This window comes from Schistocerca americana, chromosome 9, assembly GCF_021461395.2.
Source record: "Schistocerca americana isolate TAMUIC-IGC-003095 chromosome 9, iqSchAmer2.1, whole genome shotgun sequence".
In the NCBI taxonomy this organism is placed as follows: Eukaryota; Metazoa; Arthropoda; class Insecta; order Orthoptera; family Acrididae; genus Schistocerca; species Schistocerca americana.
Genome location: NC_060127.1, coordinates 138050518 through 138122606, shown reverse-complemented (window position 1 = coordinate 138122606; position 72089 = coordinate 138050518). Strand labels below are relative to the sequence as shown.

Below are 72089 nucleotides of genomic sequence, written 5' to 3'. Positions count from 1 at the left end.
GCCGCAACACGACGTGGCATGGACTAGACTAATGTCTGAAGTACTTCTGGAGGGAATTGACTCCATGAATCCTGTAGGGCTGCCCATAAATCCGTAAAGTACGACGGGGGTGGAGATCTCTTCTGAACAGCACGTTGCAAGGCATCCCACATATGCTCAATGTCTAGGGAGTCTGCTGTTCAAATGGCTCTGAGCACTATGGGAGGTCATCAGTCCCCTAGAACTTAGAACTACTTAAACCTAACTAACGTAAGAACATCCCACACATCCATGCCCGAGGCAGGATTCGAATCTGTGACCGTAGCGGTCGCGCGACTCCAGACTGAAGCGCCTAGAGCCGCTCGGCCACACGGCCGGTGAATCCACTGTCCAGCGGAAGTGTTTAAACTCGGAAGAGTGTTCCTAGAGTCACTCTCTAGCAGTTCTTGACTCGTGGAGTGTCGCATTGTCCTGCAGGAATTGCCTAAATCGGTCGGAATGCAGAGTGGATGCGCATGATCAGACAGGATGCTTACGTACGTGTCACCTGTCAGAGTGTATCTAGAGGTATCAGGGGCCCAATATCACTCCAATTGTACACGCCCCACACCATTACATAACCTCCAGCATCATGAATAGTCCCCTGCTAAGATATAGGGTTCATGGATTCATGATGTTGTCTTCATACCCGTACACGTCCATCCGTTCGATACAATTTGAAACGAGACTCGTCCGACCAGACAACATGTTTCCAGTCATCAACAGTCCAATGTCGCTGCTGACGGGCCCAGGGGTACACCAAGGGTACACGAGTGGGCCTTCGGCTCCGAAAACCCACATCGATAATGTTTGGTTGAATGACCTGCACGCTGTCATTTGTTCATTACCCAGCATTCAAATTTGCAACCGTGGGTTGTAGCCGTGCGGTCTGAGGCGCCTTGCCACGGTTTGCACGGCTTCCCCCGTCGGAGATTCGAGTCCTCCCTCGGGCATGGCTGTGTGTGTTGTCCTTAGCGTAAGTTAGTTTTAGATTAAGTAGTGTATAAAATGGTTCAAATGGCTCTGAGCACTATGGGACTTAACTTCACAGGTCATCAGTCCCCTAGAACTTAGAACTACTTAAACCTAACTAACGTAAGAACATCCCACACATCCATGCCCGAGGCAGGATTCGAATCTGTGACCGTAGCGGTCGCGCGACTCCAGACTGAAGCGCCTAGAGCCGCTCGGCCACACGGCCGGTGAATCCACTGTCCAGCGGAAGTGTTTAAACTCGGAAGAGTGTTCCTAGAGTCACTCTCTAGCAGTTCTTGACTCGTGGAGTGTCGCATTGTCCTGCAGGAATTGCCTAAATCGGTCGGAATGCAGAGTGGATGCGCATGATCAGACAGGATGCTTACGTACGTGTCACCTGTCAGAGTGTATCTAGAGGTATCAGGGGCCCAATATCACTCCAATTGTACACGCCCCACACCATTACATAACCTCCAGCATCATGAATAGTCCCCTGCTAAGATATAGGGTTCATGGATTCATGATGTTGTCTTCATACCCGTACACGTCCATCCGTTCGATACAATTTGAAACGAGACTCGTCCGACCAGACAACATGTTTCCAGTCATCAACAGTCCAATGTCGCTGCTGACGGGCCCAGGGGTACACCAAGGGTACACGAGTGGGCCTTCGGCTCCGAAAACCCACATCGATAATGTTTGGTTGAATGACCTGCACGCTGTCATTTGTTCATTACCCAGCATTCAAATTTGCAACCGTGGGTTGTAGCCGTGCGGTCTGAGGCGCCTTGCCACGGTTTGCACGGCTTCCCCCGTCGGAGATTCGAGTCCTCCCTCGGACATGGCTGTGTGTGTTGTCCTTAGCGTAAGTTAGTTTTATATTAAGTAGTGTATAAAATGGTTCAAATGGCTCTGAGCACTATGGGACTTAACTTCTCAGGTCATCAGTCCCCTAGAACTTAGAACTACTGAAACCTAACTAACCTAAGGACATCACACACATCCATGCCCGAGGCAGGATTCGAACCTTGTCATCATTAATTCTGTAACTGTTCCTGCCATTATCAAAATTTATTCTCCGGTTAACTTCACTAATCCTGCTTAAATCATCGCTTCAATTATCCCGAGTTTTTCCTCCAGTTAAGTGTTACTAAGTGTTCGTACAACGCGTTTTTCGCGCTATCACGAGAATAGAACTTGTGCGACTGCTAACTGGAGACTGTACAGCTGGCCCTTAGTGTAGCGGTCTGGCAAAAGTTTTTTTGTCAAAATCTGATTTTCTTGGATACACCGAGAAGATAATATGTAATCTTTCTTACCTGCTATTTGTGTTAGTCGTTTATTTCGATTCTGGTAGTCTGAATATATGGATTTCGCTAATAAATATAACTAAGGTGATCATGCGCACATCTAATCAATCACATAAACAAACTGCGATTGGTATTAACACGTTCGGGTTTATTCAGCTCAGCTCGCCCCTTTTTGTTTGTGGGAAAGTTTTTTATTTATAGATGCGACGCGGTTCCCCTAGCAGAAAAATCGCGTACACTATGCACCCATTCAAAAACCAGGCCGGATGCTTTTCAAAATCATTTGAATAATCGATAGACCAATGTTCGCTGGATGCCAGGCGCTTTGTGGAACAAGGTTTTATCCTTCAACGATATGAAATTGGCACTCCCTGAAGTCTCAAGTTGCCGCGTGGGGCAGACACCGTGGTATGCCCCCCCCCCCCTCCCCACCCCCACCCGGGCCCTGTGTACCAAAGATGGGGTGGCAGCAACAGCGGAGGACAGCAACCCGATAACGGGCAGCAGTACTCGCGTTTTCAAAATATGTAACGTTACCGTCTCTGCGCAGGCCATGCTGAAACAGAGTTTTGCTTCAGTAAGTAGCGGGACGTGCATCCGACCATCGAAAAAACTAGAACACTGTTCGAAGATGTCCTCCACAGACGGTGACGAAACAAGAAATTGATCCGACCACGGTATGACAACTCGGAATATTTTAATCAGTGTGACACTTTCGGCCCTCAAAGTTTACATTTTAGAATTGGTATGATGTACCCTGCGTCTACGCTGTACAGTTTCTTGCAGAGTATCAAGATTCAGATTTTTTTTCTTTTATTAAAATTTAAAAATTTCTTATCAAAAATCTTTTAATGCCTATCCTGCATTTGCATACAAAGATTAAAATATGATAACTTGGTAGTTTCGGTTGGAAGTAACAACCATCTTCAGATCATGCATATGCAAAATGCAGGTTGAACACGAATTCGATATACCAGCAGTTATCGTAGCGCTATGATATTCTTATGTATTGAAAACAAAGCGAATAAGAAAAATTTTTTTGGAACCAGCAACAAGAATGAACCAGAACGCACACCATATTTTTGTACGATGCAGGTTGAACAAACCGGCTGTATCAGTAAAAAAATCACGTAAATCGTTAACTTGCCATTGTATGAAAGGCTAGCTCAGTCAAAAAAGGCTTTTATGCAGCGGCACAAATATTGAAAAACGCTGAACATCCATGTTGATAAAGTAGTATCCAATTATAAAATATAAAGTGGCCATCGTTACCGACAAATCACGTCACGTAACGGCACATCCAGATTGTTCATCCTTCGTTTCGTGAGGATATCGTGTGCAGCCTGGATCAGTCTTGTTGCTGCTGTCCAGAAATACTTTCTTGTTCATGTTGCTCTCCACGTGAATGTATGTCACAGCGAGACGATTGGTACTGGCACATCCAGTCGTGTTCAGCTCGCATTCTGCATGAGCACGATATGAAGATGGTTGTTACTTACAGCTGAAAGTAGCTAATCATCTCTTTTTGAATTTTAATAAATTACATAAAGACCGCTCTCTCCATTCCAGACAATGTCGGGCTTTGAGTGTTTGTTTCCTCTAACTCCGCAGTTGCACCTGGAGATCCTCCAGGACAGCAGGCGTGCCCTGGCCTTTGTTCCAGCCGGCAGGTCCATATCTGCCGTTATACCTGCCGGCCTGCCTAGGTTGAGCAGAGACGCCGCGCTGCCACACTGGCGCCCAATTTACAAAGAAGTTCCCGGAATGCTGGGGACACGGCGACCGGTCCGCTAATGTGTTTTCGCTGTCGTTTGCGAATACCTGGGAGGCCTGAGCCGTCAGCCCACGCCACCACACACAGTCCGAGGCAGAGTGACCGTCGATGACGTCATGCCGGTTTCCTAAATCCCCCCATATCTCTGAAACAACTCCGTAACTCATTACGGGCTAAACACACTTCAGTGACGTCATGTCCACACAAAAGAGCTGCATCTCTAGGACACGGTATAACCACGGGTGGAACCGGCCCGCGGAAGAAATTGCCTATCTCACTGTCGTATTTCATTTTTCTACCCTTTCTCGTATTAACATTAGCAAATAATTCTTGTCAGTTACGGACGTAAACACTGCAACTATTGAAACTGAAGGTAATGAATTAGCTGCAGCCAGTGCTTGTGTTGTTTTCGTGGTCTTCAGTCCAGAGACTGGTTTGATGCAGCCCTCCATGCTACTCTATCCGTTCAAGCCTCTTCATCTCCAAATAACCTACAGCCTTCTGAATCTGCTTACTGTATTCATCTCTTGGTCTCCTACGATTATTATCCTCCACGCTTCCCTCCAATACTAAATTGGCGATCCCTTGATGCCTCAGAACGTGTCCTACCAACCGATCCCTTCTTCTACTCAAGTTGTGCCACAAATTTCTCTTCTCCCTAATTCTGTTCAGTACCTCCTCATTAGTCACGACATCTACCCATCTAATCTTCAGCATTCTTCTGTAGCACCACATTTAGAAAGCTTCTGTTCTCTTCTTGTCTAACCTATTTATCGTCCATGTTTCACTTCCGTACATGGCTACACTCCATACAAATACTTTCAGAAACGACTTCCTGACACTTTAATCTATACTCGATGTTAACAAATTTCTCTTCTTCAGAAACGCTTTCCTTGCCATTGCCAACCTACATCTCAAATTCTCTCTAACTCCCGCGATCATCAGTTATTTTGCTCCTCAGATAGCAAAACTCATTTACTACTTTACGTGTCTCATTTCCTAATCTAATTCCCTCACCATCAACTGACTTAATTCGATTGCATTCCATTATCCTGATTTTGCTTTTGTTAATGTTCATCTTATACCCTCCTTTCAAGACTCTGTCCATTCCGTTCAACTGCTTTTCCAAGTCCTTTGCTGTCTCTGACAGAATTACAATGTCGTTGGCGAACCTCAAAGTTTTTATTTCTTCTCCATGGATTTTAATACCTACTCTGAATTTTTCTTTTGTTTCCTTTACTGCTTGCTCAATATACAGATTGAATAACATTGGGGACAGGCTACAACCCTGTCTCACTCCCTTGCCAACCACTGCTTCCCTTTCATGCCCCTCGACTCTTATAACTGCCAACTGGTTTCAGTACAAACGGTAAATAGCCTTTCGCTCCCTGTATTTTACCCCTTTCACCTTTAGAATTTGGAAGAGAGTATTCCAGTCAACATTGCCAAAAGCTTTGTTTAAACCTACAACTGCAAGAATCGTAGGTTTGCCTTTCCTTAATCTATCTTCTAAGATAAGTCAGTATTGCCTCGCGTGCTCTAACATTTCTACGGAATCCAAACTGATCTTCCCCGAGGTCGGCTTCTACCAATTTTTCCATTCGTCAGTAAAGAAGTCGTGGTAGTTTTTGTAGTTATGACTTATTAAACTGATAGTTCGGTAATTTTCGCATCTGTCAGAACGTGCTTTGTTTGGGATTATATTCCTCTAGGGATTATATTCCTCTTGAAATCTGAGGGTATTTCGCCTGTCTCGTACATCTTGCTCAGCAGATGGTGATATAATAAATGTGTTATATACTAGTTACAAGTATGAAAATTTGTCTTCTCACCTCACTTTTTTGTTTCTAATGTGAGAAACAAAAAAGTGAGGTGAGAAGACAAATTTTCATACTTGTAACTAGTATATAATGCATTTATTATATCACCATCTGCTGAGCAAGATTTACGAGACAGGCGAAATACCCTCAGGTTTCAAGAGGAATATAATCCCAAAGTGAGGTTAAATTATCGTTTGTTGTTACTTACGATTTCCAACGTTCTTAGTTCATGTGCATCCAGGAGACGAAAACACGACATCTGGAGCATGGAGACAGAGTACACACATCCTTCAGGAAGACAAACGCGAACTGAGAACACTGCAAATTGTGAGTAACAGCAAACGATAATTAAACCTCACCTATCATGCGCTGCAAGTGTTTTCAAATGGTTCAAATGGCTCTGAACATTATGGGACTTAACATCTGAGGTCATCAGTCCCCTATAACTTAGAACTACAGAAACCTAACTAACCTAAGGACATCACACACATCCATACCCGAGCCAGGATTCGAACCTGCGACCGTAGTGGTCCCGCGGTTCTGGACTGAAGCGCCTAGAACCGCTCGGCCATTCCAGCCGGCCGACAAAAATACATTTTCAGGCCCTATTGTAGATAGAAAACAACTTCCGTAATTGTTGTAAATATTTTTTTAATTATTTTGAACAATTTGTTCACGAGGCCATTCAAATTATAAATGGTTACGAAAACACACTTGATCTCTTTGCCACAAATAATCCTGAGTATCACAACATACAGGGATTAGTGAACACGCAGTCGTAGCGGAGCTCAACTGCGTAACAAAGAAATTCACCAAAACTAAACGCGAAATGTATATATTTATAAAAGCAACTAAAAATTCGGTTGACGTCTTTCTAAGAGACAGTCTCCAATACTTCCAAACTATGTAAGTGAAGACCATATGTGGCTTAAGTCCAAGGAAATAGTATCAACAGCACTCGAGAGATTCGTACCAAATAAATTAATAACATGCGGAACAGATTCCCCACGGTACACAAAACACGACAGAAAGCTGCTACAGGAGCACCGAAAAAGGAATGTATAATTTAGACGAACGCAAAATCTACAAGATTGGCGAAGTTTTACTGAGACTCGAAATTTGGTGCGGATTTCAGTGCGAGATGCATTTAATAGTTTCTACAACGAAACTCTCTCTAGACATGTGGCGGAAAATCCAAAGAGCTTCTGGTTCTATGTTAAGCAGACCAGCGGAAAGGATCAGTAAGCGATGGGGAGGAGGAGGGGGAGACAAGGGACCCAACCCTTCGGAGCAGGTAAAATCGTGGCAAATGTCCGTCGTGGCAAATGTCCGCACACCATGTTATACGACAGTCGGAACTTTTGCAGCGTCGCGGGAAAGGAAGCGGGAGTGGGTGGAGAAAGCTTCCTCAATGTGGCACGGCGATCGAGGGTCAGCTGGACAGCATAACGGGGAGTGGCGCGGCCTTCAGGATGTAGCGGCACCGACGCAACGCAACCACTGATTCAAACGGGGTAGCGTCCGACCGCTGGTCGCGATATCTGAGTGGCGCGTGGCGGGGTGGCTTTACTGCGGGGTGGCTGTCCTCATAGGCCGCGCAGGTGGTACAGGAATACATTGGGTGTTGTGTAATGTCCTTCGATTAGTTAGGTTTAAGTAGTTCTAAGTTCTAGGGGACTGATGACCATAGATGTTAAGTCCCATAGTGCTCAGAGCCATTTGAACCAGGAATACACGGCCGACGCCGTGAGGTATGTTTCTGCGTCGCATCCCGGTACAAAGTGGCTGCCGCGAAATACTGTGTGGCGACTAAGGCTACCTTAGGTACACTGTACATAATTGCAGCCCAAGGTGGCAGTTTAGAACGACTACGGTAATTCCCTAAGAAAAGCAGTACACTTTCATAAAATTGCTCCCAACTTTTTCATACCAAACGTCACTTCATCCTTTATGTCTGTCCATTTATCCGTTGTGATCGTAAGATGTTTAAATTTATTCCTATTTTCTTCTATTAATCTTCCAGTTTAATAAGCCACAGCTGCAAAATACTAACGCGAATTCTTTACAGACGAATGGAAAAACTATTAGAAGCCAACCTTGGGGAAGATCAGTTTGGATTCCGTAGAAATATTGGAACACGTGAGGCAATACTGACCCTATGACTTATCTTAGAAGAGAGATTAAGATTCAAATGGTTCAAATGGCTATGAGCACTATGGGACTTAACATCTATGGTCATCAGTCCCCTAGAACTTAGAACTACTTAAACCTAACTAACCTAAGGACAGCGCACAACACCCAGCCATCACGAGGCAGAGAAAATCCCTGACCCCGCCGGGAATCGAACCCGGAAACCCGGGCGTGGGAAGCGAGAACGCTACCGCACGACCACGAGATGCGGGCAAAGATTAAGGAAAGGCAAACCTACGTGTCTAGCATTTGTAGATTTAGAGAAGGCTTTTGACAATGTTGACTGGAATACTCTCTTCCAAATTCTAAAGGTGGCAGAGGTAAAATACAGGGAGCGAAAGGCTATTTACAATTTGTACAGAAATCAGATGGCAGTTGTAAGAGTCGAGGGACATGAAAGGGAAGCAGCGGTTGGGAAGGGAGTGAGACAGGGTTGTAGCCTCTCCCCGATGTTATTCAATCTGTATATTGAGCAAGCCACAAAGGAAATAAAAGAAAAACTCGGAGTAGGTATTAAAATCCATGGAGAAGAAATAAAAACTTTGAGGTTCGCCGATGACATTGTAATTCTGTCAGAGACAACAAAGAACTTGAAAGAGCAGTTGAACGGGATGGACAGTGTCTTGAAAGGAGGATATAAAATGAACACTAACAAAAGCAAAACGAGGATAATGGAATGTAGTCAAATTAAGTCCGGTGATGCTGAGGGAATTAGATTAGGAAATGAGACACTTAAAATAGTAAAGGAGTTTTGCTATTTGGGGAGCAAAATAACTGACGATGGTCGAAGTAGAGAGGATATAAAATGTCGACTGGCAACGGCAAGGAAAGCGTTTCTGAAGAAGAGAAATTTGTTAACATCGAGTATAGATTTAAGTGTCAGGAAGTCGTTTCTGAAAGTATTTGTATGGAGTGTAGCCATGTATGGAAGTGAAACGTGGACGATAAATAGTTTGGACAAGAAGAGAATAGAAGCTTTCGAAATGTGGTGCTACAGAAGAATGCTGAAGATTAGATGGGTAGATCACATAACTAATGAGGAGGTATTGAGTAGGATTGGGGAGAAGAGGAGTTTGTGGCACAACTTGACAAGAAGAAGGGACCGGTTGGTAGGGCATGTTCTGAGGCATCAAGGGATCGCCTGTTTAGTATTGGAGGGCAGCGTGGAGAGTAAAAATCGTAGAGGGAGACCAAGAGATGAATACATTAAGCAGATTCAGAAGGATGTAGGTTGCAGTAAGTACTGGGAGATGAAGAAGCTTGCACAGGATAGAGTAGCATGGAGAGCTGCATCAAACCAGTCTCAGGACTGAAGACCACAACAACAACAACAACAACAACAATCTTCCAGTTGTAATAACGAAGCGTTATAAGCACAAGGCTTTTGCTGCACTGTTTATTTTCTTGTAGTGATACGAGATTGTTTCAGCATGTTGGCATTATCAAGTATACCTGTGAAGATGGTGTAGTGGGAATAATATTGTTCCTTACGCGTATGTTGGGCACCTCATGCTTACGTCTTAGCTGGTATGACGAGGTCCATATCGTATCTTCGAGCGTAAATGTCCGTAAACGTAAATGTCTTATCCTTACGTGCTTTAACTCTAGGTTCAAGCAGTAATCAGAATTGTGCTGAAATACTGCTCAAAACTGTTTTGTTGTCGTCGATTATACCTCTTTTTACATGTAGTATCATCCTGTGTCTTCTTCTTGTCGATGTTGTCCACACATTTTTCTTCGCAGATTCTCCGGAAAACCATCTCGGTCCTTACGTTATCAGTTCATCTGGTTTTCAACATTCTTCTGTAGCACCACGTCTCTTCTGTTCCGTTATTCCGCGCTGTCCATGGTTCACTACAGTACAATGCTGTGTTCCAAACGTAACTTCTCAGAAATTTCTTCCTCAAATTAAGGCAAACATTTCATACCAGCAGACTTATCTTGGCCAGGTACGCCTTCTTTGCCTGTGAAAGTCTGCTTTTTATGTCCTCGTTGTTTCGTCTTTCTGGTATGATAAGGTAACGTTATTTATATGTTTACTTCTTATTTGTGTGGTTTTGTAAACTTTTTTTACACCCTCGGCTCGAGTGATGGTATATGTTTGTGGTGAAACTTCTATTTCGCGGAAGTCAGTGAATACGTTAACTTTTCAGAGATAGTATTTTTGTGGTTTTTACGTAAATGATAAGCGTCCTATTGTTTTGTGTCTGTCACAATGTTTTACCCTTTTTCTTTTATAATGTCAATAAAATTTTCGAGATGTTTTCTGTTTAAAATCTCTTTGTTCGTTGATGACGTCTTCTGGGTATTCTTCGTATGAGAGTAAATTTCTACACCCAGAAGACATCCTCAGTGAACAAACAGATTTTAAAATGAAAACACCTCGAATATTTTATTGGCATTATATAAGAGAAAGGATAAATTATAGCGATAAACACAAAACAATAGAGCAGTTATTAACGTAAAAACCACGAAAATACTATATCCGAAAAGTTAAACGTAATCACTGACACTCCGCGAAACAGACGTTCCACTATAAACATATAGCATCACAGGAGCCGTATCTGCCAAAAAAAATGTCAGAAATGACTTCAGAAGATCATACAAAGAAAAAGTAAACATATAAACAACGTGATCATATCATAACAAAGAGATAACTGACATTTACGCTCGAGCATGCCATACGAACACGTCAAACCAGCTAAGAAGTAAATATTAGGCGCCGCTTGTGAATATACACATAGACCTATGGAACAATATTGTACCTATTATACCATCTTGACAGATATACCCGATAATGCCAACGTGCTAAAACGAGCTCGTCGTGTGACTTTTATCATTACTAGAAAATAAGTAAATAGCGCAGCAAAAAACTTGTACTTAAAGTATGTCGTTCTTCGACCGCACGCAAGCAGCGAGCCCACTGGAAAGCAAATAGTTGTAATAAAATTTCACTCTGTTATCTAATGATTACTTACCCTGCATCCTGCGCATGTTCTACTTGATTAGAAGCACTTGGATACCATTGTGTAATGTGGAACTGGCCACATCGACAATTGCAAAATATCCGATTTATTAATTTGGCGCTACAAAACGTCATTTGATGAGTAAAGTAACCGTATTTCTGATATCACAGTATAAAGTCCCATCACAGTGCTCAAGGAATGTGTTTATTTCGGAATTAGAACGGATTAATAAGTTTCGTTTACAGGTTCGTCTTTCACCACTAGTGGGTTCGCTACTAAAGTCATCAGAACATCGTCACTTTGTAGTGATCCATTATGTCACGTCACAACAGGTACGTGAAGTTTGAACAGAATTATGCGGCCAGTTGTTGCGACTATTAAGTTTTCTGGCGTGTACGTGGCGTTGCTTGTAGGGAGGTTGGGGAAATGTCGCCTCGTAAGTATGTCGCCGATGCAACAGCCGCAGGCGGCGAGGTGCTTTCGGCCGAGCCTGTTAATGGTCTCCCTCCCCCGTTATCGGGACCAGGTAGCGGCAGGTGAGTGGCGTATACCTGCGACTGTGTCAACACGTGTTGGCCAGTTCTACGACACTGCCGCATAGTCTTCTTCACAATGCAGGTATAATGGCTGCTCCGGCAGGCGGAAGCTCTCCCGAGAAGGTCTACTAACGAAGTTTCAAGAACCGGCTTTACATGACGTATCCAGTAATATGCTATAACCATCTAAAAATTGCTCCCATAGAGATCGTGAAAATAAGATCAGATTAATTACAGCACGCACAGAGGCATTCAAACAATCATTTTATCCGCACTCCATACGTAAATGGAACTGGAAAAAGCTGTAATTACTGGTATAGTGGGAGGTATCCTCTGCATGCACTTCATAGTGGTTTGCAGAGTACAGGTGTAGTTGTAAAGAATGCGGGCCGTGGTTATTGTCGGAACTAAGGGTGGACTGATGCCTCTAATTAGTAATTCAGATCATGCATTCGTGGTGTCAAGTAGTGTGCAAAACACGTTGATACGTCAGGGGGAAATAGAGGAACTGGATTCGATTTATGGACTGAAGTACCACAAGAAAAGAATGATTTCCAGTCTGAAGCATAAACGGACCTACCATCACAGTTGTGTTGTTGTCTGAGACATCGGCTTCTGAATCCTGAACAGCGAGGAGGTGGAGAAGATTAGTGGTCTTTTCTTCTGCTTTCCTTCGTTCCTTAGTTGCTTCAAAATTCCTGGAGGTACGCTCCGTCTATGTAACTAATTGAAGGCAGTTTGTTTATCGCCATAAGCGTTTCGTTTCTTTCATTTGTGAAGCATCTTCAGTGGCCTGTAATACATGTTTCTTTTTGTACATATAATAAATGTATTATGTGGTGGTTACAGTATGTTACTTGTTACATCTTGCCATGTTTTCTCTTATTTTTTTGGTTGGAATCAACTCTTGAAGCAAAAATTTCATTAATGAAAGGCCGAACGATAATTTCACACCATGAAATGTCTGCTACAAAAGTTGATTCCACCTAATGGGCGAGAGGAAAAACATGAGAAAATGTAACCTAGTAACATAATGTAACACCACATAACACATTTATTATTTGTGTAAAAAGGGACATGCATTACAAGCAACTAAAGATGCTTCACAAATAAAAGAAGCGAAACGCGTATGGCAACAAACAAACTGCCTTCAATTAGATGCATAGACGGAACATACCTCGACGAGGAGATTAGTGTTTGACGTCCCGTCGATATCGATGTCATTAGAGATGGGGCACAAGCTGGAATTATGGAATGATAGAGAATGAAATAGGGCGTAGCCTTTCGAATGAACCATCCAGGCATTTGCCTTAAGCGATTTACAGATATCAAAGAAGACATAAACCAGGATGGCAGGGCGCGGGTTCCAGTGATAGTCCTCCCGAATTCGAGTCAATGTTCCATTAGAAGGACGGAATCATAGCATCGGTAGCATCTGTCGTAAAGGTCCCATAAACTACTTTCAAGTATTGGAGCTGTATATCTGCATCTTCACCTTCTGAAAGACAGATCTGAAAACCATGATCTGCTCTCTGTCAACAACGCAATGGACTGAGTGTAGAACTTGTCTGGACAAAAAGTTTTGGGATATGGAATCTACATTATCGCTGGACTTATTGATAAGTGTGAAGATGGTATCTGTTCTTTGGGACATGTCCGAAAGAACAGATACCATTGGTGATGTTGCAGCTCTCGAAGAACGAAATTACAATGAAATCCAGAGCATTAGCTGCTTACAGGCGATGTCGGAAAGAACAGATACCATTGGTGATGTTGCAGCTCTCAAAGAACGAAATTACAATGAAATCCAGACTATTAGCTGCTTACAGGCGTTGATAAATATCAACGGGGTCAGTTGAAAATGTGTGCCCTGACCGGGACTCGAACGCGGGACTCTTGCTTACATGGCAAACACTCTATCCGACTGAACCATCGAGGACACAGAGGATAGTGAGACAGACACTCTCCCGGTGAGACCCACACTTGTAACTTACTATCCACACACTACATATGTAGTGCTCTGCCCACTATACTCATTACTCGCGGCAGTCAATCTACCGATTCCCGTAAGGGTTTGAGCAATGTGACTGCATCCGCACTGAAGAGGATCCGAAAGCACAGATACCATCTTCATATAGATAAGGCATTACGGCCAATCATCTTCTTCAGTGCGGTTGCACTCACATTGCTCAAACCCTAACGGGAATCGGTAGATTGACTGCCGCGAGTAATGAGTATATTGGGCTGGGGCACTACAAATGTAGTGTGTGGACAGTAAGTTACAAGTGTGGGTCTCACCGGGAGCGTGCCAGAAATAAGTCGCTGCAGTCGCACTATCCTCTGTGTCCTCGATGGTTCAGTCGGATAGAGCGTTTGCCATGTAAGCAAGAGATGTCGGGTTCGAGTCCCGGTCGGGCCACACATTTTCAACTGTCCCCGTTGATATTTGCCAACGCCTGTAAGCAGCTAATGGTCTAGATTTCACTGTAATTTTATTGATCAATGAGTAACTCTAAAACGAAACAAAAACAGCCGTACAACGAAGAAATTATCCAAATCGGACGAAAATCGGTAGATGTGACGCACATGTACAAACAAATAATTAAAGTTTCAGAAAACTTGGATGACTTGTACAAGAGAGAGTGAGAGAGAGAGAGAGAGAGAGAGAGAGAGAGAGAGAGAGAGAGAGAGAGGTTCACAAACTGAGCAAAACAGTAAGGCGCTGATCCACGCCTGGCCCGCATGCAAGCAGTTGGTAGGCTTGGCATTGACTGACTAATTGGAAGTCTTCCTGAGGGACATCGTGCCAAATTCTGTCCAATTGACTACTCAGATCGTCAAAGTCCCTAGCTGGTTGGAGGGTCCTGCCCATAACGCTCCAAACCTTCTCAATTGGGGAGAAATTCGGCGACCTTGCTGGCCAAGGTAGGGTTTGACAAGCACGAAGGCAAGCAGTAGAAACTCTCGTCGTGTACGGATGGGTATTATCTTGTCGCTGAAATGTTAGCCCAGTATGGCTCGCCTTGAGGGACAACAAAACGGAGCGTAGAATATCGTCGACATACCTCTCTGCTGCAAGACTGCCGCGTTTAACAACCCAAGGGGTCCTGCTGTGAAAAGAAATGCCGCCCCAAGCCATCACTCCTAGTGGTCGGGTCGTATGGTGGGCAACAGTCTAATTGGTATCCTTCCGCTGTCCGGGACGCATCCAGATACGTCTTCGCTACTCGCCTGGGCTCATTTCCAAGCGAGACTCATCACTGAACAGGATTCTACTCTAGTCAGTGAGACTCCAGACAGAATACGTGCCATCAATCCCACGTATGTCTCTTTGCAGTAGAAAATCTGAAAGCTACGCACGCAGCTTTACGGAGCGAATGTAGCAACGAAGCCTTGGAGATGTCTTGTGAGCAATTCGGGGTCGTAATTGGATTGTTTCCTTGCACCAGACAAGGAATCTGAAAAATAAACGTATTCGTTACAACAATCACCGTTCGGTTATGAAGCTATTCCATCAGCTGTGGCGGTGGTAGTGGTGGTGGTTAGTGTTTAACGTCCCGTCGACAACGAGGTCATTAGAGACGCAGCGCAAGCTCGGGTTAGGGAAGGATTGGGAAGGAAATCGGCCGTGCCCTTTCAAAGGAACCATCCCGGCATTTGCCTGAAACGATTTAGGGAAATCACGGAAAACCTAAATGAGGATGGCCGGAGACGGGATTGAACCGTCGTCCTCCCGAATGCGAGTCCAGTGTGCTAACCACTGTGCCACCTCACTCGGTCCCAACAGCTGTGTTTGCAGACTAAGTTACGGGAATTTAGGTCCGCCAGCTGCGCATAAAATTATTTATGAAGATATGTTTTATCATCTAGAATGAATTTTCACACTGCAGCGGGGTCTGCGGTGGTACGAAACTTCCTAGCAGATTAAAACTGTGTGAAGGATAGTGATTCGACCCTAGGACCTTTTCCTTTCACGAGCAAGTGCCCTAACGACTGAGCTATCCAAGGACGACTCACGACCCGCCCTTACAGCGGAAGGGTTGCTCTTCTGTTACCTGGACCATTCTCTTCAGTCGTCATTGGTCCCGTTCTTGCAAGATCTTTTTCCGGCCGTAGCGATGTTGGTGTTTTACCGGATTCCTGATATTCGCGGTACACTCGTGAAAATCCCCACTTCATTGCTACCTCGGAGATGCTGTGTCCCATCGCTCGTGCACAGACTATTACACCACGTTTAAACTCACATAAATCTTGATAACCTGCTATTGTAGCAGCAGTAACCGATCTAACGACTGCGCCAGATACTTGTTGCCTTATATAGGCGTTGCCGACCGCAGCGTCGTATTCTGCCCGTTTACATGCCTCAGTATTTCAATACGCATGCTTGTTGTTGTTGTGGTCTTCAGTCCTGAGACTGGTTTGATGCAGCTCTCCATGCTACTCTATCCTGTGCAAGCTTCTTCATCTCCCAGTACCTACTGCAACCTACATCCTTCGGAATCTGCTTAGTGTATTCATCTCTTGGTCTCCCTCTACGATTTTTACCCTCCACGGTGCCCTCCAATGCTAAATTTGTGATCCCTCGATGCCTCAAAACATGTCCTACCAACCGATCCCTTCTTCTAGTCAAGTTGTGCTACAAACTCCTCTTCTCCCCAATCCTACTCAATACCTCCTCATTAGTAACGTGATCTACCCACCTTATCTACAGCATTCTTCTGTAGCACCACATTTCGAAAGCTTCTATTCTCTTCTTGTCCAAACTAGTTATCGTCCATGTTTCACTTCCATACATGGCTACACTCCATACAAATACTTTCAGAAACGACTTCCTGACACTTAAATCTATACTCGATGTTAACAAGTTTCTCTTCTTGAGAAACGCTTTCCTTGCCATTGCCAGTCTACATTTTATATCCTCTCTGCTTCGACCATCATCGGTTATTTTACTCCCTAAATAGCAAAACTCCTTTACTACTCTAAGTGTCTCATTTCCTAATCTAATTCCCTCAGCATGCTTATACCAGTTTTTTTGGTGCTTCACTGTATTTAAAAAGTGTAACGATTTTCACATAAAGAATTCGCAGGTACTATTTTTCAGAGCGTCCTCGTAACATGAGAGGGGGAGACTGGTGTGAGGCGGAAGGACACACAAAAGCGCACTGAGGATTCCAAATTGGCGTTCACGCTTCGCGCTGCCTTTGTATAGCGAGGGGGCCTGGTGCTCTTGAGATGGGTGACTCACTATTAGATCCAACACCTCGCAAGCGCTCTTGTGTAAATGTGTGTGTGTGTGTGTGTGTGTGTGTGTGTGTGTGTGTGGAGGGGCGTGGGGGGAGGGGGGAGGGGTGGAGCTGTGACACCACTGAAAGGCCGGATGATTCATGCGGGCCATTCCCGGCTCCCTAAACCAATTCTTCCTCCTGTTGTGATAGAGGAGGCTGCCCTCCATGTATTAAGACGCGACGTCTGTCACCAGTTACTCCTTGCTTGTGAATACTCTGTTCATGAAATACAGGATAGCTCAAAGCAAGTCGTCACCTATAGCTTTAGAACTGTCATCCCATCAGCGTTCAGCAGTTAACACTCAGCGTACTAGTCAGATCACTACAGCATACCGGTGCATATGCAACGAACGGGACATAGCGAATCTTCTAGGAATCATAAAAATTTGACTATATTGCTGCAAATGGGAGCTTCCTCAAGACATGGAAAGTGTTTCAACATTTTTTCAACTTTTTTCCCATTTGTAGATGATACATGTCACTGTCAGAGTCGTGGAATGTAATGTAAATGACTTGGTAAATAGTGTACCGCGTGGCATTAGCTCGTGGCATGCAAAAAAGTTCAAAAATGGTTCAAATGGCTCTGAGCACTATGGGACTCAACATCTTAGGTCATAAGTCCCCTAGAACTTAGAACTACTTAAACCTAACTAACCTAAGGACATCACACACACCCATGCCCGAGGCAGGATTCGAACCTGCGACCGTAGCAGTCCCGCGGTTCCGGACTGCAGCGCCAGAACCGCTAGACCACCGTGGCCGGCTGCAAAAAAGTTAAAGAAGCAGATCGACCTTACTAATGACAACGCAGGTGTGCCGCTTCTTACACGGAACTCTTCTGAAAGTGGAGTTTTAGTCTCGCAAGGTTATCAGACACTCAGTGAAGTCAGTCATTTTACATTCTACCGACAAAATTTCGATGCTTATTCGAGGATAATTTCTGAATGTGTCGGCTATAAGGGACGTGTTGTCTCTGGTGACTCATTGCTGGATAATAACGTCATTACGATTTATTTTGTTCGTCACTGCTGTTACCCCTGTTTGTGTGAAAATAGCCCTGCAAAAGCGACAAAGCCTGAAATATGGAATCGCCACAAAACAAGCAACCGGGTTCTAGTAGGTGCCCATGTACAGAAGTGCTATAACACAGTTGTTCCCACCCTCAGGATTGAGGCGGGCTGAAGGCAGCTCATAAAAAGGCGGAAACATGCGGCCAGACAATTCAGAAATTTTGTATTCTTATTTGAGTAGGCGAGTGCATTTTTCGTTGAGTTTGTAGCGTGCTTAGTGCTGAGAGAACACATTCTTCATTTCAGCGTCTTCTTGTTTACTGGGTATGAATGCTGACCATTACACTTCCACAGTACTTTGTTTAACATTGCTGCTACCCAAGTCGAATGCCCTCCCCAACACAAACTTCAATTCATATCATAAGCTTCTTTTCTTCCTAAGTCGTCACTATTGCCGGGGCGCTCTGGTATGGGAATAGCGCCCCAGCGTTGAACGTAATGGGGAAATCCTGCACATGTAAGTGTAAAGTCTGCCCCCTGCGTTCTTAACTCAATATTACGCCTGTTGTGCTATGCAGAAATAAACAGTGTTTTTATTGATTCTGTACGTGAATGAAAATGTCGGCTAAAAGGCGATTGTCTAAATAAGGATATATTAAGTAAGGATTTACGTCTACTGAAGAATACGATGTCCATTTACTACAGCATGTTGTGTGTCCTAATGTCCTCAGTAACGACTCATTGCGGCATGTGCGTCTCGAGCTTCATCTGACAGCAGCTCACCCGGCGTTGAAAAACAAACCAAAAAGTTTTTGTTGGAAAAATTAATTCCGTAAATAGCATTGTTTTCCGAATTTCGCTTAATGATATCAATGCTGAACACCACGTAGATGTGAAAAGTGCTGTTCATATGAAAATCATGAGGTATTTATGTAACACATGAAGATGTTTTTATTTCGACTACCAAGTCCTTTGAAATACTGCAGTTATGTAATATTCTGCATTTGATAATATTATTTTGCTAAAATGTGCAGTGCATATTATTATCAAATAAAGTTTCTCGAAAAAGACAAAGTAAATAAATAAACATAGGGGTTTGAGAGATTCTGGTGCTGCAAAGGTGGTCACAAGGTACAAATGCTTGGGAACTGCTGATACATAACCTACAGGGTTAGACAGACCGCGACAAATGCACGCTTGAATATAAATGCACATGTCTACCGAAGTCGGCAGGTTGCGCTGTACTGTTTGGCCGCGAAAGGCACTTCAGGAATGCCCTCATTACGTTGCAAGTGTCAGTCGCGGTCGGAACAGTGTTCCCGTGTAGTTCTGGGTGCACAGTGTATTTCAAAGTGGGCAAATTATTGCTGGTGGTATGCTGAGCCCTTCCGTAACAGGGATAGGCGATGCGTTCGTGGTTGAGGAGGCAACGTGGCGAAGATTTATGCCGCTCACAGGGAAAGAAGAAAAACATCATCCGCTAGATCACAACGCGGGTGAAAGTGTTTATTGGGCTATTGTGACAGAAGGCCACTAAAGATGATTGTGACGAAAAAGAAGTGGACGCCAGAACGGAACGGAACGTCGCAAGCGTGAATCCTGTCAGTACCAAAACAACACGTAGGGAGCTGCAGAATAGCGGTTTTAAGAGCTTCTGTCTGGTACCGCGCGACCGCTACGGTCGCAGCTCGGGCATGGATGTGTGTGATGCCCTTAGGTTAGTTAGGTTTAAGTGGTTCTAAGTTCCTCAGTCCCATAGTGCTCAGAGCCGTTTGAACCATTTGAGCTCCAGAAGCTGGGAACTGCAGAGCGAGGTGGAATTACAACCACTCATCACTGATGCAAATGCCCTTAACCGGAATGGGTAGTGCTGAATCCATAAAACGTAGACACGCAGCAATGGAAGGAAGTGATTTGGCGAATGAGTCTTGTTTCAAACCGCTTTCGCTTCTGGCCAAGTTTACATACCAGTAGTGGAACCTGGCTGGTGTCGGGTGATGATCTGATCAGTCTTATCGTGATATTCCATTGGCCTCTTGCCTACTCTGCAAGGTCCATTACTGCCAAGGATTTTGTGACCACTTTGGCTGATCAGGTCCGTGCTATGGCACAGTCTCTGGTCCCCAGTGGTGATACTGTGTCCCAGGCGACAGGGCCCCCTGTTCACACAGCTCGCATCATGATTATGATGTTTGGTTCGTGGGGCGCTCGACTGCACGGTCATTAGCGTCCCTACAAAGTCCCAATTTTTGCACAGTCCAATTTTTACACAATCCAATCTAGTCCTTGTCACGAATGAAGATGGTGATGGTGATGGTGATGGTGATGGTGATGATGATGATGATGATGATGATGATGAAATGATGAGGACAACACAAACACCCAGTCCCCGGACAGAGAAAATCCCCAACCTGGCCGGGAATCTGACCCAGGACTCCACGATCCGGAGGCAGCAACACTACCCACCAGACCACGAGCAGCACAAGCGACCTAATGGTGTGTGGCGGAGGGTACTTTCGGTACCGCTATCTGCTCCCTCCAATCCTGTTCCACACGCGAATAGTGTGTGGGAAGAATAATTGGCTGTGATTTTTCGAATTTTCTCCTAATGGTCAGTACGGGATATGTATGTGGTGGTGGTGGGGGGGGGGGGGGGGGGGAGGGAGGGAGGAAGTACTGTGTTGTCCGACTCCTCCTGAAAAGTGCTGTCCAGAAATTTCAATAGCAAATGTCTGTGTCATGCACAACGCCTCTCTTGTAACGTCTGCCGTAACGCTCTCTCGCCAGCTAAACGATCCCTTGACGAAACGCGCCGCTCTTCGTTGGATCTTCTCTATCTCCGCTATCAGTCCTACCTGATAGGGATGCCAGATACATGAACAATACTCAAGAATCGGGTGAACAAGCGCCTTATAAGCCATTTCTTTCGTGGATGAGTTACATTTCCTTAAGATTCTTCCGATCAGTCTGAGTCTGGTGTCTGCTTTTCCCACTACCTGTTTTGCGTGGTCATTCCATTTAATGTAGCTCTGGATAGCTACACCTAGATATTTTACGGCGGGTGCTGTCTCCACCTGTTTGTTGTCAACAGTGTAGCTGTACCGTAGTCGATTACTTTTCCTATGTACACGCAATATGTTACATTTATTTACGTTCAGGGTCAACTGCCAGAGCCTGCACCAATCACGAATTCTCTGCAGGTCGTTCTGCAAATTCTTTCTATCTTCTGGCTTTGCTGTTGTGGTATAGACAACTGCATCATCCTCGAATAGCCTTAAAGAGCATTCGACGATTTCGTTGAAAACGGCAACGGTCCTATCACACTTCCCTGTGCTACTCCGGATATTACCTTTACATCTGTTGATTTTGTTCCGTTAAGAGCAACGTGTTGAGTTCTATCTGCAAGAAAGCCTTGAATCCAATTAGCAGGTCTGCTCCGATAGTCAATAAGCTCATTTTTTTTCATTAAATAGCAATGCGGTACAGAAATGCGTTAATGACATCAAAGTACAGGGCATCAACCTGAGCGCCGTTGTACACTGCACTGTGGATCTCATGTCGGTGCAAAGTGTCCCACGCCATGCTCCGCGCTTTGACTTTTTGTCTCGTGTGTTCAGCCTGCGAAGTAGCGGCGTGCAGCCCGCGAGGCTGATCAGCTGTGAGGGTTATCTAACGGTAGGGAGCGGCCGTTGCGTCTGGGTGGGACAGCGACCTTGCTTGCGACACGGGGCTGACAAAGCGTTATTACGCCGAGAAAACAGACCCCCTGGTGATGCAAGTCCGTGTTTTCTCCTCTCCCGAAGGACTCCCGGAACATTACGCGTAATGCCAGTACTTTAACACTACTGCGGTAACGTACAGTAATTGACAGACGTCGATATTTTTGTACAGTATTCACAGAACACGATACGAACTCCACACTACGAAAAATATCGCTGTATACTCTCGTAACTTTGTTCATTTTTATCTTTGTCTTGTACCTGTTATTGTTAATATGTATAACGTAAATAAGCGTGTAGACTATTTTCGACGATGCCTTGTCTGATGCTGTTCTCCTGTGCATACCTGATCATCTGTATAACTTATAAGTTTTGGTCTTCCACTGCCACTCCTCTCCCCCCCCCCCCCTCCCCATCCCACCCCCTCACACACACTTCCCTCCATTAAGGCGGTAGGACGTCAAAGGGGCAGACTTGGAGTAGGATAGGCACCACAGGACATTTTAATTTCTACTGTCTATACTTTTACAAATAAATTAATAAAACTTTGTCAGCCTGAGCAGGAATGATTCAGGATTCACATTCATAGCAGTGGAAGTTCAAAGACATAACAAAATAATTTTTTTACATGTGTAATTCCATCATTTTTCACTTACTATTGGCTGCATTTGTTGATGTACGTGCACTTTTCTTCATAAGTAAGAGACATTCGATAAATTTTGCACAGCATACGAACCATACTTAAGGTGTATAAAACTCTAGACATTTAATCATGAAAAAATGAACGAGATGTTCTATTTTAAACTTCATGTTTAGGAAAAAAACTCAAATTTTATAGCTAATTATCTTAGTTTTTACCATAGTTTTAATAGATTTGGAAAATTCTAGAGTTTCATACACCTGTGAGTATGGTTTGTATGCTGTGCAAAATTCATCGAAGAATCTCTCTTACTTATGAAGAAAAGTCTATCTATAACAACAAATGTAGCCAATAGTAAGTGAAAAAGTGATGAAATTTCACATGTGAGAAAAATTATTTTGTTATGTTTCTGAACCTCCACTGCTATGAGTGTGAATCCTGAATCATTCCTGGCCATGCTCACAAAGTTTTATGAATTTATTTGTAAAAGTATAGACAATGGAAATAAAAAAGTTCTGTGATGCCTCTCCTGGTCCAAGTCGGCCCGTTTGATATCCTACTCCCCCCCCTCTCCCTTAACAGATTAACGATTGAATGGTGGTCTAGGATGTATTCCATCAACATAACACTGCTGATTTTCATGTTACGATCTCTTGAAACGTCCCCTTAGAAAAATTATACATGACTGTGCTTAAACTGACACACAATATTTTTAGCGCAACGCAATCTGACTATCAAAGATCCCTGCAAAAGAATGGCCCTGAGTAACATTAAACTATACCTTTCAGAAATCACTTACCTCACAAAAATCTTCATTACTCGAACTACCGCAATACAGCGAGCGCCACTACTGCCAGCTAAATAAAAGATTCAAACTACTGAAGGCACTAACTACTGATAGGGATAGTTAGCAAATGAAAGATATTAATAGAGAACAAACAATGTATTTACCTTAATAGTCATAATATATATAGCAGTTCATGACAAATTACAAAACTCCGCCATCTCTCTCCCCACATCCACCACTGCTGGCGGCTCACCTCCAACTGCGCAACGCTACGCGCTGTTCACATCCAGCTGCCGCTGCCCAACACTACAATGGCAGACAACAATGCAAACTAGACACAAACTGCACACAGCACAGCCAGTGATTTTTATACAGAGGTGGCGTTACCAATAAAAAAACCTAAACAGCCTACTTACACTCTTTACAAGATACTGTCAACAGGGTCAGCATAAGGTCTTTCCCTGACGACAAAAAAATAATTTTAAGAACTATGCTAGATACAGATATGCGGTATTTTACGAACAGTAGCTTGACTCGAGAAGTTTTTTTGGGCACACTTCCATATGTGCTCCGTTTGTTGCCCGTAAAGCATCTAGGCCAGTAGTCGTCAAACGTTTTTTGTTCAAGAGCATGTACTGACTTTGTGGGGCGTCATGTCGGGTCACATATGCATGGAGCTTAGTATTAACTGGTAATAAATACTGATTATTACGTTATGTGCCCCCCTACGCCCCCTCCCCTCCCTCCCAATAGACTAGATATAATTAGTAAGGGCGTGGTGAGTTGGGCACCGGACCCACTGTAGTACTGATCGTTAATAGTCGACACCATTCGGAACACTTCATGTTGACTGTTTTATGTTTCAGCCTGTTACCAACCTCAGCAACCCCAAAGTTATCACATTAATTGCCTGACGAACTGTTTTTGTTGTCTCCATCAGCATATGATTGACTAATAATATTTTTGAGACATAAGAAATGTTAACTTAATCTTTTGGATGTAATTTTTCGCCTACTCATGACATTCTATCACAACAGCTTTATTATTTATTTTATAAATATAACAGCTGTAATTAAATTTCATATTCCTAGCTATAAATACGTACCGTGGGGAAGATGACGGTCTCTGTAATTGGGTGCCCGTTGCCACGCATGACTATTGTGTAGCTACTATTCTGGTTACAGTCAAAAGCCGTCGTCGTAGTTTCTGTTGTTATTACTGCGCATTTTGCTGTGAACGCCTTCCTTGGTGACTGAAATGGTGCGTGGCATTAGACTTTCATTTCATGAAACGTAATCGTACGTTTGTTTGTGCAGCTGTGTTCAGCAACAGCCGACTTGTCAACATCACATTAACACAGAATCAAGGCCTCATTAAATAATGTCTTCATGTCTATCTCCTCTTTCTTGTTTCTTTTTCCCTTCTTTCTTTCCTTGTATTTCATTGCACCTTTGCAGCCTGGCAATAGCTAGAAATGCGTTTCTGACAGAGAGAACTTTGCTAACGTCAAACATAAATTTGTATTAGAAATTGTCTTGTGAAGATAATGTTTCTGAAGCGTAGTCCTGTGCAGCAATGAAGCGTAATCGATAAACAGTTCAGATAATAAGAGAATGAAAGTTTTTGAAATGTGGTGCTAGAGAAGAATGATCATGATAACAATGGGTAGATGGAGCATCTACTGAGAAGGCACAGGAAGGAATTGGTGGGAAAAGGAATTTACGACAGGACTTGACGAAGTGAAGGGATCGATTGAGGCATCAAGTAATGTGAATGTGGTAATGGAGAAAAGCGTGAGGGATAAAAATTGGAAGAGGGTGACCGTGGGTTGAATACGGTAAGCAGGTTCGAATGGACGTAGGCTGCAGGAGAGGTGACGACACTTGCACATTGTGGAGACGTGTTCTACGCTGCATAAACTGGCAAAACAGCAAACTACTACTACACTGCTGTCATCTCTATCTCAGGTAGTGTGGTTACTCACTTCTAATAAATATTAGAACACTGATGGAAGCTGAAGAAAAGAATTAAAATTTGTGCCTCAGCCAGGACTCAAACCCGGGCCTCATTGTTTACTAGCCAGAAATGATGACCATTACACCACAGCAGCACTATGGCCAAGAGTGCTGCACGGGCTACCGAAGTCTAGCGCCCTCCCCCTAAATCGTCACTACTGCCAGGGCTATCCAGCACTGGAATAGCACCCCAGAGTTGGACGAATGGGAAAGTCCTGTACCTCAGGTGATCTTACAGATCTTATAATTAAAATTTCCCCAAGACATTTAATTCATTTCTTCAGCTTCCATCATTATCGTGGATAAAGATGAGACTCAAATGTATCTGGGAAAATTTAATTATTAGGACACTGTTGAGTTCTAGAAATATGTAAAGTCCTGTCTGTGTGTGCAGGCTGTGCGGTCCAGCTTTTGCCAGTGTAGGTGCAGGTCCAGACTGCGCAGGTTCAGATGTATACAGGGTGTTACAAAAAGGTACGGCCAAACTTGCAGGAAACATTCCTCACACACAAATAAAGAAAAGATGTTATGTGGACATGTGTCCGGAAACGCTTGATTTCCATGTTAGAACTCATTTTAGTTTCGTCAGTATGTACTGTACTTCCTCGATTCACCGCCAGTTGGCCCAATTGAAGGAAGGTAGTGTCGACTTCGGTTCTTGTGTTGACATGCGACTCATTGCTCTACAGTACTAGCATCAAGCACATCTGTACGTAGCATCAACAGGTTAGTGTTCATCACGAACGTGATTTTGCAGTCAGTGCAATGTTTACAAATGCGGAGTTGGCAGATGCCCAGTTGATGTATGGATTAGCACGGGGAAATAGCCGTGGCGCGGTACGTTTGTATCGAGACAGATTTCCAGAACGAAGGTGTCCCGACAGGAAGACGTTCGAAGCAATTGATCGGCGTCTTAGGGAGCACGGAACAGTCCAGCCTATGACTCGCGACTGGGGAAGACCTAGAACGACGAGGACACCTGCAATGGACGAGGCAATTCTTCGTGCAGTTGACGATAACCCTAATGTCAGAGTCAGAGAAGTTGCCGCTGTACAAGGTAACGTTGACCACGTCACTGTATGGAGAGTGCTACGGGAGAACCAGTTGTTTGTTGTTTCCGTACCATGTACAGCGTGTGCAAGCACTATCAGCAGCTGATTGGCCTCCACGAGTACACTTCGGCGAATGGTTCATCCAACAATGTGTCAATCCTCATTTCAGTGCAAATGTTCTCTTTACGGATGAGGCTTCATTCCAACGTGATCAAATTGCAAATTTTCACAATCAACATGTGTGGGCTGACGAGAATCCGCACGCAATTGTGCAATCACGTCATCAACACGGATTTTCTGCGAACGTTTGGTCAGGCATTGTTGGTGACGTCTTGATTGGGCCCCATGTTCTTCCACCTACGCTCATTGGAGCACGTTATCATGATTTCATACGGGATACTATACCTGTGCTGCTAGAACATGTGCCTTTACAAGTACGACACAACATGTCGTTCATGCACGATGGAGCTCCTGCACATTTCAGTCGAAGTGTTCGTATGCTTCTCAACAACAGATTGGTAGAGGCGGACCAATTTCGTGGCCTCCACGATCTCCTGACCTCAACCCTCTTGACTTTCATTTATGGGGGCATTTGAAAGGTCTTGTCTACGCAACCCCAGTACAAAATGTAGAGACTCTTCGTGCTCGTATTGTGGACGGCTGTGATACAATACGCCATTCTCCAGGGCGGCATCAGCGCATCAGGGATTCCATGCGACGGAGGCTGGATGCATGTATCCTCGCTAATGGAGGCCATTTTGAACATTTCCTGTAACAAAGTGTTTGAAGTCACGCTGGTACGTTCTGTTGCTGTGTTTCCATTCCATGATTAATGTGATTTGAAGACACGTAATAAAATGAGCTCTAACATGGAAAGTAAGCGTTTCCGGACACATGTCCACATAACATATTTTCTCTCTTTGTGTGTGAGTAATGTTTCCTGAAAGTTTGGCCGTACCTTTTTGTAACACCCTGCATAGTGGTGGTTTGCAGGTCTAAGCCTCTCTGCCAGTGAGTAGTACAGTGACTAAATGTGATAAGCTATAATGGTGGTTGTCTGGTTGGAGCCTACACCGGCGCTATGTCCGCAGCGTTGCTCACCGTGACAGCAGCCTCTGCTCTGGTGTGCAGGCACTGCTCGGCCCCCGACCATGTCGCAGCACGCACAGCCGGTGCCACCCCCGCCGCCCCCACCACCGGCCGGCGTCATCGTGCCCGCGCCTGCAGCCGTGGCCTCGGCATCCGCTGCCGCCGCCGCCCCCGCCGCCCCCCAGCACCAGCCCCCGGCGGGCGCCGGCCAGCCGTACGGTGCCTACGCGTGTGAGCCTTCTCCGCTCGCCGGACCGCAGCCCCCAGCAGTGCCGTCGCCCCCGCAGCTGCGCGCCAACCTCCGGGACTCGCCGCTCGATCTCAGTACCGCCGCCGCCTCCAGCCGCAACAGGTACTGACTGCAGGCCAGGGCGCTACACCACTGCACTGTGCGCACCGTCATTGACAGATGCGAAGATGCAAGCTTATACGTCGATCGCTACTGTCATACACACACAAAAAACTGAAGCACCCAGAAGGGAAGGAGGAAACGAAAAGAAGCGTCACAGGTTGAGAGGATATATGACCAAAAAGTTGAGTGAAATTTACAATGGAACTTTTCACTATGCACTCTCTTGTCAGCATAACATTTTAATCCTCTGACCTGGATGCATGCACTGACTCAGTTGGGAAGGTGTGGTTAAGCCAATGGATGCGCTCCTGAGGTAACCTGTCTGACAACTGTACTGGTGCTCGATACCCAGGATACTCGCACTGGGATTGGGTTTATGTCCGAGCTGGCCCACACTTCTATTGGGGCATTTTGTTGGCTAGGGAATACTTCATTAACCGCACCGACAGTTCATAGAGACACTTGTCATGTGTGGTTGAGGCCTGTCCTGTTCGAAAATGGCATCACAGTACTGTCACACGGGTGGTAGGACTTGAGGACTCGAGGTCCCCACGACATACTGTTGTGCCGTCAGAGTTCCCTGAGTCACTAATGGCTGTGGCCACAAATCACATCCAAATGGTTCAAATGGCTCTGAGCACTATGGAACTTCTAAGGTCACCAGTCCCCTAGAACTGTGAACTACTTAAACCTAACTAACCTAAGGACATCACACACATCCATGCCCGAGGCAGGATTCGAACCTGCGACAGTAGCGGTCGCGCGGTTCCAGACTGTAGAGCCTAGAACCGCTCGGCCACCCCAGCCGGCAAGTCACACCCAGTGACTGCCCACATCTCAAGGACTAACACCGCTGTGCCTCTCTGAAACATTGAAAGACTGGGACCTCTCCCCATATCACCACCACACTTGCCAGCTACGGTCATCCGCAGTAGTGCAGATTTGTGACTCATTGCTGAACATGATGTGATGTAATTTGTCAACAGACGGCGACACTCGCTCGAGGCACCAATCTGAATGCAACCGTTTGTGTTGGCAGGTTAATGGCAGCCTCCGCATGACACGGTAATTCCCTGCTGCTAGTCTCCAACCAACGGTGCCAGATGGTACAAAATGTTGCAGGGAGACAGGGTGAGGTGCAGGTGTGAGGAGGTTACGATCAGTCTATTGCACAATACAGTGATCCTCCATTTTGGTAAACACATGTGGTTGACTGCAAGCTCAATGACAAATATGCCAGTCCTCATTTTCCCAAGCAGTCCAACATCAGATCACAGTCAAATCGCAGTACCAAACGTATCAGGATACGGCACAATTCGACCAGCCGGCCAAATGGAGATCCTCAATGAGTCTCATTTCAAACTGTGTCAGGTGCTGCTGCTGCTGATGATGATGATGATGGTGATGGTGATGATGTTTGGTTTATGGGGCGCTCAACTGCGCGGTCATCAACACCCGTGGACAGTCCCAGTATTTACAACAGTCCAATTCTGTACACAGTCCAATCGAGCCACTGTCACAAATGATGATGATGATGATGATAACACTCAGTCCCCGGGCAGAGAAAATCCTCAACGCGGCCAGGAATCGAACATGGGACATTGTGATCTAGAGGCAGGGACACTAGCCACTGCCGGCCGCGGTGGTCTAGCGGTTCTGGGCGCGCAGTCCGGAACCGCGCGACTGCTACGGTCGCAGGTTCGAATCCTGCCTCGGGCATGGATGTGTGTGATGTCCTTAGGTTCGTTAGGTTTAAGTAGTTCTAAGTTCTAGGGGACTGATGACCACAGTAGTTAAGTCCCATAGTGCTCAGAGCCATTTGAACCACTTGAACCACTAGCCACTAGGCCAAGAGCTGCGTACGCTATCAGGTTCTGACAATGCTGTCTCAGACAACCACCCAGAGTCTGTGTACTTCCCAGTGATCGTTCAACATTTGACGCTGTTTAAGCCTCTTACAGACCCAACCGTACACGGTAACAACACCAAACATGAACTCCTCTAATCGACTCTGCATTCCAGAGAATTGCAACTCTTAATCATTAACGTATCTTCCTATGGTGTTTCCATTAAGGTCGGAGGAAGGCAATGGCAAGCCACCTCCACTAGGACCTTGTCTAGTACGGCTCTGTAAAGGAGTGTGGGACTTCATCATCATCATCTATCGTGTTTACGTGTACAAAGTTAAACAGATATATGACCATGTCTTGCAGTCGCTTCGCTGTTTTGTTACACTGTGTAATTGTATGAATCTTGATTGCAAATAGGTTTGCCGGCCGCGGTGGCCGTGCGGTTCTGGCGCTGCAGTCCGGAACCGCGGGACTGCTACGGTCGCAGGTTCGAATCCTACCTCGGGCATGGGTGTGTGTGATGTCCTTAGGTTAGTTAGGTTTAAGTAGTTCTAAGTTCTAGGGGCTTATGACCTAAGATGTTGAGTCCCATAGTGCTCAGAGCCATTTGAACCATTTTGAACCAAATAGGTTTGGTATGTCTTAAGAAACTAGTATATACGAGATGCCACTAACGATGCTCGTGCACCTGATACAAATCCGGCACAAAATAAATAAAAGTTCTCGTTATAGAGTTCCTTCCATATAAAAACGACAATTCCTAGCTGCTAGTTTTCACATACGCAAGAGGGACCCAAAAATAACTGAATTTCTGAAACATGTATTTCATTTTCTCGAATACAACTTCAGTCTCCTTCAGAGCACTTTACGTTGGCACTAACGTGCTTGCCAAACAGTTCATGCCAATGTTAGAACAACTCTTGTAATACGTCCCCTGATACCTGACATCGCAGTCATTACGTTCTGTTTTACAGTGGGGAAGGCGTTTTCCTGTCAATTGCTTTTTATCTGATGGAGCAATTTCTTTTTTAAAATTGTGGTAAGGTCTTATGGGACCAAACTGCTAAGGTCATCGGTCCCTAGGCTTACACACTACTTTAACCTAAACTAACTTACGCTAAGGACAACACTCACACCCATGCCCGAGGGAGGACTCGAACTTCGGACCGTGGCAAGGTGCCTGAGACCGCGCGGCTACCCCGCGCGGCGCTACGTCTGGCTAATAGGGCACATGGGAGAAGGTAGTCGTCTTCGTTCAGGCCAAAAACTGGCGAACACTCATCTGCAGCCGACGTTGCTACCGCACGACTGTGCGCCGAGCTCGACTGGAAGGTAAACCTGTTCGAACCCTGGTGCGGGATGAAATTTTCACTGCCATTATTTGGCCGGCAAGTACCAGACCTATCCACAGCATCTCACAGAGTAAGGCTGTGTGTCATTGGTGATAGTGATCCGTCCATCGGTGGGAACGTTTAAGCTCGGCTGCCCGCTCTGGTTCTATAGGAGAGAAGCAGGCCGTGTGTCGGAACCAGGTTTCTCCCCCCTCCCTCCTCTCACCGTCGTCAGCACGAACACAATACCACACTACACACACATTCATTACACTCATCTACTCTCTACAAATACGTCACGATGCAGGAACAATTCACCGGAATTTCATAAAGCCTGATAGTATCGCGAAAAACTTTAACTTATAGGTTTAAAGCCTGATTGTGAGGAACGAATTCTGAGAGTACGATCACTTTGATTTCAACAGAACAGATCACGTCATCTTCGTGTTCGATTTTCCCTGACGAGCCTTTTTCTGGCGACGAGAGTCAGGTGACTTCCATTGACTTGCCTGTTGTTTAATTTATGGATTAAATTCGTACCAGGACTCATAGCCTACGATGATTTTGTTGAGACAATTAGCGTCGTGTTTGAACGTGTCCTTCATTTCACGACAGCATCGAATGGCCTGATTCTTTTGACCACCAGTGAGAAGTCTTCGCACAAATCTTGGTACCACTTTTCACATTCCGAAATCGACGTTCAGAATTCGCTAACTCGTGCTCCAAGACAAAGCTGATTCGAATGTTAGTCGATCGCCCACTGTGGATCTTCACTGCCTAGATTACGGATTTTGCCGATATGTACCTCGGTTTGGGCAGTTGAAGAACGACAGAATCTTCAGTGGTCATTTCCGGCCCCCTTTTAAATCGAGAAAATCAGTCGTACGCTTCAGTTTTGCTACCAGCGTGTTCTTCGTACGTCACGATGCGCCATCACAACTGTTTCCGGTGCGGTCTTTCCAAGTAATAAACATATTTCACAGCTGCATGTTGTTTGTTAATGTTTGTCATTTCTGTGTGTCGCGAATGTGTCAGTCATTTCTGTGTGTCGCGAATGCAACACACACACACACACACACACACACACACACACACACACACACACACAGAAGCCCCACTCGTCATTGTCAGCTGACACCAGTTGGCAGAATGATTCAATAGATGTCCTAGAATAGCTCCTTAGCAATAGAACCTGGTACTACAGTTACACATTCTGTAAAATTATGATTCTAGTTACTTTTAAGTCCTCATAGCACAAGACAATGTTTTTACAGTGAGTTGACGAAAGTCGTGGGACAGCGATATGTACATGTAGAGATGGTAGTATCGCGTACGCAAGGTATAAAAGAGCAGTGCATTGGCGGAGCTGTCATTTGTACTCAAGTGATCCACTTTACAAGGTTTCCGACGTGATTATGGCCGCACAATAGGAATAAACAACTTTGAATGTGGAATATCGGTAGGACCTAGACGCACGGGATATTCCATTTCGAGGATCTAGATGCATGGGACGTTTCATTTCGGAAATGGTTAGGAAATTCAGTATTCCTAAATCCACAATGTCAAGAGAGTGCCGGGAATACCAAATTTCAGGCGTTAACCCGGTTACTTAACGGCCGAGAGCAGCGGCAAATCAATGTGGGTCGTACGGCGAACGTACGCGCAAAGACAGTTCAGCGAATTTGGCGTTAATGGGCTATTTCAGCAAGAGGTCGACACGAGTGTCTTTGCTAATGGCACGTCATCGCCTGCACCGCCTCTCCTGGGCTTCTGACCATATCAGTTGGACCTTAGACGGCTGGAAAACTGTGGCCTGCCCAGATGAGTCCCGATTTCAGTTGGGAAGACCTGATGGTGTGGTTAGAGTGTGGCGCAGACCCCACTAAGCCAATGGGCCAAGGTTGTCAACAAGCCACTGTGTAAGCTGGTGGTGGACTGTGTTTACACGAAATGGGCTGGATCCTCTGGTTACGTCGTGCGGTAGCGTTCTCGCTTCCCACGCCCGGGTTCCCGGGTTCGATTCCCGGCGGGGTCAGGGATTTTCTCTGCCTCGTGATGGCTGGGTGTTGTGTGTGATGTCCATAGGTTAGTTAGGCTTAAGTAGTCCTAAGTTCTAGGGGACTTATGACCACAGCAGTTGAGTCCCATAGTGCTCAGAGCCATTTGATCCTCTGGTTACGTTCCGCTACTGAGAGTTCATTTGCAGCCATTCGTGGACTTCATGTTGTGACTTGGCAAGACAGCCAAGCCACTATGAGAGGAAGCCGAAAGACACGCGCTTAAGCTCACTCAGGCTGGCGTGAGGTCTGGAACAGTTAGAGGAATAGAGACTAGCAAAAAAGTACGTAGCTTCTGGAATACTTAACTTTAATCCATAATTGGTGAACATCGGTCTGACGGTACATGCATCACAAGATAAATAGCAATTGATAATGGCGCCTTGCTAGGTCGTAGCAAATGACGTAGCTGAAGGCTATGCTAACTATCGTCTCGGCAAATGAGCGTAATTTGTCAGTGAACCATCGCTAGCAAAGTCAGCTGTACAACTGGGGCGAGTGCTAGGACGTCTCTCTAGACCTGCCGTGTGGCGGCGCTCGGTCTGCAATCACTGATACTGATGACACGCGGGTCCGACGTATACTATCGGACCGCGGCCGATTTAAAGGCTACCACCTAGCAAGCGTGGTGTCTGGCGGTGACACCACACTTCATGTTGCCAAAAAACGATGGAATTTTTATGGACGACAATGCTCAATGTTATCAGGCCGCAGCTGTTTGCGACTGGTTTGAAAAACATTCTGGGCAATTCGAGCAAATGATTTGGTCACCCAGATCGCCTGAGATGAATCCCATTGAATATTTATTGGATGCAATCTAGAAGTCAGTTCGAGCACAAAATCCTGTCCTGCTAACCCTTTCGCAGTTATAGACGGTTATAGAGGTGGCACGGCTCTATATTTCTTCCAACGACTCATGGAGTCCACGGTATGTAGAGCTGCTGCACTACATCAGGCGAAAGGAGGTTCGACACGATATTAGGAGGTATCCCATAACTTTCGTCACCTCATTGTATAAGCACCACTATTACATTTATAAATCCGTTATATGTTGTCTTTGTTTTACAGACCGCAAGAAGCTGTCCAGGAGGTGAAGGTGGAACATGGAAAATGGAAAGAAGAGCGCGTACTGGGGCACTGTTCAGACATTCTGAGATCACAGCTGAATGGGCACAGGGATGTCGGGGCCGTGCCCACTCCAGAGGAATATAAGATGGGAAGTTACGACAGCAACCCTGCCATGACAGGATCACCGCAGAAGTGGTACCAAATGGCCAGCACCGCCGCTCAGTATCCTCAGCACACCTTCCAACGAGCAGCAGCCACAGAGGCACCCGGCGCAGGCAGCCAGTGCTGGAGAATGCCGCATCTGACCGGTGGGTTTCCGTACAGGGCGAACGTGCAGTCGTACGTAAACCATCATTATGCCCCCCTGGCCATGACTCCCAAGAGTCGTCGGTTCTCCCCTCTGAAACCCAAGCCCATTCGCGAAGGATGCACGACCCCGATCCACGTGCAGATCCCGAGCTACCGCCACGGCCCGGTCCACGACACGGCGGCATCCTCGTATGGCGACCGCCGCAGCCCACTGCAGAATCCAGAGCACGGCTCGGCATTCACGAGGCACGTCCGTGTCGCCAGCCCACTCACCGGCGGAGAAGTCGGTGGGGGGAGCGCGAACAGCTGGGCGCGGGGGCGAGATGGTGAAATGAGGAACGTCGACATGCTGATGCAGATGCTCCCCAGTAGCAGAGCCTCGCCACCACTGGCGTCACCGCTGCTGGGCCGCTACAGCCCCGACCACTCGCAAGGCCTCGCACCGCCGCACTCCGCACAGGCGCCGCCACAGCCCCAGTGGTCATCGCCCAGCTGGATGGTGAGAGCCACCTTACTAAATGTTGGTTTATCTAGTGCTATACTGACGTGACGCTACATTTCATACGTTATGGAGGAATCGGCATCCAATTTTTGATGTATTGCTTGTTGGGACGTATTGTTAACATATTGTTGTTTTGGGATAAATAGTCGATCGGTCTGTCGCCTGGTCCATCAACTACAATGGACTTTGGCAATGCCTACAACTCATGCTGGTGAAAGTCAGAAAAATCGGATGTCCCAAGACAGAAATCAAACGCAATAAGTCACCAAGTGAAGGGCTTCAAAGCCTCAGCGATCCAATTCGTATCACTTTAGAACTACATCTACCTCTACATGATTACTCTGCAATTCACGTTTAAGTGCATGGCAGAGAGTTCATCGAACCACAATCATACTATCTCCCTACCATTCCACTCCTGAACAGCGCGCGGGAAAAACGAACATCTAAACCTTTCTCTTCGAGCTCTGATTTCTCTTATTTTATTTTGATGATCATTCCTACCTATGTAGGTTGGGCTCAACAAAATATTCTCGCATTCGGAAGAGAAAGTTGGTGACTGAAATTTCGTAAATAGATCTCGTCGCGACGAAAAACGTCTTTGATTTCATGACTTCCATCCCAACTCGCGTATCATATCTGCCACACACTCTCCCCTATTACGTGATAATACAAAACGAGCTGCCCTTTTTTGCACCCTTTCGATGTCCTCCGTCAATCCCACCTGCTAAGGATCCCACACCGCGCATCAATATTCTAACAGATGGTGGTGGTGGTGGTTAGTGTTTAACGTCCCGTCGACAACGAGGTCATTAGAGACGGAGCGCAAGCTCGGGTTAGGGAAGGATTGGGAAGGAAATCGGCCGTGCCCTTTCAAAGGAACCATCCCGGCATTTGCCTGAAACGATTTAGGGAAATCACGGAAAACCTAAATCAGGCTGGAGACGGGATTGAACCGTCGTCCTCCCGAATGCGAGTCCAGTGTATTCTAACAGAGGACGAACTAGTGTAGTGTACTGCTCCATTAAATTTCGGGAATGCAGCCGCATAAATTCTGCTTCTGCGGCTGCATTCCCGAAATTTAATGGAGCAGTCTTTGCGCCGCGAAAACCTGAAGATTCACATAGTGTAGTGTAAGCTGTCTCTTTAGTGGACTTGTTGCATCTTCTAAGTGTCCTGCCAATGAAACGCAACCTTTGGCTCGCCTTCCCCACAATATTATCTATGTGGTCTTTCCAGCTGAAGTTGTTCGTGATTTTACCCAGGTACTTAGTTGAATTGATAGCATTGAGAATTTTACTGTTTATCGCGTAATCAAATTCCAACGGATTTCTTTTGGAACTCATGTGGATCACCTCACATTTTTCGTTATCTAGCGCCAACTGCCACCTGCCACACCATACAACAATCTTTTCTAAATCGCTTTGCAACTGATAATGGTCTTCGGATGACCTTACTAGACGGTAAATTGCAGTATCATCTGCGAACAACGTAAGACAACTGCTCAGATTGTCACCCAGGTCATTTATATAGATCAGGAACAGCAGAGGTCCCAGGACGCTTCGCTGGGGAACACCTCATATCACTTCAGTTTTACTCGATGATTTGCCGTCTATTACTACGAACTGCGACCTTCCTGACTGGAAATCACGAATCCAGTCGCACCACTGAGACGATACCCCATAGGCCCGCAGCTTGATTAGAAGTCGCTTGTGAGGAACGGTGTCAAAAGCTTTCCGGAAATCTAGAAATACGGAATCAACTTGAGATCCCCTGTCGATAGCGGCCATTACTTCGTGCGAACGATGTTTTCTGAAACCATGCTGATAAAACAAACTTAATCATTATGTAACCATACTTGAACTAAATGGTAAAACACTTCCCTTGATCTCCAAAATAATTTTATCATCTCCTGAAGCATTTTGGTAGAACCCCAGCATCAGATCTGGGCATGAAACATATGATATGAGACAAGATATTAAAAGGAGTACATGCAACAAAGTAGCAAACCCGAGAACATATCTATTACAGTTAATACTGGGTGCCGTGCCACTTTGTACTCCATAGCACCATCATTGCCCAATTGACATAGCCATTTCCACGCTGTACAGGGAAACAGGTTTACCAGTAGGTGATGTTAGTGACAGCAATGCTATGACTTGAGGCATAACCATACCGGGTGGTTAAAATAAATTGGAGCGACTCACAGGCGTCCAGTGGGGGCTGTAATTATCGTATGGCAGCGAAATTTGGCACATATTCTAAGGCTTTAATGAGGAACCGATATGTGCTCGAAAAAAATTAGTTCCAGTTTCAACCACCACGTGCAAATATAGCGCTGTGAATGCAAGAAAGACATTCAGAAATGTTTTTACTCATCATGGATTAGAAACCGGACATAGCCAGAAAAGGTCAAACAAGCGATAGAGACATAATGTTGATTTTATAATTAACTGCTCCGTTCACAGTATGTTCAATATGAGCAGCAGAGACGTTGACAACGTGCTGTACAGTGCTAGATTTGCACCTGGCGGCCAAAATTGGAACGAGGGTTCTCCCCCCCCCCCCCCCCCCCCCAACGTAAAGCAGGTCCTCATTCTCACATTTCCATATCTAACAAGTTTCGCTGTCATACGATAATTACAGTCACCACTGTGAATGGGTGCACATAAATTATTAACACCTGATATTCAGATTTGTATAGGTAACAAAATTATTAGTAAAAGGATTAAATTTGCTCTAGCAAGGCCGCGGCCTACAACACTCCCGCGCTGTTGGAATTTGAAAAAAGGAAAGTGTGCTCGTTATATAAATTTCAATCAAGACCTTTGCAAGCAACAGTCCAAGTTAAATCAAAAGTGTCAATGGGTCAACAAAAATGTTCAAAATGTTCAAATGTGTCTGAAATCTTATGGGACTTAACTGCTAAGGTCATCAGTCCCGAAGCTTACACACTACTTAAGCTAAATTATCCTAAGGACAAGCACACACACACATGCCCGAGGGAGAACTCGAACCTCCGCCGGGACCAGCCGCACAGTCCATAACTGCAGCGCCTTAGACCGCGCGGCGGTCAACAAATACAAAAAATTTAACGCTATGGAAAGGGGTGGGGTGTGGGGGGAACAGCGACATTCATTACGATTACAAGGAAACATTGATTTACAGCACAGTAGCAGGTAACACTTGCAAAATCGAGATCATCAGTCACTGCAATAAAAAATTTGTACCAACAAGGCCAGAGCTGCCGCATTTCAAGATGCTGGAACACAACATGGGAATACCGCCAGTATGAGATTCTTCAACACGTATTTCTTCATACAGTCATTATTCCTGATGTACGCATTACTGTCCCCAATGCCACTTATTTTTGACGTTATTTTCTTTTGATCCAGTGTCGAACTGCCAATGTCAGTTGGGCACTGATGGTGCTAAGGAGTAGGAAGTGACAAGAAATTCTGTATTTACACTGACGAAAAAGAATCGCAACACTAAAAAATAAGTAATCTAGGGTACTGAAATTTCGGGAATATGTTTGTCTGGGTAACATATTTAAGTGTTTAACATTGCAGGATCATAGGTTAAACGCGGGATAAGTCACTGAAATTGTGAAATGCTGGTACATTAATAACCGGTGTAACCGCCAGAATGTTGGTTTGTAGAGGTGCCAGACGTCAGTTTGTGGAATGGAGTTCCATGCCTGTTGCAATTGGTCGGTCGATACAGGGACGGTTGACGCTGTTTGTGGAACACACTGGAGTTGCCGTCCAATAATGTCCCCTATACAGGGTGTTACAAAAAGGTACGGCCAAACTTTCAGGAAACATTCCACATACACAAAGAAAGAAAATATATTATGTGGACATGTGTCCGGAAACGCTTACTTTCCATGTTAGAGCTCATTTTATTACTTCTCTTCAAATCACATTAATCATGGAATGGAAACACACAGCAACAGAACGTACCAGCGTGACTTCAAACACTTTGTTACAGGAAATGTTCAAAATGTCCTCCATTAGCGAGGATACATGCATCCACCCTCCGTCGCATGGAATCCCTGATGCGCTGATGCAGCCCTGGAGAATTGCGTGTTGTATCACAGCCGTCCACAATACGAGCACGAAGAGTCTCTACATTTGGTACCGGGTTTGCGTAGACAAGAGCTTTCAAATGCCCCCATAAAGTCAAGAGGGTTGAGGTCAGGAGAGCGTGGAGGCCATGGAATTGGTCCACCTCTACCAATCCATCGGTCACCGAATCTGTTGTTGAGAAGCGTACGAACACTTCGACTGAAATGTGCAGGAGCTCCATCGTGCATGAACCACATGTTGTGTCGTACTTGTAAAGGCACATGTTCTAGCAGGACAGGTAGAGTATCCCGTATGAAATCGTGATAACGTGCTCCATTGAGCGTAAGTGGAAGAACATGGGGCGCAATCAAGAAATCACCAACAATGCCTGCCCAAACGTTCACAGAAAATCTGTGTTGATGACGTGATTGCACAATTGCGTGCGGATTCTCGTCAGCCCACACATGTTGATTGTGAAAATTTACAATTTGATCACGTTGGAATGAAGCCTCATCCGTAAAGAGAACATTTGCACTGAAATGAGGATTGACACATTGTTGGATGAACCATTCGCCGAAGTGTACCCGTGGAGGCCAATCAGCTGCTGATAGTGCCTGCACACTCTGTACATGGTACGGAAACAACAAACAACTGGTTCTCCCGTAACACTCTCCATACAGTGACGTGGTCAACGTTACCTTTTACAGTAGCAACGTCTCTGACGCTGACATTAGGGTTATCGTCAACTGCACGAAGAATTGCCTCGTCCATTGCAGGTGTCCTCGTCGTTCTAGGTCTTCCCCAGTCGCGAGTCATAGGCTGGAATGTTCCGTGCTCCCTAAGACGCCGATCAATTGCTTCGAACGTCTTCCTGGCGGGACACCTTCGTTCTGGAAATCTGTCTCGATACAAACGTACCGCGCCACGGCTATTGCCCCGTGCTAATCCATACATCAACTGGGCATCTGCCAACTCCGCATTTGTAAACATTGCACTGACTGCAAAATCACGTTCGTGATGAACACTAACCTGTTGATGCTACGTACTGATGTGCTCGATGCTAGTACTGTAGAGCAATGAGTCGCATGTCAACACAAGCACCGAAGTCAACATTACCTTCCTTCAATTGGGCCAACTGGCGGTGAATCGAGGAAGTACAGTACATACTGACGAAACTAAAATAAGCTCTAACATGGAAATTAAGCGTTTCCGAACACATGTCCACATAACATCTTTTCTTTATTTGTTTGTGAGGAATGTTTCCTGAAAGTTTGGCCGTACCTTTTTGTAACACCCTCTATGCACAACTGGAGACAAATGTGATGATCGACCAGTCCAAGGCAACATGTCGACACTCTTGTTGGGTTACAACAGCGCCAAGTGAACTTTCACTCTACCCTCCACCGAGCTCTTGCTTGACACCAATGAAGTGACAAATGGCGGTGGTTGGGGGTCGGTGAAATGCACGTCATAGGGCGTCTGGCTAGGAGCTGTGCAATCTGTAATATTTCGCTGTCAGTGTGGTGCCAACTGCTGCTCAAACTGCTGCTGCAGATGCAGTGCAATGCGCCAGTGCCGTACGCCGAACACGACGGTCTTCCCTCTCCGTAGTGCCACGTCAGCGTCCGGAGTCCGGTCTTCTTGCAAAACTGCACATTCTCGCGACTACCGCTGCCAGCAATGATGTACAGTGGCTGCATTCCTGCCAACTCGTTCTGTAATGTCGCAGAAGGAACATCCAGCTTGAGCTGACAATGGCGTCCTGTCGCCTTAGAGACACTCTTGAGTAACGTCATCTCACCACGTCCGTACTCAAAGGTAACTAACGTTCGAGACCGTTCCAGCGTGTATTTAAGGGGGGTTGGGCGTCAAACGGGCCGACTTGGAGCAGGAGAGGCACCACAGGAGATTTTAATTTCCTGTGCCTATACTTTTACAAATAAATTCATAAAACTTTGTCAGCATGACCTGGAAGTACTCAGGATTCACACTCATAGCAGTGGAAGTTCAGAAACATAACAAAATAATTATATTTTTTTACATGTGAAATTTCATCATTTTTTCACTTACTATTGGCTGCATTTGTTGCTATAGGTACATTTTTCTTCACAGGTAAGAGAGATTATTTGATGGATTTTGCACAGCATACAAACTGTACTTGCAAGTGTATGAAACTCTACAATTTTCCAAATCCATTAAAAACTGTGTTAAAAATAGAAATAATAAACTACAAAATTTGATTTTTTTCTAAACATAAAGCATAAAACGCAACAGCTCATTCATTTTTTCTTAAATTAGATTCTAGAGTTTCAGACACGTGTAAGTACGGTTTGTATGCTGTGCAAAATTTATCGAACAGTCTCTCTTTTGAAGAAAAGTGTACCTATAGCAACAAATGCAGCCAATAGTAAGTGAAAAAATGATGAAATTTCACATGTAAAAAAATTCATTTTGTTATGTCTTTGAACTTCCGCAGCTATGAACTTCTGAATCCTTCCTGGTCATGCTGGCAAAGTTTTATGAATTTATTTGTAAAAGTATAGACAGTGGAAATTAAAATGTCCTGTGGTGCTTCCCCTGCTCCAAGTCGGCCCGTTTGACGTCCTTCCCCCCTTAAAGGAGACCTGATGGGCATCATCGAAGTCGTGCAACCAGCCCCACCTGATGTGACTTGCGCGAAATTTAAACACACATCATTTTTCACAAGTAGAAACATGCGTACCAACTTACGTTTATGTCGCACAACCCCTCCTTGGCGTTGCGATTTTTTCCGTTAGTGTATTTTCGTAGTTCACAGCTTTACTACCTCGCTGCAATGTGCTCCTTTCGCCATATGCCCCGTATTTCATGCCACAGGTCTGTTGATGGGATTCTCCTGAGACATGTCACGACATGACAAAATAAAGGGTACAGAACAGACTGAAGCGCCTAGAACTGCTCGGCCACCGCGGCCGGCGGTGCTTTACATTCAGTTACATTTTCAAAGCTCAATGCTGGAGATCAAGCTAGAGTATCCATGTGGTTTCCACATTACATTCATCACGTTTTTTTACAAAAAGAAGTTGATTTTTTATACGTTGACTGTATATTATATAGCATGGTAAATATTGATATTTCCATGTTATACCCCTGATACAACAGATGTTAATAACTTCAGAATCACACAGACATTCACAGTATCAACGTGTTTTCCCATGCAAACACGTTAGATGTAGTGAGCGAGTGTATGTGTTCCTGAAGTTACTATTATTTGCTGTATCAAAGGTGTGACATGGAAGTACCAGTATTTACCACGGTGCGTAATATATAGTTAACGCGCAAAAAGCTCGAGATATTTTTGTAAAAAACCTCAGGGTTCCGTACAAAGTTACTTACGTATACACACAGTTCATTCATTCCGGGAATTCAGTATCTCGCCAGATTTGCCCAATACCGTCACTGATTCCGGCAAGATATTGGTCCTAGGGATACCAAGATTTTCGAGAATGTTTCAATTTCAATAACATAAATGTGATGTAAAGTCACGTAGTTGCCAGGTGGCCACTGTTATAATAATCAGTAATTCTGCATTCATGCTGGCCGGGTCGCAATCGTAAAAGTGAAACATCAGGCAGGGGATGACTTTACTGCTTATACGAGGAGCGATCACTGCACGTAGATACGGCGTTTCAAGTTATATGTGGAACAGACATTCGCAGACTAGTCTGGGAATGTTTGTTTCACATACAACTAGAAACGCCGTATCTACGTGCAGTAATCGCTCCTGGATATTTTATGATGGGCAAATTCCAAAACGCGTCATATGAACAACAAAGTCATTCCTCGACTTTTACCGTTGTGACTTAGTCACCCTGAATGCAGAGCTACATACTGTTTTAATTTCATGTGTGACGTCTGATGGCAAATAACAAAAGAAATATTTTTATCGTTTGATAAAATTACGAATTAACAGTTTTCGGATTTTTTTCCTTTATTTTTGAAACCTTGTTTGTCACCAAATTTCTCGATGCTAGGCCAACGGGAAGTACTCAACAGGTTTGATGAATGAGTCTGCGGAAATTAAAATATGTGCATAAGTGGCCATATTTTCTCACTGCATTGACCTAGAATTTTCAATGTTTTACACCGACAAGGGACACAGACCTCCATACGAGAAATAAATCTCAATACGTCTACCTCTTCCTGAGAAGAGGAGTTTTTAACAGTCGGACAGCCAGACAGGAGGATAAAAAGTGATCCTATGAAGGTCTCGTTTTTACCCATTCACGCACGAACCCTAAAATTGTAGCGAAAGTAAAATTAACCTGATAAAATAAAATAATTTTGACAATCATGACAAGCGTTCCACCAACAAATGGGTAGTTGAAACATACTGGCAGATTAACACTGTGAGCTGTACTGGGACTCGAAACTGCGACCTCTGCGACTTTCGAAAATTAAGGTTTTTCCAAATGTCCGAACATCTTCCAAGATGCGACATCGTCATGTACCTAGGAACAAGCTTTTCCACTGAAATTTAAAATCGTTGCAATGGAGAAAATCTTTTCATTACTGTATTTAGTCTTCTGTTACATTCTTATTTTACTATGTACCAATTATCAGTAAATGAAATCAGATAAACATATATATCAAAAACGAGCTACAAGTCAAATTCATTTTGACGTAGAAGCTACTGCAAAGTAAGACAAATTTTCATTTTCAAAGCAAGAAAACTGTTACAGAACTGAAGAAGCTATGTTCATTTGCAAGTATCACATCTTCGATGGCAAAAAACCTCCTTCCGTTTCGAGGTACAAGGTGGTCCTTGACCGGCGAAGTATGGCTTAAAAATATAAAGTATTTTGCTCACCATGAAATTCTGTACGTGATGAAAAAACAATATATTTCTAACTTTAAAAGTGCAGAATATGACACATACTCTAAAACAAAACAAACCAAAAAAAGACGCACTACGAAGGAATTATCCAGATGGGACGGAAATTGGTAGACGTGATGTACATACACAGAAAGAAATGATTGCAGTTTCAAAAAAGTTGAATGCTTTGATAAAAACAAAGAACTTCACGAACTGAGCAAGTCAACAATGTGTTGGTCCACATCTGGTCCTAATGCAGTCAGTTACTCTGCTTGGTATTGATTGATAGTTCTTGGATGTTCTCCTGAAGGATATCGAGCCAAATGACGCGTTAGATTGTCAAAATGTCGAGTTGGTTGCAGGGCCTTGACTGACTGTAGTCCTCCAAACGTTTTCAGTTGGGAGAGATCCGGCGACCTAGCAGGCCAAGCTACGGTTCCACAAGCACGAAGAGAACCAGTAGGAACTGCACATAACAGTACCTCATGTATACCAACAACGGAAAAGGTAAAACATGGTTTAAACTTCTTTTGGTACATATTTCTTCATGTGATTCTAAAATCAGTTACCAGACTGAACTACAGACCAAACACTCACATTCCTAAGTATTCTATCCTCTGGATACAGCACTCTCCCCTACACAATATTAAGCAAAAATCTGTTTATCTTGAGCACTAGACAATTAGCAAGCGCAAATTGATATTCAGTACGGAAACTTTCAAGAGCCATCTAACGATCCTTTCTTTTTTCTTTAAAAAAAAAAAAATTCGGAACCTATAATGTTCGAATAAATTTTTCATGCCTTAAATATGACTGTTTGCCGTATTCAATTACAATCTTGTAATTCTACTACAGCCGTGTTTCTCGAAATTTCGGCTTTTCACAACCTAGTGTACGTCCATCATCAGTGTACAAATAACCGACGGATCTATGTATAACTACGAACAGGAAAAAACATTTTATTTTATGACCAATTTCAGTGCTATTTTTTGCATATTTCGGTTATACTATTAGGCAGTCTCAGTGTTTTTTCCCAATTTCCACTATTTTCTACCAAATTTGGTATTTTTACCGATTTAATTGTTATTTTTTGCCAATTTTTATGATAATTTTTTGCCAATTTTTGTGTTAATTTTTGCCAGTTTCGATTTTTCTTGTCAAATTCGATGTAACTTCTTGCCAAATTCGGTGCTGTTTTGCTAATTTTGGTGCTATTTTTGAAGCCACATCATATTTCGTTACGTGGAAATTGAATTATCAGTTCAAGATTATACATGAACCTCAGCCTTGAGAAGGCAAAATGTAATTTCAACACTAAGTCGGTAAGAAGGCTGTGAGAAGTTTGATGTGGGACCTGAGCTCGCACTGAGGAGTACTATAAACTTCAGGTTCGAAAGTGTCTTTTTCTGAATTGCAGATAGACGTGCCCGGGTCGTTTCAGTGTGCAACGCCACCACAGACGTCGTCAGTGGAGGCGGCTGGTGGCGCCCCGCCCATTCCGATGCCGCAGGTGCTGCAGTCACAGAGCAAGAACGTGCGCCCTTTCAAGATCTTCAACTACGACGAGATGCTCGGAGAGCCGGCCACACCCGAGAGCAGACAAGGCAGGCTGCCGTACGACAGCCGAGAGAACTACGAAAGATTCCTCAACGAGCAACTCGCGCTGGTAGGTTTCACATCAGGTTGTGTCCGCCTGTACTGGAGATTGAGGTGGTGGGATTAAATTCTAGAGTCAATGCAAGATTACAAAAAATAATAAAGAAAATAAAAGGCCCTTCAGGAATTATACGGGATATAGTGAGTATAAGAGTAGCTATACGAGGTTTGTCCGGAAAATACGTATAAAAGTTGAATAATGTCTTTATGTTACAAGTTGCAGTCACCGCCAGGTGGGACTACTGCTGTAATCAATCCCATCAACGCTCAGTTCGAGTCAGAGCACTCTGCGTGAAGGTGGGAGTGTGCGGCAGCTTGTTGATTGTTACCCATTTTCACCTGCCGTCGGCATGGAGCTCTCTCTGATTGAGGGAGAGCGCGTCAATATCAAGTTTCTTGCAAAGCTAGGCAAGAATGGCCGTGAGATTCTCTGAAGGTACCAACCGTGAACAAGTGGTTAAAAAAGGTTCCGGGGTGGACGAGAAGAAGTGAACGATGACCCTCGCCCAGGACGCCCGTCGACATCGAGTTCCGATGCAAATGTTGAAAGAATTCGGGCTTGTGTTCTTAAAGACAGTAGATTGACAGTCAGAATGATTGCTGACGAGCTGTCAATCTCCAAAACAGTCGTTCACGAAATCCTGACACAAAAACTTGAAATGAAGAAATTGTGTGCGAAAATCGTACCGAAGCTCTTGACGCCAGAACAGAAAGCAAAGAGGGTTGAGTGCTGTGAGGACTGGTTGGAAGCAGAGGAACCAGGGGACTTTCTCAACCGAGTCATCACTGGAGACGAGTCCTGGTTTTACGAATTGGATGTGGAGCTAAAATCTCAAAGCAAGGAATGGAAACTAGCAGGAGAACCGAGAACAAAAAAGTCGCGAAAATCAAGGTCCAATGGGAAGACAATGTTGATTGTTTTCTTTGATTCTAGGGGCATTGTTCACAAGGAATTTGTCCCTCCCGGCCAGAGAGTGAAAGAAAATTTTTACGTTGAAGTTCTGACACGTCTCAGAGCTCGTGTGGCCCGAGTTCGACCGGAGTTGGCAAAAGGGGGCAGGTGGATCCTTCATCACGACAATGCGCCCGCTCACACGTCGCTCGTCATGCGCGAGTTTTTGGCCCGAAGGTCATTCACCGTGACGGACCACCCGCCTTATTCACCCGATTTAGCCCCGTGTGACTTCATGTTCCCGAAATGCAAAATGGTGCTTCGGGGGCGGCACTTGGGAGATGTGGAAACCATCACGGCGGAAACGACACGGCAACTGAACAACATCACAACTGAAGACTTTCAGCAATGTTATCACCAGTGGAAACAGCGTTGGCAGAAGTATATCGCGTCTCAGGGCGAGTACTTTGAAGGAGACCATATTGTAATACCTAAATAATAGTAAAATAAAGTTATTATTCAACTTTTATACGTATTTTCCGGACAAACCTCGTATGTATTAGTGACTGAGCATGGTATACTGAACATCATTACATCAGTATTTACATCATTTGCAAACTAATAATTATAGGTATTATGTCCTATGTTTTTAGGTTGGGTGATATCTCCAAGTCCATGCTTATTTTACCCTGGGGCACAGATCAGGTGCAAAAGTGCGAATGCGTGGAGTTAACTGGTCGGCCTACTCTGACAGGTGTAGTCCACTTGGTGGTGCAGTTCCGCCTGTGCAGAAAACATCAGGTCATTGAGTGTGTAACATGTTTGTTGGAAGACTGCGAGACACAGGGAAAAAACAGTCAATACGTTGATATGTGTACATATTAAGGTAGCATATTTACACTACTGGCCACCAGTACACCAAGAAGAAATGCAGATGATAACCTGCAACATGCGGTCGTGCATTATCCTGCTGAAATGTAGGGTTTCGCAGGGATCGAATGAAGGGTAGAGCCACGGGTCGTAACACATTGAAATGTAGCGTCCACTGTTCAAAGTGCCGTCAATGCGGACAATAGGTGACCGAGAAGTGTAACCAATGGCACCCCATACCATCACGCTGGGTAATACTCCAGTATACAGGTGACGAATACACGCTTCCAATGTGGGTTCACCGCGATGTCACCAAACACGGATGCAACCATTATGATGCTGTAAACAGAACCTGGATTCATCCGAAAAAATGACGTTTTGCCATTCGTGCACCCAGGTTCGTCGTTGAGTACACCATCGCAGGCGCTGCTGTCTGTGGTGCAGCGTCAAGGGTAACCGCACCCATGGTCTTCGAGTTGATGGTCCATGCTGCTGCAACGTCGTCGAACTGTTCGTGCAGATGGTTGTTGTCTTGCAAACGTCCCCATCTGATGACTCAGGGATCGAGACGTGGCTGCACGATCCGTTACAGCTATGCGGATAAGATGCCTGTCATCTCGACTGCTAATGACACGAGGCCGTTGGGATCAACCACGGCGTTCCGTATTACCCTCCTGAACCCATCGATTCCATATTCTGCTAACAGTCATTGTATCTCAACCAACGCGAGCATCAATGTCGTGATACGATAAACCGCAATCACGATAGGCTACAATCCGACTTTATCAAAGTTGGAAACGCGATGGTACGCATTTCTCCTCCTTACACGAGGCATCACAACAACGTTTCACCAGACAACGCCGGTCAACTGCTGTTTGTGTATGAGAAATCGGCTGGAAACTTTCCTCATGTCAGCCCGTTGTAGGTGTCGCCACCGGCGCCAACTTTGGGAGAATGCTCTGAAAATTCGAGAACTACAACAAACATGAACTTAAAATTAGATATCCTTGATGTAGCGAAGCAACTCAGATCAATTAATCTTTCGGTCCAGATTCTATACCAGTTACATTCCTTTCAGTATGCTGATGTAATAGATTCTTACACTATGTGACAAAAGTATCCAGACTCCCTCAAAGACATACTTTTTCATATTAGGTGCATTATGCTGCCAGGTACTCCATATCGACCACCTCAGTAGTCAAAAATGGTTCAAATGGCTCTGAGCACTATAGGACTCAACTGCTGTGGTCATAAGTCCCCTAGAACTTAGAACTACTTAAACCTAATTAACCTAAGGACATCACACACATCCATGCCCGAGGCAGGATTCGAACCTGCGACCGTAGCGGTCGTGGGGTTCCAGAATGCAGAGCCTTTAACCGCTCGGCCACTCCGGCCGGCCCTCAGTAGTCATTAGACATCGTGAGAGAGCAGAATGGGGCACTCACGGACTTCGAACGTGGTCATGTGATTGGGTGTCAGTTGTGTCACATGTCTGTATGCGAGATTTCCGCACTGCTAAACATCCCTAGGTCAACTGTTCCCGACGTGATAGCGAAGCAGATACTTGAAGGGACACGGACAGCACAAAAGCGTACAGGCCGAACTCGTCTGTTGACTGACAGAGATCGTCGACAGTTCAAGAGGGTCATAATGTGTAATAGGCACACATCTATCCAGAACATCATACAGGAATTCCAAACTGCATCAGGATCCACCGCAAGTACTATGACAGTTAGGCGGGAGGTGAGGAAACTTGGATTTCATGGTCGAGCGGCTGCTCATAAGCCACACATCACGTCAGTAAATGCCAAACGACGCCTCACTTTAGGTAAGGAGCGTAAGCATTGGACTATTGAACGGTGGAAAAACGTTGTGTGGAGTGACAAATCACGGTACACAATGTGGCAATCCGATGGAAGGGTGTGGTTATGGCGAATGCCCAGTGAACGTCATCTGCCAGCGTGTGTAGTGCCAACAGTAAATTCGGAGGCGGTGGTGTTTCTCACTGTTGAAGAGCAGTTTCGGGATGGCGATTGCATCTTTCAACACGATCGAGCATCTGTTCGTAATGCACTGCGTGTGGCAGAGTAGTTACACAGCAATAACATCCCTGTAATGGACTGGCCTGCACAGAGCCCTATAGAACACCTTTGGGATTTTTTGGAACGCCGACTTCAGTTGTGCGGCTGGATTCGTAATTTGCTGTCAGAAAGATCACATTCTGCAGCAATGGACGTTAAGTCATTGAGTAAATCAGAAATGATATCTGGCTTTCCACAAGGAAGTTTTATAGGCCCTCTGCTATTCCTAATCTACACTCATGCTCATAAATTAAGGATAATGCTGATACATGGTGAAATATTGCTCTGGTGGGAGGTTTGCATGTTTAAATCACCTCGGGGTATGACCATGCGGAGCGTTTAGCTGCGGTCATCGCACAGTGGCACCGGCAGCAGACCACATACGCAGAAGTGTGTTGGTGCGTGTCAGAGTATGGTGCAGCAAGTAAGTGTGCAGATGTTTTCAGACGTGTTCATGATGACTGTGTGTTAATGATGACTGTGTGTTAATGGTGACTGTGTGTTGAAAATAGCTCAAAGAACACATATTGATGACGTTATGAGGGATAGAATACTAGGGCGATTGGAGGGTGGTGAAACACAGCAGGTCGTATCACGGACCCTCTGTGTGGCAAAAAGTGTGATCTCAAGATTATGGCAACTACTCCAGCAGACAGGAAACGTGTCCAGGCGCTACAGTACGGGACGTCCACAGTGTACAACACCACAAGATGACTGATATGTCGCCATAAGTGCCCGCAGACAGCCACGGAGTACTGCAGGTAGCCTTGCTCAGGACCTTACCACAGCCACTGTAACAGCTGTCTCCAGACACGCAGTCTACAGACGACTGAACAGACATGGTTTATTTGCCCAGAGACCTGCAACGTGCATTCCACTGACCACTGCTCACAGGAGAGCCCGTGAAGGCTGGTGTCAAGAACACAGTACATGGTCATTAGAACAGTGATCCCAGGTTATGTTCACGGAGGAGTCCAGGTATAATATGAACAGTTATTCTCGCCGGGTTTTCATCTCGCGTGAACCAGGAACCAGATACCAACCCCTTAATGTCCTTGAAAGTGACCTGTATGGAGGTCGTGGTTTGATGGTGTGGGGTGGGATTATGATTGGTGCACGTACACCCCTGCATGTCTTTGACAGAGGAACTGTAGCAGGTCAGGTGAATCGGGATGTCATTTTGCACCAGTATGTCCACCTTTCCAGGGGTGAAGTGGGTCCCACCTTCCTCCTGATGGATGATAATGCACGGCCCCATCGAGCTGCCGTCATGGAGGAGTACCTTGAAACAGAAGATATCAGGCGAATGGAGTGGCCTACATGTTCTCCAGACCTAAAGCCCGTTGAGAAAATCTGGGATGCTCTCGGATGACTTATCACTGCATGTCTTCAAACCCCTACGATACTTCAGGAGCTCCAACAGGCACTGGTGCAAGAACGGGAGACTATACCCCAGCTGCTCAACCACCTGATCCAGAGTATGCCAACCCATTGTGTGGTCTGTGTACGTGTGCTTGGAGATCATATCAATGTCAGGGTACATTCGCATGAAATAGTGGCGTTTTGTAGAAAAAGTACTTCGAGACAGTTGTCTCAACTTTTCACCAATACTGTGGACTTACAGATCTGTGTCGTGTGTTCCCTATGTGCCTATGCTATTAGCACCAGTATTGTGTAGTGCCACATTGTGTGGCACCACATTCTGCAGTTATCCTCAATTTATGAGCGTGAGTGTATATCAATGATTTAAGAGACACTCTGAGCAGCCGTCTTAGACTGTTCGCAGATGATACTGGAATTTACTGTCTAACAAAGTCCTCAGATGTTCAAAGCCAACTGGAAAATGACGTAGGCAAGATACCTATATCATGTGAAAAGTGGCAATTGACTGTAAATAATGAAAAGTGTGAGGTCATCCACATGAGTACTAAAAGGAATCCATTAAATTTCAGTTACAGGATAAATCTCACAAACCTAAAGGCTTTCAATTCAACTAATTACCTAAGAACTACCATTACAAACACCTTAAATCGGAACGATCACATACATAATGTTGTGGGGAAGGCAAACCGAACACTGCATTTTATTGGCAGAACACTTAGAAAATGCAACCGAGCAGCCAAGGAGACTGCCTGCACTATGCTTGCCTGCCCTCCACTAGAGCATTACTGTGAAGTATGGTATCTTACCAGATACGACTGACAGAGGACATCAAAAAAGTTCAAAGAAGGCCAGCTCATTTTGGATGATAGTGAAATAGGAGAGAGACTGTCACCAATATGACAAGCAAGTTGGAACAGCAATCATTAAAACAAAGCCATTCTTCATTGTAGTGAGATTTTTTCAAGAAATTTCAATCACCAATTTTCTCTCTTGAAAGCGAAAATATTTTGTTGATGCCCACTTACAAGGGGAGAAATAATGATGGTAATAAAATGAAAAAAATCAGAAAAGAGCTAAGTGTCTGTTTCTCCTGCTGCTTACAAGGGTGGAAAGGTAGAGAAATAATGTGAAGGTGGTTTGGTGAACCCTCTTCCAGGTACTTAAGTGTGAATGGCAGAGGAGTCATGTAGATGTAGAAATCAGCTGAAATTCCTTTGGTAGAAGGACTATTATCTTTTTTGTTTGTGTTTTGATTCGCAATCTTTTAGCAGCTTTGTTGATTGTAATCTCATCAAAATTATCATGACTTTCCTACATCTAAAAATGGTGTAAATGCAACTTGTCATCATTCAATCCTGATAATTTGTATGATGCACAATGCCTCCATTGTTCCTTCCAAACTGACCTCCCAGCTCGGCTGTCACCTGCCATTCCATTCTTCTGTAGGTAATTTGTGTCACTATTTTGCAACTATGACTGGTAACACATTACCATCTTTGGTGAGGGGTTATTAAGGCTTTACGTTTACTCTAATGGTTTTCCATAACACCAACTGGCTCAGACGTTTAGGAGTGAAACAGCAAACACCACCTGGAGGGAGTTTCCTCCAGCAGAGCTAGGGATCTCTGGCAGACAAGTCCAGCACTACGGACAACCGTGAGGATAAGGGATTTGTAGAGAAGTCTGCTATCGTGGCAGAATTATTAACATGCATTATGGCTGTAAAATTCAAGCAACTTAATTTATACAGTTTCTAACAAAGAAACCAAGCATTGGACAAGTTTTTTTTTTAAAGCTGTGCGTCCACATCCATACCACACAGCATCTGGCATTATGCTTAATGTTTATGACATGTCTTCTAAACTGTTTTCGTACATTGATATAATTTTGCTTACAATCAGTGGCCTGTAAAATGTGTCACGAATATAGTAAGTAGTAAAAAAGTAATAAATTGTAATCTCATGTCTCATGGGGAACAGTAGGTAGCGATAAACATTTTTATCATTTTGGAGGGGTTGTGAGAAAGAAAAAACTGCGTAAAGGTCTGAAATTGTGCAAAGTTTTTTGCAAGTTGGTAAGTGCTCTCATCGTCAAATACTGCATTAACAAAGTCTGAGAATTCATGTCTCGTGGTCTAAGTTTCTTTTTCAACTCCAGCCGAGGCACTAGAATGTTCCACAGAGCACTCCCCCCTCCCCAACTACAGATTTTTTTTTCATATTGTTCTGTGCTGTTCATTGCAATTGGTCACGGCAGACATCACATGTCACCCACTGAAGTTCAGCATTGATCCCATCATTAATTTTTTTTACTACAGAGAGCAGCCAGCTCTCTGATCGAACACTCTTAAGCCACTATGCTGACTATCCACTAGACAATCGAGGGCCCTGGCTGTGTGTGACTCTGACACATCCTACAGGCCACAGGCAACAGCAGAGTGGAAGGGTCTAGACGGAAACACTAAAAGGCTGAGTGTTTACCTCCATCTGATGGCTGTCTCTTGAGCATAGGATTCACTTATCAGACAGAAGTTTGCTAACTGAATTCATTATTTGTATGGCCATAGTATCAAATCTTGCTTTGCAATCATTATTATTAAATGTACCTCAAATCCAGCTTTGCAACAGTTTATTACCAGAATGAAAAATGCTGCTATCTTAACACACACGGAGGCGAATATGTCCTCGGCAGAGTTAGGGATGCAAAAGAAGGAAAGTAGCTGTTCGACTTACCTGGTACCTTCAAAGATATTCAAATCAAAACACCTTGATGTATTCATGCTTTTTTACTTGTCCATGTCATGTGATGTAATATACCGTGTCAAGTAACATCGTAGACGATATCGTGTTGTATAACATGATACATGCCATTGTATCATCCAACATGGCATTTGTAATGCCATGCAATATGACACAATGTGTCATTAAAGTTTAGGATGCATGCATCCCCACTCTGGGATACTTCCTATTATAGCTATACCCCCTTTTGTAGATGCATTCCACTCTATAGTAGCACATAAATTCACCTTTTTTCCTTACACTGCTCACTATACATGTAACAGGCAGTGGGTCCAAGACACGTCACTGCACTGGGGAAGAGGGATTACCTCGTAACAAAACACGAATATGTCCAGATGTTTTGATTTAAACCTCTTTGAAGCCATCAGATACGTCCTTTCTTTTACACCTCTCACATTCACCTTTTTTCTGCTATGATAGGAGTACTTTTCATTCGGGTTCCCAACTTTATGATAATCTTGATAATAGACTGCCGTGGCTTGGAAACTAATGCAGATTGAAGCTGACTTGGGAGACGACTGATGTGGTACAGATTTTTTTAAATTGTCTTTCGAACCGTGTCAGTTATATTGTGGAAACAGATAAAGCTTTCACAAAAAACAGGATGACCATTAATTACATGTATTCTTCTACCTTCTTACAAAATTTGAACCGATTCGCACAAGTTCTAAATGTGGAAGTAGCACACTTCAAAAACCTCCCAAAAAATGTGTTTTTTGCACAAAAAATCCAAATAAAACAAGACTTTTTAAAGGTTAAAACTTACCTTTGACCAACATATGATACACCAAATTTGAACCATCAGTCTCACTCCAATTTAAATCTTTTGCAAAATTTATATATTGATCACACAGTTTCCCTGGGCACAAGCTCCAGTTTGTCACTAAAACCTTGCTTCATACACTCTGACACGGCTGCAGTAAGATATGTTCATATAGCTGTACAATGGCCAGTGGTCCAGGCTAAACCAAAAACTTTTTATCCCATGTTCCTAGCTCAAACAAGAAGTGAGCACCACGTCCCCCACCCCCCAAACCACAATTCTTCCACAGTGTAATGATATATAGGGTAAGTTCAGGAGAACTGAGGCAAAAATTTGAGAATTTAAAATACTGGTTTTATTGTTAGTAGGGACTGTAAAGTTTCTAGGTCATTCTTTACCATAATATTTAAGAAACAACTTAAAAGGCCTACACTTTTGTAATCTAGTACATAGAGAATGATTTAAAGATGATTAGGAATTAGGTCCTACATGTCCCTGTTTATACTTTCAAGTGAGGATGAATTGGAACAGTGTTAGCCTAATATTTCTTCTTCTTTTCATTGCCATATACTGTCCAGAATGTCATTTTTTAAATACACATCTACCACAAACTAACTACTTCTTCCCATCAGCCACTGCACACTTTTCATGGTATCTCTTCTTTCCCTTTCCTTGGCACTGAATCCAGCCTCCCAATTTTGATGATACGGGGTCGCTGTATTTTATACAACAAAAGTTGCACATTTTATTGACTTCCTCTAATTCTGAGGATAATGATTCTCGAAGCAGCCATTTACTTCCCTTTTTCTCTCCACCTTTCACTTCCAATCTTCACTTTTTCTCCTTTCTGCAGCTATATTTTCAGGAGACATTAAGATTAGTGGTTAGTGTTTAACGTCCCGTCGACAACGAGGTCATTAGAGGAGACATTAAGAGAACTGCTTCTTGCATTCTTCATGATAGTCTGTGGTCCATTTGTTTCTTTGGAGATATATGGAGGTCATGAAAAGATAATAAAAGTGACACGGATTCTGATTTTTTATGCTGGTTTCTGATGTAGGAACAGGACTACCCTTGGGCACAGGAACACAGTCAACAGCTTCCTCTGTTGTCACACAACCCAGGAAAAAAATTATGTTCAGAGACAACATTTACATTGAATGGATAGATCCCAGCCGATGTGAATTCACTGTCCACAGTAGGAGCCTTGCTGTTCTCAGCCAGGCTGCTCCAAGTATCTTTCCAAAAGAGGACTTGGGTTAGTTTTCCTTCCCCCCAGTTGTTTCTCATGACTCATAACATGGCCTCAGAGCCTTATAAAATGGCCTATCTAATGGCTGAAGTTGCGAGTTGTATGACTAAGTAAACAAATCATGTGTTCGTCATTTTACACACTAATGTCCAATGCCAGTAAACTTTTATGGGAAATGGGTCCATCCAGAAATAAGTGTGTTTTCAGGAATTGTATGAGCTGAAAAAGTTTCTCTTCAACAACTCCTTTTATTATGCATGATTAATTTCTGATGGAATGTAAAATGTCTCATTGCACATAATTACAATTTATTGTGCAAAATGATCCACAGAACATGAAACTGACTGACTGATTAACTAACTAATAATGCAACCATTTGAAAAGGGCTTCTTCATTTATCCTGCATGAGTCTCACTGTTACCAATCCGCCATTAGGGAAACCATCAGAAAATTCAAGATGAAATTTTTTGCCTTTAAATATTGCCATTGATGGAATGAATTTTCCTGCAGCATATGTGCAGGCAAAAAATGGTAAGAAGTTGTGAGTAGACAGCCTTGCAACCTTTCACTGCAAATATTTTCTTGTTTGGTTTATTATTCATTTTACAGCCTGATTCATCACAGTTATAAATCAGTTGTGCCTTATCAAATTAAATTTTTCCATAGCTCTTCCCAATAAAGTAAAAAGTAAAGTAAATACCATGTCACATCAGGATAAGGAAAGAGATCTTCAACCTCCCTAACGACATTTCAGGATTGCGCTTAAGAAAAGCCATACACCAATCAACTCCTGCCATTTGGCATTGTTTTGAAAACTTATGTTCGATCTCATTTTACTCTGCAAAAGAAAAAGCAGCTTTTTCTTATGTCAGAGTCAAATCCGAACCCACAAGTTGACAAACTAACCATCTGTTCTACTAATTGCTTTTCTTGTTAGATGGTAAACATAGTTTGTACACCCTTTTTCTCCAGGTGATCATCATTACCACATTGTAGATGACAGTGAAGACATGAATCAGGTACCCCAAATAATTCTGCAACATGTGAGGTGTGCTCATCCCTCAGTGTAACGCAGTAATAGCTTTGCGCATATTGTCTTCAGTCCAACAACCTGCGTCATTACCCACCTTCGAAAGGAGGAAAGAAAATAAATCAGCAAAATGTATTGTCCCCATTTAGCCTTAATTTAGTGTCCCTATTCACCAGAAAAGCAGTGTTTTTACTCTGCAGAGATTAGTAACACTGAAACAATTTTTCATGAACAGAAGTACCATAAACTCATTTTAGATCTCTGATTTAAAACTACCACAAACGAATGCATAGTCAGAGTAATAATTAACTAATTATACTAAATTTAAAGAAACAAAATATTACAAATCAAATGTTTACGTTCCTCTTACTTTCAATAACAGGTAATTGTTGTGAGAAATTCCGGACATGACACTAAACTTGAACTCTTGTTTTCTGATACATCAAGTACAGACAATAATCTGGAGATGGCAGCACCTTCTTGTATGCAGTCCATTTCTGTTGAAGAACCAATATTCTAAACTGTTCCTGATTCATGCAAGCTTACCCCTTTCATTTTAAAACAAGTCTCACTTTTCCCTGCTTTCATCCGGTTTGCAGTGACTGTCTTTTCAAGTATATCAATATGATTTTAGGGTTCTCAAAAATGAAGGCAATGCAGTCATGTACACCTGACTCAGCTCTGTTTGACAAGACTTCTTATCAAACAAGTGAGTTGTTTCTCATCTTTTGTTGATGACAAATGACCACTACTCTGCAGCAAAGACATTTTTGCTCAAGAGAGTGCTCAGTCAGTATACTGAAGACACAAATGAACAAATACTATATTAAATAAGAATCACTTTCCTGGTAATCTGCAAAAATATTATTTGTTTGGTCACAAACCACCTGTGACTATTGTCGAGCGGCATCTTAATGACACAAATGCAATGACTGTCAAAAATATCTAGGTGATATTTTCAAAATTTAATAATTATCAAAGATACAAGTTACTCTAGTGAAAGTGGACACTTCTGAAATCTGAAAAATCAAGGCTACAAAACTTTCGTTCTGAATTTTGGAAATAAGCACTGCCGTATTTAAGATTGAACTTTCTGGGACACAAAAATTTTGCGTGCAAAGAAGATTTATTTTTTCCAAAAACTCTTTCTTGAAAAGAGCAGAATGAAGGTTTTTAAATGAACTAACTCAATTTAAAAACAAGCAGCTATTTTCTCACTGAAAAACTCACTTCCATGTATTTTCTATGAATTGTAAATTATGTAGATTTCTTTAGAAAAATATTTCCATGTGACCTAACTGCCCACTCTGCAGACCACTGTGAAACACATGGCAGAGGGTACGTCCATTGTACCAGAGATTACAGTTTCTTCCTATCCCATACACGTGTAGATCCAGGGAAGAATGATTGTTTGAAGGCCTCTGTGCATGCTGTAATTAATCAGAACTTGTCCTCAAGATCCTTATGAGAGAAATGCATAGGAGGTTGTAGTATATTCCTAGTCATCAATTAAAACCGGTTGTTGAATCTTTGTTAGTAGACTTTCTATGGATAATTTACGTCTGTCTTCACGAGTCTGCTGGTTCAGTTTCTTCACTACCTCTGTGACACTCTTCCAAGGATCAAACAAACCTTTGACCATTCATACTGTCCTTCCCTGTATACATTCAGTATCCCCTGTTAGTCCTGCTTGGTGCAGATCCAACACTCTTGAGCAATATCCTAGAACTGATCGCACAAGTGATTTGTAAGTAATCTCTTTCATAGACTGATTGTACTTCCCCAGTATTCTACCGATAAACCAAAGTCTACCACCTGCTTTACCCACAACTGGAACTATCTAATCATTCCATTTCATATCCCTATAGAGTGTCGTGCGGTTAAAGGCGCTGCAGTCTGGAACCGCAAGACCGCTACGGTCGCAGGTTCGAATCCTGCCTCGGGCATGGATGTTTGTGGTGTCCTTAGGTTAGTTAGGTTTAACTAGTTCTAAGTTCTAGGGGACTAATGACCTCAGCAGTTGAGTCCCATAGTGCTCAGAGCCATTTGAACCTATAGAGTGTTACATCCATGTATTTGTAGAAGCTGGCAATTCCAGCTGCGACTCATTGATATTATATTATAATCATAAGATACTATGTTTCTCTTTTTTTATATATTTAGTGAAGTCACAATTTTACAGTTTTCACTGTTTAAAGCAAGCTGTCAATCTTTGCACCATTTTGAAATCTTACCAAGATCTGGCTGAACATTTCTGCAGTTTCTTTCAGACAGTACTTCATTATGGAGAACTGCATCATCTGGAGAAAGACTGAGCTTACAATCAATACTATCGGCAAGGTTATTAAAACATGACATTAACAGCAGGACTCCCAACAAACTTCCTTGGGGCAGATCTGACATTACTTCTTCATCTGATGATGGCTCTCCATCCAAGATAACGTGCTGTGTCCTCCCTACCAAAAAGTCCTCAAAGTCCTTAGCCCAATCACAAATTTCATTTGATACCCTATATTATCAAACTTTTGACAATAAGCATAGGTGTTGTTCTGAGTCAGACTTTTGGAAATTGAGAAATACTGCATCTACCTGACTGCCTTGATCCAAAGCTTTCAGTTTGTCATGTGAGAAAAGTAAGAGTTGGGTTTCACATGATTAATGTTTTTATAATCCATGCTAGGTGTCATTGAAGTCATTATGTTTGAGATACCTCTTTATGTTTGAGCTCAGAATATGTTTGAAGATTCTACAACAAATTGATGTGAAGGATATTGGATGACAGTTTTGCAAAACACTTCTTGCACCCTTCTTGTAGACAGGTGAAATCTGTGCTTTTTTTGCCAAGAACTGGGCACAGTTTTTTGTTCAAGGGATCTATGATAGAGCACTGTTAGAAGAGGGGCTAACGCAGCCACAAATTCACTATAGAATCTGATAGGGATTCCTTTGGGTCCTGGAGCTTTGTTCAATTTCAGTGATTCCAGCTGTTTCCCGACACCACTGACACTAATTCCTATGTGGTACCAGGGTTAGGTTAAATTGGGGCAGTTCTCTTGGATTTTTCCTTTGTAAAGGAAGGTTTGAAAATGGAGTCGAGCATTTCAACTTTTGCTTTGCTTCCGTCTGTTTCAGTCCCTGTCTGATTCACTAGGGATTTTACACGAGCTTTGGTGTCACTGACAGCCATTATGTATGACCAGAATGTCTTTGGGTTTTTTGAAGGATCACTTTACACTATTCCATTGCAGCAGTCATGCTATCCCAGGAATTTGACATTTGCAGTATGATACTGGTCTCTCTCTGCTTCATTTCACACAGCTGATTTGCTCTACTTCTTTAGTTGGATGAGCAGCAGATATTCCTTGCACCTCAACTGTTGTAATAGTCTGCCCTGTGTAAGGCATGCCAGATTTGCATCTAACACAATACACACCTGGTTTTCAGAGACCTATACTGTCTTTAACATTACAGAGAATACACTTCATCCAGGCAGTGGAAACACATAACTGCAAAAGTAACAGCACCTAAAGAAGACAGCAGGGTCGGTAGTCGAAGTAGTGTGTGAAGGGTTCCTAGATAGTTCATCCATCCCAGGAGAATCTCCATGATTTTTGCCTGTGATTGATATCTATACTCTCAAGATATCTGTTCCATGGATTCCAAGACTTTTGAGAATGACAAAAAATGTTTATTTTGTGTGATATAATTGCAAATTAACAATTTTTGGATTTTCTTTTTAAATGTACTATGAAACTTTTGCTTCTTGCCAAATTTCATGATTCTAGGTTAACAGGAAGTATTGTATAGCTTGATTCTAGGTCAACAGGAGGTATACTATAGGTTTTGATGACTGAGCGGGTATTAAAATATGTGACACAAATGGCCATATCTTTTGACTGCATTGACTTAGAATCTTCAACTTTTTACACCGCCAAGGGAGGCTAAATCTTAGTATATGATATAAATTTCCACTGCTGTATCTACCTGTTCCAGAGGAAATGGGTTTTTAACAGTTGGACACACAGTCAGATGGACAACAAAGGGATCCTATGACGCCAGAGTGCTCAACCCATCAATCACAATAAACCTGTAAATTGCTGAGGCTTTGTGGGTCAATCTTTTGAAATATTTGTGCAAATCCTGTTTAAATGAACTGTTGTTGTAAAATATTAGTTTCTTGACAATGAGTGTCACACAATATTTGTAGGTGGTAAATCTTACAACACTGACTTCACCTCTTTCACCTCCGTCTGCATTTCACCTCCTTTAACACTTGTGCCAAGCAAGTCTTTCCTCCTGCACAGTTCCAGAAATTAAATGTGAAACACTTTCCTCAACTACAGTGAGAACTGTCGAGTCAACAAACATCACTGGACCAAGATGCTGCAAAGAAATATATGGCCAACCTGACAGCACAGAAAATAGTGAAAAACTGATTTTCAGATTTCAAAGCAATAGAACCTGTTCTAGCTTTCATAGCTCCAACATTTCTAAAAAGGGGTGTTGAAGATATTACAAGAAGTGGAACATGAAGTTTTCTTAAAGTCAGAATGCAATGAAGATAACTTTTGGAGATTAGTGAGTGTAAAAACTTACTATAAACTGTAAAAGTGGCATCATATGTTTCATTGTTTTTTTGGATCAACATATCTATTTGAAGCAGTGTTTTCAATGATGGACATAATGAAATTTAAGCGTAGAATTAAACTGACTGATCCTCATCATTTGGACTGCGTACGTTTGGCTCTGACAAATTATTCCTTGCCACCGATATGCAAAGCCAAGTATCTCGTCAAATTTATGATGGTGTATATTTTAATTCTTTTCACATGTGTAATATCTCAGAAACTGAGTAGTAGGCCTACAACTTCTGATGGTGAGAAAATTTTCTTTTATGTATTTTATGTAATTAAAATGGTTAATTTTGGCAAAGAAGGTGTTTTGTACTTAAACCCATATGATATTTTAAGCCAGTAACTTTCTAAATGGACTAAATTGCTCGTAGTTGGTCTCCAGCCTAAAGAGGGTGAGCACTCCCGTTATAAAGGTTCTGTTTTGTCAACTGAGGTACAGAATCGATAAAGTCGAACAGAACAAGTTTTTCATGATGGCACCCTTCAACCAGTTATTATGCAAATGCTTGCTTTTGCTGCAGCCAACACCAACAATGTGTTTTGTCAACCTCAAACCACTCTCTCGTTACAGTTACCATCGCCATCACAGGGCAGAAGGCGGGCACCCAGCCCGCCACCCGAGGAGTACCATCCATCTCCAGACGAGACTCCTGAAATGGCTGCTTACAGGGCACGCCGCCTGAGGAACAACCTGGCCGCCAAGAAGTAAGCAGTTGCACCATTTACTACCAGCCTTGCCTCAAAAATATGGGAACCTGGTGTCAGATGAAAAGATCTACATAAAAACAGACAAACTACACTGATCGCCCAGAACATTATGACCACCTACATTATAGCCAGTATATCCACCTTTGGCATGGGTCATTGGAGAGAGTTAGCACAACATCTGCACACACAAATCACCTAATTCCTGTAAATTCTGGGGAGAGGGGGCGATGAGCTCTGACACCACATTCGACGACATGACAGGTCTATTCTATTGGGTTGAGATCTGGCTAGTAGGGGGCCCAGCACGTTAATTGGAAATCGTCACTGTGGTCCTCAAACCTCTCCATCACACTCCTCGCCTTGTGACATGGCACACTATCTTCTTGAAAAATGCCACTGCTGTCGGGAAATGTGATCATCATAAAGGTGTGTATGTGGTCTGCAACTGCTGTACAACAGTCCTTGGCCATTATGGTGTCTGACACAAGCTGCACAAGTGAATGTTCCCCAGAACATAATGGAGTCACTGACAGTTTGTTTCCATCCTGCAGGACAGGTGTCAAGGAGCTGTTCCCCTGGAAGATGACGGATTCGTGCCCTCCCATCGGTAAGACGAAGAAGGTATAGGGATTAATTAGACCGTGCAATGCTCTGCCACTGTGCCATCATCCAGTGCCGACGGTCACATGCCCATTTCAGTTATAGTTGCCAACGTCGTGGAGTTAACATTGGCATGTGCATGGATCACAGACTGCAGAAGCCCATCATAATGGATTGTTCGGTGTGCTGTGTGTCCAGACATACCTGTACTCCACCCGACATTAAAAGTCTGATGTTAGTTCTGTCACCTGTTCTGTTTTACCAGTCTGCCCAGCCTACATTGTACAATATCTCGAATGAGCAGTGGCCACCCAACCACACATCATCTGGAAATCATTTCACCTAGGTTTCACCCATGTGTTAAAGACACTCACTCAACACAGTACTTCTCAAACACCCAACAAGTTGTGCAGTTTCCGAAGGCCAAGGCTCCGGGCCATCACAATCTGCTCTCAGTCAAACTTGGATAGATTGTGCATCTACCCCATTCTACACACAGACAGCACTCTTACTGATACTACATGCACCATGCGTGTGTCTGACTAGCAGTCATCCCTCACCAGGTGATGCTGCTATCACTTGGATGGGTTTACATCAATAGTAGGTTGGTGGTCATAATGTTCTGGCTGATCAGTGGAAAATGTTGTCCTTGTGGCCATCAGTCCAAAGACTCATTTGCTACAGCTAATCTAGCCTGTGCAGGCTTTTTGAGGAGAAAACAGCAAAACTTAGATTAGTGGAAGAGAGTCAAAATAAGTGAACATGTGCCTTGGCTTATCTGTAGATGCTAGACAGTTTCTAGAAAAATCACAGTCAAAGTTTTTGAGCTACTTTTGAGATACTTTACATGCCTATTACTGTGTGGTATCACTAGACAAATTGTGGCATGGTGGTTAGCGTAGCAGTTTCTTAATTTTGCCACCCGTTTTTGAAACCTGATTATTACTTTTATATTTGTTTTTCATTTATATACCCACGGTCTGTAGAAGTATCTTTTTCAGTGTATACTGTTACAAAATTGTCCTTACTTGCCTACTAATTGTAAGCTGGGTGAATGAACCAAAAATTGTTTGAAATTGTTTTTGGTGAAGTTCCTTTACTGTATCTTGACTCATAGAGACAGTTTTCAGAAATGTGATCCATTATACAAGGTTTGCCATAATTTATTACTAATGCATGAAATCTTCACCATTGTGGCGTTTGGAATATCTTTGCTTTGAATATTTCCACGATCAGTATCATCCAGGCAAATACATCAAATCTTCTTTAAGGATGAACATGTGAATAAAATATAAGAATTAATATAATAATTGATATAAGAATGAAATATCTGAATATGAGAATTTAAAAAGATTATTACTTCTCAACATAGCATACACACATACATTACATAATAAACTTGTGACACTTAGTGTGACATTCAGCTGTAATATAACACCATTTTATCCCCTTATTTGATTAGAAACAGTTGTCATGATCTTTCATGGACATGGTTAAATAAATGAAAACAGTAAAAATAAAGAAGACAATAATCAGGTTTAGAACATTGGGTGTAAAATTAAGAAGCCTCAATACTAAACGCTGGGCCACCATTTTGTCTGAGAATATCATGTAGGAAAAGGCACATAAAATACCTTAAAAATACCTCTAAAACTTTGCCCAGCATTTCTTCAGAAATGGTCGAGTACCTACAGATAAGTTGAGAAATGTGTTCACTTATTTCAAGTCCTCTTCCACTGAGCAATTGTTTCTGGGAAATCAGGTTATGAAACTTGCCATGTTTTCCTCATTAGTCTCTCTCTAAAAGTGATCACACAATCCCATTACCCCCGATTAACATGTTCACATATTCATAGATCATGTCATATCATGACAGATGACAATTCTGAAGGACTGTGACTATTCTTTATTAATTATTGCAGAGTATCTGTGTTTCATAACAGTATAATTCTCCTCCATGTTTGAGGTGTGTTCAGAAAGTAAATGTACTATGACCATAATGGGATGTGGTTTCAACACTGAGTGGTAGATGGAGAATCCCCTGACCAGAGTGAGCATCGCAGTGACATGGTAGTACTCGTGTTGTAGTGTCCTGTTGCATGAAAGATGCCACGTGCTGGTGTCCACTTATTACTCACAGAAGGAATAACATTCACTGAAAATTTTTTCGTAAATCAAAACAGTTTATGGCAAAAGTGTCATGAATCGGCAAATGGTGTTTAAGTGGCATACAGAGTTTGTTGGAGGCAGAGATATTTTCATGACAGAGGCATGGAAAACCTTGCTTTTTGACTGATGATTTGGTGCAAAAAATCGAGAAAACTGTTTGTGAAGACTGCTGATAGACAGTGGATGAAATTACTGCAATGTTCCCACAACTCTCTTACATGGGACACAGAATTGCTGGGATATGATAAACTGTCCACAAAATGGGTCCATAAACAGCTGGCAGAGCAACAAAACAGAAATTGAATCAATAATGCCTGCAAGTTTCTCGAGCAACTTGGAATGGAAGGTGAGGATTTTCTGAACTCTGTTGTGACTGGAGATGAAACATGGGTGGTTCATTACATGCCTGAGACAAAAAGACGGTCATTAGAATGGTGTCATAGTAGTTCCTCATCTGCCAAAAAATTCAAAATCATAATTTTGGGCAAAAAAACCATGGCCTCAGTGTTTTGGGACTGTAAGTCATTTTAGTCAAGTTTCTGCCTCAGGGGGAGAGCATCAAAGCAAAATGATATTGTGAGACCTTAAAAAAACTCAAAAGGAATGGAATGCCAACAAGGCAGGTGTGCTTGCTGTACAACACTAACTGTCCTGACGAAGCCTTAGCCACCAAAGAGCTCTTGGACTGATTTGCTTGGGATGTTTTGAACCACTTCCTGTATTCTCCTGACTTGGTGCCTTCTGACTGTCATCTTTTCATCTCCCTGAAGACACACATGAATGGAATTAATTTTCAACTGATAAACAGGCACAGAAAGTAGTTCTGAAGTGGACAAAGGATGGCATAAAGAAGCTTGTGCTGCAACTCACCATTTTCATTGAATGGGATGGTGATTATTTGGAAAAATATTCAACAAGTGTACAAATAATATCCTGTAATTTTTCTCCACATATACTTTTTCAAAAAAATTAAGTGCACTTACTTTTTGAACTTGCTTTGCATAATACAAAATTCTCTTCAATGTTGTTGGCAAGGTGGCAGTAAATGCTCATCGAACAGCATCTTTAAGTTGATAAACTGTCTCGTAGTGAGTGACAGCAACCTCCTGGTTAATGAACCCCCACAATGCATTGTCGTGAGATTACAGATCACTAAGACATTTGTGTGGCCACTCTGAAGGTGCAGGCTAATCAACAGAACTGTGTCCAATCCATTTGTCAGGAAATATCTCGTCGAGATAGTCTCTAACAGCAATATCCTATTGAGCTGGCGCTCCATCCCGCTGGAACCATACATGAATGAGCAGTGTCTGATCTTGCAGATATGTAATAAATAATTCATGTAACATAATGAGATATGCAACGTGATTCATAGCACCATCAAAGAAATATGAATCTACCAGGTGGGCTGCAGAAATTGTACCCCAGTTAATGACATGTGGTGCATTGTATTCAAGTTCTTCATAAAGACGTGGGGTATCTTTACTCCAGAAAGACATGCTAAGACAAAAAAAATATCCAAATGGGATGGAAATTGGTAGATGTGATGTATGCATACACACAAACAACTGATTACAGTTTCAGAAAAACTGGATGATTCTTTTCAAGAAAAAGGGCTTTACTAACTGGGCAGTCAATAACACATTGGTTCACCTCTGGCCCTTATGCAAGCAGTTATTCAGCTTGCCATTGATTGATACAGTTGTTGAATGTCCTCCTGAGGGATATCATGCCAAATTCTGTCCAGTTGATGTGTTAGATCATCAAATTCTCAAGCTTGTTGAGGGCCCTGCCCATAATGCTCAAAATTTTCTCAATTGGGAAGGCATCTGATGACCTTGGTGGCCACAGTACAAAGGCAAGCAGCAGGAGCTCTTGTTGTGTGCAGCAGGCATTATCTTGGTGAAATGTAAGCCCATGATGCCTTGCCATGAAGGGCAACAAAATGAGGTGTAGAATATCATTGACACACTGCTGTGCTGTAATGATGCTGTGGATGACAATAAAGCGGTCCTGCTATGAAAAGAATTGCATCCAGACTATTACTCTTGGTTGTCAGGTTGAATGATGAGAAACAGGGAGATTTGTGTCCCACCTCTGTCCAGGCCATTTCCAACACATCTATGCTGGCCGTCAGGGCTCTGTTTGAAGTGGGACTCATCACTGAAGACGGCTGTACTCCAGCAATGAGATTCCAGTCTGAAGATGTGTCTGGAGATGCCCCAGAGAATGGTGGGATACCAACCTGACAGTCATCTGGCACGTGGCCTGAGGACCACGAGTGATGGTCTTGGGTCCCATTTCTTTTCATAGCGGGACCCCTTTGGTTGTCATCCATGGATCCCTTTACTGCACAGCTGTACTGCAGTGATATTGTGCACCTCATTTTGTTGCCCTTCATGGCACTCCATTCTAGGTTTACATTTCAGCAATATAATGCCCATACACATATAGCAAGAACTTCTACTGCTTGTCTTCATGCTTGCAAAGCCCTACCTTGATCAGAAAGGTCACCAGATCACTCTCCACTTACAAATGTTTGGAGAATTGTGGGCTATGCCCTCGAACCATCTTGGGATTTTGATGATATGATGCACAAATTTGACAGAATTTGGTGTGATATCCCTCAGGAGGGCATCCAACAATTCTTTCAACCAATGCCAAGATGAATAACTGCTTGCATAAGGGCCAGATTTGGGTCAATGCATTACTGAGTTGCTCAATTTGTGAAGCTATTTCTCTTGGAAAAAATCATCCAATTTTTCTGTAATCCTTTGTCCATCTGTACATGTACATCATATTTACCAATTTCCATTGAATTTGGATAATAATTCCTTCACTGTGCATTTGTCCCCCCTTCCCCTGCTCCTTAGAATGTAGATGTTCCTTGCTTTTTCACTGCAATATATTGCACACTTGTCCAAGAAAAACTCTTTCCTCCTTGAAGAAAGAGTTGTAAAGACATCGAGCATTTTCCCACAATCCTGATGATGTTTCTGCATGTCATAAAATTTGTTTACAAATGAAACAATGGAAAATCCAGGATGGAATGTAACAATACGAGAGAAGGAAAGTTGCTACTCACCATATAGCGGAGATGCTGAGCCGCGGTAAGCACAATAAAAAGAATCACACAATCATAGCTTTCGGCCATTAAGGCCTTTGTCAGCAGTAGACACATATACACACAAGCACACACACACTCACACAAGTGAAACGTGCACACACATCTGCAGTCTCAGAACTTTAGCTCTTTTTATTGTGCCTATCGCAGCTCAGCATCTCCGCTATATGGTGAGTAGCAACTTTCTTTCTCTCGTATTGTTTACAAATGAAGGTGTAAAAGCATTTAACATAAAATCATTCTTCATATGTTTTTGTAATGTTGATTATGGAACTCCCAGATCCTGTGACTGCACACGAATGGACTTTTTTGATTAATGTTTGATCCAATTCTGCAGCCTCCACAAATGTTTCCAGTCATGTTTATGGTTAACCTGAGTGGAGCTTTGTTATAACGTCAAGTTTAACACATATATTTCAGAACGACACAACACATATAAGTCACAGAGTAAGTTGACAAGCAAGACATGTGTACACATTAGCATTCGAATGAGCACTGAGTCCCAGTCTAGCGGCCGCTGCTCGGCTGGCCGCTTAGGTGGCGCAGCTGCTGCATGGCTGGCAGACAGTGCCGCACGTAGAGGATGCGCGTAATTGCGCGGCGGCACTTTGAATGATCGATGAGTCACAACACTTTTCCCCCTTTGAAACTGTTGCACCGGTCTTGATGGAGGTGTCCTGGAGATGGCTAATGTCCATAGGCGTTGTTTGACTCGCCGTAAAGTCTCGAGGAGGAGGTTTCCTGTACGGACGGAAGTGTCCCTGATGATAACGATTCATGATGACAGGAGACGTAGGGGTCGAATCCGCTGGGGCCCCATGCACCAATCTGCCCGTTGCGGCAAGTCCAGTTGATATGTCAGGAGACATGGGCGATGTGTCGGCATCCGTTGGAAGAGGAGGTGAGTAGATTTGCTCTGACAGAGGATGGTCATCTGGTTCCTGCATGGGCACGTCTCCTGGTGGCGTCCGTTCTTGTGCTGGCATCGCGATGACGGTGAGAGGGCTGCGTTGTGAGTATTGAGAGATGCCAAGATCCCGAGTGGCAGGTAGAGCCAAAGGTGGTGTAGCGGCATTCGGAACAGGCGTTGCTGGCACACGAGGCCGAAGCTGGTCTGAATGATGCACTGCAATACCCGTGTCCATCTGGATTTCATACAGGCGTCTGCCACGGTGTCTTAAGATGCGGCCCGGGCTCCATTTTGGCCGCCTGCCATATCCCCGTACCCAGATGAGGTCGTCAGCGGCGAACCGGCCAAGTGAAGGCACCCGTGGCCGTGAGGTGGAAGGCCGCAGAAGATGAAGTAGCGTGCGGGGCTTTCGGCAGTGTAAGAGCTCAGCCAGGCTGTGGCCGCCCATGGGGGTGAAATGGTAAGACGCCAGAAACTGGAGAAGTGCATCATGAGCAACAGAAGAAGTCAGAAGTTTCCGCATCTGAGCCTTAAATGTGCGGACCAGTCGTTCAGCCTCACCGTTGGATTGTGGATGGAACAGCATGCATAACGCTGTGACGAGCACAAAAATCTGCAAATTCGGAAGAGGCAAATTGCAGACCATTATCAGTAACAAGAGTAGAGGGGAGGCCTTCCAAAGAAAAAAATGTGGGCGAGAGCACTGGTAGTTGCCGCGGTGGTAGGCGACGTGCAACGGACAATGAAAGGAAAGTTAGAGTAGGCGTCAATTACGAGGAGCCAATAAGTACCTAAAAAGGGTCCCGCAAAGTCAGCATGAATGCACTCCCAGGGCTTCTCAAGCGAAGGCCACGGTGACAAAGATGACTTCGGGTCAGCGGCCTGTGACGCACAAGGGCCGAAGGCAGCGACCATGTGTGCTATTTCAGAGTCGATGCCAGGCGAGACACACCCCAGTGCCCTTGGTGAAGGAGGCACAAGACCGAAGCACGCAAAGACGCAGGTACCACAACACGTGGCGAAGCATTGTCAGTGGAGAGGAGGATAACACCATCCCTAGCCATGATGCGGTAGCGCAAAGCGTAGTAGTTCCGCAACGGATCAGAAGTCTTAGCGAACGGGCTATCTGGCCAATCCTTCTGAATACAGCGTAAAATCCGGGAGAGGGCAGGGTCAGAACCCGTAGCAGCCGCCAGCCTGTCCTCAGTGATGGGGAACTCGTCCACAACCCGCTGCTCGGCAACATCCTGGTGGAAACACAAAAGTTCGTCCCTATTGAATGCCTGATCAAGACCCATGGGAAGGCGAGACAGAGCATCAGCATTTGCATGTTGAGCCATTGGCTGGAAATGAATCTCATTGAAACGGGACAAGTAAAGAGCCCAACGCTGGAGGCGGTGTGCAGCCTTGTTGGGAAGTGATGTTGATGGATGAAACAAGGAAACAAGTTGTTTGTGATCCGTAACAAGATGAAATTTTGAGCCATAGAGAAAAACACCAAACTTATGAAGAGCATAAATAATGGCCAAAGCTTCATTCTCAATTTGAGAATGCTTTTGCTGGGCATCCGTGAGCGTTTTGGAGGCATAAGCAATGGGTTGCTCCGAACCATCAGAAAAACGGTGCGCAAGGACTGCACCAACCCCGTATTGAGAGGCGTCTGTGGCAAGAACAAGATGTTGGCCAGGTTGATAAGTAGCCAGGCACGGGGCCTGTTTCAGCATAGTCTTCAATTTCTGGAAAGCCGCTTCGCATGACGCAGACCAGTGAAAAGGCACGTTTTTATGCAACGGCTGAGCCACCGAAGCCGCAGACGGTAAAAACTTGTGATAGGATGCTATTTTCCCCAAGAAGGCCTGCAGTTCCTTAACAGATGTAGGGCGAGGAAGGGCATCGATCGCAGCGACAGTGCTGAAGCGGACGATTACCATCCCGAGAGAGTTGAAACCCCAAGTACGTGATAGATGCCTGAAAAAAATTGTGATTTCTGAAGATTACACTTAAGACCAGCAGTCTGAAAGACATGAATAAGTGTGCGGAGATTTTGAAGATGTTCTTCAGTAGTGGAGCCAGTGACAACAATGTCGTCCATGTAATCGATACACCCAGGGACAGGGAGCAATAATTGTTCCAAGAATCGCTGAAAGAGACCAGGGGCGCTAGCAGCCCCGAATGGCAAGTGTTGGTATTGATAGAGACCGAAAGGCGTGTTAAGGACCAGAAACTGCCAGGAAGCAGCGTCGAGAGGAAGTTGATGATAAGCTTCTGACAGGTCAATTTTAGAAAAATACTGGCCTCCAGCAAGTTTAGTGAACAGTTCTTCAGGACGGGGCATAGGGTAAGTGTCGATGAGGCATTGAGCATTTACAGTGGCTTTGAAATCGCCACAGAGACGAATATCACCATTTGGCTTAGCAATGACAACGACAGGAGAGGACCACTTACTGGAAGTGACAGGAAGCAAGACCCCAGAAGTAGTGAGACGATCCAACTCCCGTTTTACCCGATCACGAAGGGCCACAGGAATGGACCAAGCCCAAAAAAACTTAGGCCGAGCAGTGGGTTTGAGCGTGATATGGTCTTCAAAGTCGTTTGCATGGCCTAACCCAGGAGAAAAAAGGGACGAAAATTTCGTCGACAAGGAATCCAGTTGAGCATAAGGAATAGCATCAGAGACAATATTGACAGAGTCGTCTATGGAGAACCCAAAAACGCGAAAGGCATCGAAACCAAAAAGATTTTCTGCATTGCTCTGGCCGACCACAAATATGGGAACAGTGCAAACGAAGGATTTGTAAGATACCTCAGCATTAAACTGTCCCAAGAGAGAAATATTCTGTTTACTGTACGTCCGTAATTGCCGAGTGACAGGTGACAGGAGTGGAGAACCCAACTGAAGATACGTCTGAGAATTAATTATAGTGGCAGCAGAACCGTTATCCACTTGCATGCGAACATCTCGACCAAGGATTTGGACAGTGAGGAATAACTTCCCTGAAAGGGAAGAAGTGCAATTGACAGACAACACAGAATCAGAATCAGCGTCATGTTCATGAACATCATGTAACGGAAGACACATGACCTTTCTTTTTGCAATTGTGACACACAGCCCAACGTTGGGGACAATCCTCGCGTGAATGCTTCGTAAAACACTGCGGACATGAAGGAAGTTGCCGGGGGTTTTGCTGCAGTTTCTTAGCAGGTTGTTTAGGGCTAGGCCAAGGCTGCGCCTGGGAGCACACTGCGGCCACGTCGACCGGTGGGGACGCGCCGCACGTGTCGTCAACAGCGCACAGAGGTTGTATTTCCCCGACATCACCTCATGCCTCTATTTGCGCCCCAACGGCGCGGGAAATTTCAAAAGACTGCGCAATGGAGAGAACTTCATCTAGAGTCGGATTCGCCAACTGAAGGTTCAAATGGCTCTGAGCACTATGGGACTTAACATCTATGGTCATCAGTCCCCTAGAACTTAGAACTACTTAAACCTAACTAACCTAAGGACAGCACACCACACCCAGCCATCACGAGGCAGAGAAAATCCCTGACCCTGCCGGGAATCGAACCCGGGAACCCGGGCGTGGGAAGCGAGAACGCTACCACACGACCACGAGATGCGGGCGCCAACTGAAGGGCACG

General features: G+C 44.0%; 1 protein-coding gene across 1 annotated transcript; it reads left to right on the top strand.

Annotated features, from left to right (window-relative positions):
* Nucleotides 1–27248: 27248 nt before the first annotated feature.
* Nucleotides 27249–61648, top strand: LOC124550742 (trithorax group protein osa-like). Its single transcript, XM_047125463.1, has 4 exons — nt 27249–27538; nt 33845–34652; nt 44995–45243; nt 61511–61648. Exons 1-4 carry the CDS (start codon nt 27249–27251, stop codon nt 61646–61648), a joined length of 1485 nt encoding a protein of 494 aa, XP_046981419.1.
* Nucleotides 61649–72089: the final 10441 nt, after the last annotated feature.

What these genes read in the sequence shown, in the direction of transcription:
- LOC124550742 (XM_047125463.1), top strand. Translation starts at nt 27,249, where the DNA reads ATGTCGCAGCACGCACAGCCGGTGCCACCCCCGCCGCCCCCACCACCG. An exon ending in GCCGCCTCCAGCCGCAACAG is followed by an intron (nt 27,539 to 33,844) that starts GTACTGACTGCA and finishes TTTGTTTTACAG; the next exon opens with ACCGCAAGAAGCTGTCCAGG. An exon ending in GGTCATCGCCCAGCTGGATG is followed by an intron (nt 34,653 to 44,994) that starts GTGAGAGCCACC and finishes TCTGAATTGCAG; the next exon opens with ATAGACGTGCCCGGGTCGTT.